This window comes from Podarcis raffonei, chromosome 8 (assembly GCF_027172205.1).
Source record: "Podarcis raffonei isolate rPodRaf1 chromosome 8, rPodRaf1.pri, whole genome shotgun sequence".
Classification (NCBI taxonomy): domain Eukaryota; kingdom Metazoa; phylum Chordata; class Lepidosauria; order Squamata; family Lacertidae; genus Podarcis; species Podarcis raffonei.
The window spans coordinates 77,567,806-77,628,753 of NC_070609.1; the positions used below are offsets into that span (position 1 = coordinate 77,567,806).

Genomic DNA, 60,948 nt, shown 5'->3' on the forward strand with positions numbered 1-60,948 from the left:
TGGTGCCCAACAGTTGCAAATGCTTCCCTGAAAGGTTTGGTGGTCGAAACAGAAGGCTTTTTATCACAGGACAAGAAATCATACCTCAACAACTTAACCGGTGGAAGAAGATTTTTTTGAAAAAAATCCTAAGCCCCGGGGTCACAATTTCAGAAAAAATGTGACCTTTGGCAATTCACTCAGAAATGGTGCCCAACGGTTGCAAATGCTCCCCTGAAACGTTTGGCGGTCGAAACAAGACAAGAAATCAGACCTCGACAACTTAACCGGCAGAAAAATAGTTTTTTGAAAAAATCCCTAAACCCCGGGGTCACAATTTCAGAAAAAATGTGACTTTCGGCAACTCACTCAAAAATGGTGCCCAACGGTTGCAAATGCTCCCCTGAATGGTTTGGCGATCGAAACAGAAGGCTTTTTATCACAGGACAAGAAATCAGACCTTGACAACTTAACCGGTAGAAAAATAGTTTTTTGAAAAAATTCCTAAGCCCCGGGGTCACAATTTCAGAAAAAAATTGACTTTTGGCAATTCACTCAAAAATGGTGCCCAACGGTTGCAAATGCTCTCCTGAAAAGTATGGCGGTCGAAACAGAAGGCTTTTTATCACAGGAAAAGAAATCAGACCTTGACAACTTAACCGGCAGAAAAATTGTTTTTTGAAAAAATCGCTAAGCCCCGGGGTCACAATTTCAGAAAAAAATGTGACTTTTGGCAATTCACTCAAAAATGGTACCCAGCGGTTGCAAATGCTCCCCTCAAAGGTTTGGCGGTCGAAACAGAAGGCTTTTTATCAGAAGACGAGAAATCAGACCTCGACAACTTAAGCGGCAGAAAAATAGTTTTTTGAAAAAATTCCTAAACCCCGGGGTCACAATTTCAGAAAAAAATTGACTTTTGGCAATTCACTCAAAAATGGTGCCCAACGGTTGCAAATGCTCTCCTGAAAAGTTTGACGGTCGAAACAGAAGGCTTTTTATCACAGGAAAAGAAATCAGACCTTGACAACTTAACCGGCAGAAAAATTGTTTTTTGAAAAAATCGCTAAGCCCCGGGGTCACAATTTCAGAAAAAAATGTGACTTTTGGCAATTCACTCAAAAATGGTTCCCAGCGGTTGCAAATGCTCCCCTCAAAGGTTTGGCGGTCGAAACAGAAGGCTTTTTATCAGAAGACGAGAAATCAGACCTCGACAACTTAAGCGGCAGAAAAACAGTTTTTTGAAAAAATCGCTAAACCCCGGGATCACAATTTCAGAAAAAATGTGACTTTTGGCAATTCACTCAAAAATGGTACCCAGCGGTTGCAAATGCTCCCCTGAAAGGTTTGGCGGTCGAAACAGAAGGCTTTTTATCACAAGACAAGAAATCAGACCTCGACAACTTAACCGGCAGAAAACTAGTTTTTTGAAAAAATCGCTAAGCCCCAGGGTCACAATTTCAGAAAAAATGTGACTTTTGGCAATTCACTCTAAAATGGTGCCCAACAGTTGCAAATGCTTCCCTGAAAGGTTTGGTGGTCGAAACAGAAGGCTTTTTATCACAGGACAAGAAATCATACCTCAACAACTTAACCGGCGGAAGAAGATTTTTTTGAAAAAAATCCTAAGCCCCGGGGTCACAATTTCAGAAAAAATGTGACCTTTGGCAATTCACTCAGAAATGGTGCCCAACGGTTGCAAATGCTCCCCTGAAACGTTTGGCGGTCGAAACAAGACAAGAAATCAGACCTCGACAACTTAACCGACAGAAAAATAGTTTTTTGAAAAAATCCCTAAACCCCGGGGTCACAATTTCAGAAAAAATGTGACTTTCGGCAACTCACTCAAAAATGGTGCCCAACGGTTGCAAATGCTCCCCTGAATGGTTTGGCGATCGAAACAGAAGGCTTTTTATCACAGGACAAGAAATCAGACCTTGACAACTTAACCGGTAGAAAAATAGTTTTTTGAAAAAATTCCTAAGCCCCGGGGTCACAATTTCAGAAAAAAATTGACTTTTGGCAATTCACTCAAAAATGGTGCCCAACGGTTGCAAATGCTCTCCTGAAAAGTTTGGCGGTCGAAACAGAAGGCTTTTTATCACAGGAAAAGAAATCAGACCTTGACAACTTAACCGGCAGAAAAATTGTTTTTTGAAAAAATCGCTAAGCCCCGGGGTCACAATTTCAGAAAAAAATGTGACTTTTGGCAATTCACTCAAAAATGGTACCCAGCGGTTGCAAATGCTCCCCTCAAAGGTTTGGCGGTCGAAACAGAAGGCTTTTTATCAGAAGACAAGAAATCAGACCTCGACAACTTAAGCGGCAGAAAAACAGTTTTTTGAAAAAATCGCTAAACCCCGGGATCACAATTTCAGAAAAAATGTGACTTTTGGCAATTCACTCAAAAATGGTGCCCAACAGTTGCAAATGCTTCCCTGAAAGGTTTGGTGGTCGAAACAGAAGGCTTTTTATCACAGGACAAGAAATCATACCTCGACAACTTAACCGGTGGAAGAAGATTTTTTTGAAAAAAATCCTAAGCCCCGGGGTCACAATTTCAGAAAAAATGTGACCTTTGGCAATTGACTCAGAAATGGTGCCCAACGGTTGCAAATGCTCCCCTGAAACGTTTGGTGGTCGAAACTAGACAAGAAATCAGACCTCGACAACTTAACTGGCAGAAAAATAGTTTTTTGAAAAAATCCCTAAACCCCGGGGTCACAATTTCAGAAAAAATGTGACTTTCGGCAACTCACTCAAAAATGGTGCCCAACGGTTGCAAGTGCTCCCCTGAATGGTTTGGCGATCGAAACAGAAGGCTTTTTATCACAGGACAAGAAATCAGACCTTGACAACTTAACCGGTAGAAAAATAGTTTTTTGAAAAAATCCCTAAGCCCCGGGGTCACAATTTCAGAAAAAATGTGACTTTTGGTAATTCACTCAAAAATGGTGCCCAACGGTTGCAAATGCTCCCCTGAAAGGTTTGGCGGTCGAAACAGAAGGCTTTTTATCACAGGACAAGAAATCAGACCTTGACAACTTAACCGGCAAAAAATACTTTTTTGAAAAAAATCCCTAAGACCCGGGGTCACAATTTCAGAAAAAATGTGACTTTTGGCAATTCACTCAAAAATGGTACCCAGCGGTTGCAAATGCTCCCCTGAAAGGTTTCGCGGTCGAAACAGAAGGCTTTTTATCACAAGACAAGAAATCAGACCTTGAAAACTTAACTGGCAGAAAAATAGTTTTTTGAAAAAATCGCTAAGCCCCGGGGTCACAATTTCAGAAAAAATGTGACTTTTGGCAATTCACTCAAAAATGGTGCCCAATGGTTGCAAACGCTCCCCTGAAATGTTTGGCGGTCGAAACAAGACAAGAAATCAGACCTCGACAACTTAACCGGTAGAAAAATAGTTTTTTGAAAAAATCGCTAAGCCCCAGGGTCACAATTTCAGAAAAAATGTGACTTTCGGCAATTCACTCAAAAATGGTGCCCAACGGTTGCAAATGCTCCCCTGAACGGTTTGGCGGTCGAAACAGAAGGCTTTTTATCACAGGAGAAGAAATCAGACCTCGACAACTTAACCGGCGGAAGAAGATTTTTTGAAAAAATTCCTAAGCCCCGGGGTCACAATTTCAGAAAAAATGTGACTTTCGGTAATTCACTCAAATATGGTGCCCAACGGTTGCAAATGCTCCCCTGAAAGGTTTGGCGGTCGATACAGAAGGCTTTTGATCAGAAGACAAGAAATCAGACCTCGACAACTTAACCGGCAGAAAAATAGTTTTTTGAAAAAATGTCCCAAGCCCCGGGGTCACAATTTCAGAAAAAATGTGACTTTCGGCAATTCACTCAAAAATGGTGCCCAACGGTTGCAAATGCTCCCCTGAACGGTTTGGCGGTCGAAACAGAAGGCTTTTTATCACAGGACAAGAAATCAGACCTTGACAACTTAGCGGCAGAAAAATAGTTTTTTGAAAAAAATCGCTAAGCCCCGGGGTCACAATTTCAGAAAAAATGTGACTTTTGGCAATTCACTCAACAATGGTGCCCAATGGTTGCAAACGCTCCCCTGAAATGTTTGGCGGTCGAAACAAGACAAGAAATCAGACCTCGACAACTTAACCGGCAGAAAAATAGTTTTTTGAAAAAATCCCTAAACCCCGGGGTCACAATTTCAGAAAAAATGTGACTTTTGGTAATTCACTCAAAAATGGTACCCAGCGGTTGCAAATGCTCCCCTCAAAGGTTTGGCGGTCGAAACAGAAGGCTTTTTATCACAAGAAAAGAAATCAGACCTCGACAACTTAACCGGCAGAAAAATAGTTTTTTGAAAAAATGTGACTTTCGGCAATTCACTCAAAAATGGTGCCCAACGGTTGCAAATGCTCCCCTGAATGGTTTGGCGATCGAAACAGAAGGCTTTTTATCACAGGACAAGAAATCAGACCTTGACAACTTAACCGGTAGAAAAATAGTTTTTTGAAAAAATCCCTAAGCCCCGGGGTCACAATTTCAGAAAAAATGTGACATTTGGCAATTCACTCAAAAATGGTGCCCAATGGTTGCAAACGCTCCCCTGAAATGTTTGGCGGTCGAAACAAGACAAGAAATCAGACCTCGACAACTTAACCGGCAGAAAAATAGTTTTTTGAAAAAATCCCTAAACCCCGGGGTCACAATTTCAGAAAAAATGTGACTTTCGGCAACTCACTCAAAAATGGTGCCCAACGGTTGCAAATGCTCCCCTGAATGGTTTGGCGATCGAAACAGAAGGCTTTTTATCACAGGACAAGAAATCAGACCTTGACAACTTAGCGGCAGAAAAATAGTTTTTTGAAAAAAATCCCTAAGCCCCGGGGTCACAATTTCAGAAAAAATGTGACTTTTGGCAATTCACTCAAAAATGGTACCCAGCGGTTGCAAATGCTCCCCTGAAAGGTTTCGCGGTCGAAACAGAAGGCTTTTTATCACAAGACAAGAAATCAGACCTCGACAACTTATCCGGCGGAAGAAGATTTTTTCAAAAAAATGCCTAAGCCCCAGGGTCACAATTTCAGAAAAAATGTGACTTTCGGCAATTCACTCAAAAATGTTGCCCAATGGTTGCAAACGCTCCCCTGAAATGTTTGGCGATCGAAACAGAAGGCTTTTAATCACAGTACAAGAAATCAGACCTAGACAACTTCACCGGCGGAAGAAGTTTTTTTGAAAAAATTCCTAAGCCCCGGGGTCACAATTTCAGAAAAAATGTGACTTTCGGTAATTCACTCAAATATGGTGCCCAACGGTTGCAAATGCTCCCCTGAACGGTTTGGCGGTCGAAACAGAAGGCTTTTTATCACAGGAGAAGAAATCAGACCTTGACAACTTAACCGGTAGAAAAATAGTTTTTTGAAAAAATGTGACTTTCGGCAATTCACTCAAAAATGGTGCCCAACGGTTGCAAATGCTCCCCTGAACGGTTTGGCGGTCGAAACAGAAGGCTTTTTATCACAGGAGAAGAAATCAGACCTCGACAACTTAACCGGCGGAAGAAGATTTTTTGAAAAAATTCCTAAGCCCCGGGGTCACAATTTCAGAAAAAATGTGACTTTCGGTAATTCACTCAAATATGGTGCCCAACGGTTGCAAATGCTCCCCTGAAAGGTTTGGCGGTCGAAACAGAAGGCTTTTTATCACAAGACAAGAAATCAGACCTCGACAACTTAACCGGCAGAAAAATAGTTTTTTGAAAAAATGCCTAAGCCCCGGGGTCACAATTTCAGAAAAAATGTGACTTTCGGCAATTCACTCAAAAATGGTGCCCAACGGTTGCAAATGCTCCCCTGAACGGTTTGGCGGTCGAAACAGAAGGCTTTTTATCACAGGAGAAGAAATCAGACCTCGACAACTTAAGCGGCGGAAGAAGATTTTTTCAAAAAAATCGCTAAGCCCTGGGGTCACAATTTCAGAAAAAATGTGACTTTCGGTAATTCACTCAGAAATGGTGCCCAACGGTTGCAAATGCTCCCCTGAATGGTTTGGCGATCGAAACAGAAGGCTTTTTATCACAGGACAAGAAATCAGACCTTGACAACTTAACCGGCAGAAAAATAGTTTTTTGAAAAAATCCCTAAGCCCCGGGGTCACAATTTCAGAAAAAATGTGACTTTTGGCAATTCACTCAAAAATGGTATCCAGCGGTTGCAAATGCTCCCCTGAATGCTTTCGCGGTCGAAACAGAAGGCTTTTTATCACAGGAGAAGAAATCAGACCTTGAAAACTTAACCGGCGGAAGAAGATTTTTTGAAAAAATTCCTAAGCCCCGGGGTCACAATTTCAGAAAAAATGTGACTTTTGGCAATTCACTCAAAAATGGTGCCCAATGGTTGCAAACGCTCCCCTGAAATGTTTGGCGATCGAAACAGAAGGCTTTTTATCACAGGAAAAGAAATCAGACCTTGACAACTTAACCGGCAGAAAAATAGTTTTTTGAAAAAATCGCTAAGCCCCGGGGTCACAATTTCAGAAAAAATGTGACTTTCGGCAATTCACTCAAAAATGGTGCCCAACGGTTGCAAATGCTCCCCTGAACGGTTTCGCGGTCGAAACAGAAGGCTTTTTATCACAGGACAAGAAATAGGACCTCGACAACTTAACTGGCGGAAGAAGATTTTTTCAAAAAAATCGCTAAGCCCTGGGGTCACAATTTCAGAAAAAATGTGACTTTCGGTAATTCACTCAAAAATGGTGCCCAACGGTTGCAAATGCTCCCCTGAAAGGTTTGGCGGTTGAAAAAGAAGACTTTTGATCAGAAAACAAGAAATCAGACCTCGACAACTTAAACGGCGGAAGAAGATTTTTTCAAAAAATTCCTAAGCCCCGGGGTCACAATTTCAGAAAAAATGTGACTTTCGGTAATTCACTCAAAAATGGTGCCCAACGGTTGCAAATGCTCCCCTGAACAGTTTGGCGGTCGAAACAGAAAGCTTTTTATCACAGGACAAGAAATCAGACCTTGACAACTTAACCGGCAGAAAAATAGTTTTTTGAAAAAATCCCTAAGCCCCGGGGTCACAATTTCAGAAAAAATGTGACTTTTGGCAATTCACTCAAAAATGGTACCCAGCGGTTGCAAATGCTCCCCTGAATGCTTTCGCGGTCGAAACAGAAGGCTTTTTATCACAAGACAAGAAATCAGACCTTGAAAACTTAACCGGCAGAAAAATAGTTTTTTGAAAAAATCGCTAAGCCCCGGGGTCACAATTTCAGAAAAAATGTGACTTTTGGCAATTCACTCAAAAATGGTGTCCAATGGTTGCAAACGCTCCCCTGAAATGTTTGGCGATCGAAACAGAAGGCTTTTTATCACAGGAAAAGAAATCAGACCTTGACAACTTAACCGGCAGAAAAATAGTTTTTTGAAAAAATCGCTAAGCCCCGGGGTCACAATTTTAGAAAAAAATGTGACTTTTGGCAATTCACTCAAAAATGGTACCCAGCGGTTGCAAATGCTCCCCTGAAAGGTTTGGCGGTCGAAACAGAAGGCTTTTTATCACAAGACAAGAAATCAGACCTCGAGAACTTAACCGGCGGAAGAAGATTTTTTTGAAAAAAATCCTATTCTTCGGGGTCACAATTTCCAGAAAATATGTGGCTTTTGGCAATTCACTCAAAAATGGTGCCCAACGGTTGCAAATGCTGCCCTGAACGGTTTGGCGGTTGAAACAGAAGGCTTTTTATCACAGGAAAAGAAATCAGACCTTGACAACTTAACCGGCAGAAAAATAGTTTTTTGAAAAAATCCCTAAGCCCCGGGGTCACAATTTCAGAAAAAATGTGACTTTTGGCAATTCACTCAAAAATGGTACCCAGCGGTTGCAAATGCTCTCCTCAAAGGTTTGGCGGTCGAAACAGAAGGCTTTTTATCACATGACAAGAAATCAGACCTTGACAACTTAACCGGCAGAAAAATAGTTTTTTGAAAAAATCGCTAAGCCCCGGGGTCACAATTTCAGAAAAAATGTGACTTTTGGCAATTCACTCAAAAATGGTGCCCAACGGTTGCAAATGCTCCCCTGAACGGTTAGGCAGTTGAAACAGAAGGCTTTTTATCACAGGACAGGAAATCAGACCTTGACAACTTAACCGGCGGAAGAAGATTTTTTTGAAAAAAATCCTAAGCCCGGGGTCACAATTTCAGAAAAAAATGTGACTTTCGGCAATTCACTCAATAATGGTGCCCAACGGTTGCAAATGCTCCCCTGAACGGTTTGGCGGTCGAAACAGAAGGCTTTTTATCACAGGAAAAGAAATCAGACCTTGACAACTTAACCGGCAGAAAAATAGTTTTTTGAAAAAATCCCTAAGCCCCGGGGTCACAATTTCAGAAAAAATGTGACTTTTGGCAATTCACTCAAAAATGGTGCCCAACAGTTGCAAATGCTCCCCTGAACGGTTTGGCGGTCGAAACAGAAGGCTTTTTATCACAGGACAAGAAATCCGACCTCGACAACTTAACCGGCGGAAGAAGATTTTTTGAAAAAAATCGCTAAGCCCCGGGGTCACAATTTCAGAAAAATTTGACTTTTGGCAATTCACTCAAAAATGGTGCCCAACGGTTGCAAATGCTCCCCTGAACGTTTTGGCGGTCGAAACAGAAGGCTTTTTATCACGGGACAGGAAATCAGACCTCGACAACTTAACCGGCGGAAGAAGATTTTTTTGAAAGATTCCCTAAGCTCCGGGGTCACAATTTCAGAAAAAATGTGACTTTTGGCAATTCACTCAGAAATGGTGCCCAACGGTTGCAAATGCTCCCCTGAAAGGTTTGGCGGTCGAAACAGAAGGCTTTTTATCACAGGACAAGAAATCAGACCTTGACAACTTAACTGGCGGAAGAAGATTTTTTTGAAAAAAATCCTAAGCCCCGGGGTCACAATTTCAGAAAAAATGTGACTTTTCGCAATTCACTCAAAAATGGTAGCCAGCGGTTGCAAATGCTCTCCTCAAAGGTTTGGCGGTCGAAACAGAAGGCTTTTTATCTCACGACAAGAAATCAGACCTTGACAACTTAACCGGCAGAAAAATAGTTTTTTGAAAAAATTCCTAAGCCCCGGGGTCACAATTTCAGAAAAAATGTGACTTTTGGCAATTCACTCAAAAATGGTGCCCAACGGTTGCAAATGCTCCCCTGAACGGTTAGGCAGTTGAAACAGAAGGCTTTTTATCACGGGACAGGAAATCAGACCTCGACAACTTAACCGGCGGAAGAAGATTTTTTTGAAAGATTCCCTAAGCTCCGGGGTCACAATTTCAGAAAAAATGTGACTTTTGGCAATTCACTCAAAAATGGTGCCCAACGGTTGCAAATGCTCCCCTCAAAGGTTTGGCGGTCGAAACAGAAGGCTTTTTATCACATGACAAGAAATCAGACCTCGACAACTTAACCGGCAGAAAAATAGTTTTTTGAAAAAATCGCTAAGCCCCGGGGTCACAATTTCAGAAAAAATGTGACTTTTGGCAATTCACTCAAAAATGGTGCCCAACGGTTGCAAATGCTCCCCTGAACGGTTAGGCAGTCGAAACAGAAGGCTTTTTATCACAGGACAGGAAATCAGACCTCGACAACTTAACCGGCGGAAGAAGATTTTTTTGAAAAAAATCCTAAGCCCGGGGTCACAATTTCAGAAAAAAATGTGACTTTCGGCAATTCACTCAATAATGGTGCCCAACGGTTGCAAATGCTCCCCTGAACGGTTTGGCGGTCGAAACAGAAGGCTTTTTATCACAGGAAAAGAAATCAGACCTTGACAACTTAACCGGCAGAAAAATAGTTTTTTGAAAAAATCCCTAAGCCCCGGGGTCACAATTTCAGAAAAAATGTGACTTTTGGCAATTCACTCAAAAATGGTGCCCAACAGTTGCAAATGCTCCCCTGAACGGTTTGGCGGTCGAAACAGAAGGCTTTTTATCACAGGACAAGAAATCCGACCTCGACAACTTAACCGGCGGAAGAAGATTTTTTGAAAAAAATCGCTAAGCCCCGGGGTCACAATTTCAGAAAAATTTGACTTTTGGCAATTCACTCAAAAATGGTGCCCAACGGTTGCAAATGCTCCCCTGAACGTTTTGGCGGTCGAAACAGAAGGCTTTTTATAAAAGGAAAAGAAATCAGACCTCGACAACTTAATTGGCGGAAGATTTTTTTGAAAAAAATCCTAAGCCCGGGGTCACAATTTCAGAAAAAATGTGACTTTTGGCAATTCACTCAGAAATGGTGCCCAACGGTTGCAAATGCTCCCCTGAAAGGTTTGGCGGTCGAAACAGAAGGCTTTTTATCACAGGACAAGAAATCAGACCTTGACAACTTAACTGGCGGAAGAAGATTTTTTTGAAAAAAATCTTAAGCCCCGGGGTCACAATTTCAGAAAAAATGTGACTTTTCGCAATTCACTCAAAAATGGTAGCCAGCGGTTGCAAATGCTCTCCTCAAAGGTTTGGCGGTCGAAACAGAAGGCTTTTTATCTCACGACAAGAAATCAGACCTTGACAACTTAACCGGCAGAAAAATAGTTTTTTGAAAAAATTCCTAAGCCCCGGGGTCACAATTTCAGAAAAAATGTGACTTTTGGCAATTCACTCAAAAATGGTGCCCAACGGTTGCAAATGCTCCCCTGAACGGTTAGGCAGTTGAAACAGAAGGCTTTTTATCACGGGACAGGAAATCAGACCTCGACAACTTAACCGGCGGAAGAAGATTTTTTTGAAAGATTCCCTAAGCTCCGGGGTCACAATTTCAGAAAAAATGTGACTTTTGGCAATTCACTCAAAAATGGTGCCCAACGGTTGCAAATGCTCCCCTCAAAGGTTTGGCGGTCGAAACAGAAGGCTTTTTATCACAGGACAAGAAATCAGACCTCGACAACTTAACCGGCGGAAGAAGATTTTTTTGAAAAAAATCCTAAGCCCCGGGGTCACAATTTCAGAAAAAATGTGACTTTTGGCAATTTACTCAAAAATGGTGCCCAACGGTTGCAAATGCTCCCCTCAAAGGTTTGGCGGTCGAAACAGAAGGCTTTTTATCACAGGACAAGAAATCAGACCTCGACAACTTAACTGGCGGAAGAAGATTTTTTTGAAAAATATACTAAGCCCCGGGGTCACAATTTCAGAAAAAATGTGACTTTTGGCAATTCACTCAAAAATGGTGCCCAACGGTTGCAAATGCTCCCCTGAACGGTTTGGCGGTCGAAACAGAAGGCTTTTTATCACAGGACAAGAAATCAGACCTCGAAAAATTAACCGGCGGAAGAAGATTTTTTGAAAAAAATCCTAAGCCCGGGGCACAATTTCAGAAAAAATGTGACTTTTCGCAAGTCACTCAGAAATACTGCCCAACGGTTGCAAATGCTCCCCTGAAAGGTTTGTCGGTCGAAACAGAAGGCTTTTTATCACAGGACAAGAAATCAGACCTCGACAACTTAACTGGCGGAAGAAGATTTTTTTGAAAAAAAATCCTAAGCCCCGGGGGCACAATTTCAGAAAAAATGTGACTTTCGGCAATTCACTCAAAAATGGTGCCCAACGGTTGCAAATGCTCCCCTGAAAAGTTTGGCAGTCGAAACAGAAGGCTTTTTATCACAGGAAAAGAAATCAGACCTTGACAACTTAACCGGCAGAAAAATAGTTTTTTGAAAAAATCCCTAAGCCCCGGGGTCACAATTTCAGAAAAAATGTGACTTTTGGCAATTCACTCAAACATGGTGCCCAACGGTTGCAAATGCTCCCCTGAAAGGTTTGGCGGTCGAAACAGAAGGCTTTTTATCACAGGAGAAGAAATCCGACCTCGACAACTTAACCGGCGGAAGAAGATTTTTTGAAAAAATCCCTAAGCCCTGGGGTCACAATTTCAGAAAAATTTGACTTTTGGCAATTCACTCAAAAATGGTGCCCAACGGTTGCAAATGCTCCCCTGAACGGTTTGGCGGTCGAAACAGAAGGCTTTTTATCACAGGACAAGAAATCAGACCTCGACAACTTAACCGGCAGAAAAATAGTTTTTTGAAAAAATCCCTAAGCCCTGGGGTCACAATTTCAGAAAAAATGTGACTTTCGGCAATTCACTCAAAAATGGTGCCCAATGGTTGAAACCGCTCCCCTGAAAGGTTTGGCGATCGAAACAGAAGGCTTTTTATCACAGGACAAGAAATCAGACCTTGACAACTTAACCGGCAGAAAAATAGTTTTTTGAAAAAATCCCTAAGCCCCGAGGTCACAATTTCAGAAAAAATGTGACTTTTGGCAATTCACTCAAAAATGGTGCCCAACGGTTGCAAATGCTCCCCTGAAAGGTTTGGCGGTCGAAACAGAAGGCTTTTTATCAGAGGAAAAGAAATCGGACCTTGACAACTTAACCGGCAGAAAAATTGTTTTTTGAAAAAATCGCTAAGCCCCGGGGTCACAATTTCAGAAAAAATGTGACTTTTGGCAATTCACTCAAAAATGCTACCCAACTGTCAGGGAACTGCCATCTGAGACGCAGGAGGTGAAGGGGCTCACGGAGGGTGAGAGAGACCATTCAGCTGAGGAGGGGACCAGCAGGGGCAGAAGTGGAGTTCCAAGGGAAAGTGAGTCGGAGGGAGGGCTCAGAGACACTTCAAGCGAAAACAGTGGGGAGGTTTCAGGACCTCCTGTAGGGACACCCACTCCTCGCCGGAAACTGTCAAGCCGAGAGTCTAGAAGACGCGTTTCCGTTAAGGAGCTTTTATGCTGGAAGAAGTTCCGTAAACGCCCACTGTCCGATTCAACGAGCGACTGATGGAGCCATGCTTAAGGAGCTCCGTCACAGACAGAGGTTTGTGGACTTAGCCAAACTCTGAGGGACTAGGATTTTACGCACAAGCAGCTCACCATCCCATCACAGCAATCGGACAGTCCCTGAAAGCAGCTTGTGCAGAGAGGCATCATGAGCAACCCAGCCGGAGCCGGGGGAGCAGGAGGAGCTGGAGAGGGTCCAAGCCTGGAAGAAAGGTACAGGGTGTTGGAAGTCCAGCTAGCACTGCAAACGGCGAGGCTAGAGGAAAGGAGGGCGCAGGACGCAGAAAAGGCAAAAGGCGCTACACTAGCAAGAAAGATGCCAGGTTTGGTGCAGAAGTTTGGGGGGGACCCCAGGAACTACCAAGCCTTTAGGACAGAGATGCAGTATGCTCTCAAACTGCAGTTTAACGACTTTCCCGACGAGGCATCGCGAGTGGCGTTTGTGATTGGCCATCTCGAAGGGGGGGCGAGAGACTGGGTTAGACCCCTGATGGCAGGGAATAGTGAAATGCTGAAGGACACGAGGAAGTTTTTTCGCGCCATGGATTTGATGTTTTCCAGCGAGATTGAACAGGGACTGGTGCGCAGACAATTGATGGCTTGCAAACAGGGTAGCCGATCGGTTTATGAGTACTGGACTGAGTTTACAATGTTGATACATAAATTAGGGTGGGACCTATCGGCGGAACCCATTCAAATGCTCTTTGAAGAGGGGCTTTCTTCGGCGGTGAAAGACGAACTTTCCCGAGCGCCCAGGGCGGAGTCTATGGACCAGCTGACCAAATCAGCGCTGACCATTGGAGCGCGCCAGGAGGCAAGAGCCTTGGAGAAGCGGGAGGGGAAAGGAGAGCGTTGGAGGGATTTCCGCATTCCAGAGATTCCAGAGCCGAGTTTCCCGCCAGGAGAGCCGATGGAAGTTGGAACAGCGCACGCGCGCGCAGTTTCAAATCCCAGTGAAGGGAGGAAGAAGGAGGAAAAGAGCGCCAAGAAATGTTATCTGTGCCAGCAGCCAGGTCACTTTGCCAGAGTCTGCCCGCAAAGAAAGGAATGGCAAGGGATGGCGGGAGCTGTTGGGGGGAAGGAGGAGGGAGTCCAGGAGCCAGTAAAAGCCAACGCCTGGCTGCCACCGTCAGGGCACTGCAGCCAGGCCAAGGAGCAGTAAAAGTGCCCACTCCGGAACCTCCCAGACCAGCCCTAGTAATAGAGGTGTTGCTAGAGCTGGCAAACGGATACCCACTAAAGACAAAGGCGCTGTTGGACTCAGGCAGCTCCTGTAATTTTATGAGTAAGGAGTTTGCAGCTGAACACCAGATACAGATACTCCCTTTAAGCAACCCCCTGCAGGTGACCACGATCGATGTGAGGGAGCTGTTGGGAGGAGAAGTTAGCCTACAGACCGTCCCAATGGTTATGAGGGTGGCCAGGCACACCGAAAGGATAGCGTTCAATGTGGCCACCCTGGGAGGGGCTCCCGTCATTTTGGGAATGAGCTGGCTAGCGTTGCATGACCCGCTAGTGGGCTGGCATCAGAGAGTGGTCTCCTTTGGGTCAGCACATTGCCTGGAACACTGCAGAGAAGGAAAGGTGCCAGAAGGGGCAAAAGCCTTTCTAGTAGGGACGGAAGTGGCGGACAAAGGGGAGGTGCCCAAACAATACGCTGACCTGAGCAAGGTCTTCAGCGAAAGGGAAGCAGATAAACTACCACCGCATAGAGACTTTGACTGCCAAATTAACCTGGTCCCTGGGGCCCAGCTCCCCGTGGGCAAGCTGTACGCCATGTCAGACAGGGAAATGCAGGAGTTAAGGGAGTTTATTGATAAAAACCTGAAGAGGGGCTTCATCAGAGAGTCCAGAGCGGTGGGGGGGAGCCCAGTGTTTTTTGTGGACAAAAAAAACACGGATAAACCCAGGCTTGTAGTGGACTACCGGCGGCTAAATGCCGTGTCAGAACCAGTGACTTTCCCCATGCCCAGGATTGATGACATTTTGACCAGGGTGAGGAAGGGAAAGATATTCACGAAACTGGACCTGAGAGGGGCATACAACCTGATACGAATAAGGAAAGGGGATGAATGGAAAACCACCATGTTCACCCCTTTGGGGGCTTTTGAATATCTCGTTATGCCATTCGGATTGCAATCAGGCTCCGCCTGTTTTCAATCGCTCATGAACCATGTCCTGGGACCTTTGCTCTACAAGAATTGCGTGGCCTTCCTCGATGACGTGCTGATATATTCAGAGAATGAGGAGCAGCATGTAAAGGATGTCAGGGAAGTGCTGAGCCAGCTGCAAGCAAACCAGCTGTGGGTGAAATTGGAGAAGTGTCAGTTTCACACCAAGGAGGTGGAATTCCTGGGGTACCGCTTATCAGACAAGGGATTAGCCATGGATCCAGGCAAGGTCCAGGCGGTGCTGGAATGGAAGACACCGAAAACGAAAAAGGATGTGCAAAGGTTCTTAGGGTTTGGGAACTTTTACCGTAAGTTCATCAAGAACTTTGCCCACTTAACGGCTCCCATCACGGACTGTCTCAGCAGCAAGAAGAAATTCGTTTGGACGGCGGAGGCGGAGCAAGCATTTGAGGAATTGAAAAGGGCATTCGCTTCGGAAGAACAGCTCCTGCATGTGGATTTACAAAAACCCATGAGAGTGGAAACTGATGCCTCAGACCGGGCGGTGGGGGCGGTGCTGCTTCAGCCAGGGAGCAATAAGTCGGAATGGAGACCGTGTGCCTTCTTTTCGCGTAAGCTGAACAAATCCGAGAGGAACTACACCGTATATGACCGAGAACTACTCGCCATTCACGAAGCGTTCCGGAGATGGAGACATTTACTAATTGGCGCACAGCATAAGGTGCAAGTGTGTACGGACCACAAGAATTTGGAGTATTGGAGAACGGCACGAGTGCTCAACCAACGACAAGTGAGGTGGGCCCAGGAGTTCTCCAAATTCCATTTTGAAATCTGCTATGTGCCAGGTCCAGAAAACATTAGAGCGGACGCTCTCTCACGCAAACCTGAATATTTGGAGGGGGAGGGAGCGCCTGAAGAGAGACATATTATCCCAGAGGACCACTGGGTGTGTGGGGCGGCCTGGGTGGGGCAAAGAGAACTGGTAGAGGGAACGGTAAATGATGAATACGCCCAGGATAAGCTCAGAGGTTTAAGGAGAGAGGGAGAAGACCCCGGAGGTTTTGAAGAAAGAAACGGGGCATTGTATTACAAAGGGGCACTATATATACCCGAAGGGGAATTGAGAGGGAGAGTACTCAAACAGCTGCACGACAACCCCACAGCGGGGCATTTTGGGCAACACAAGACCATATGGTTGGTGACCAGGGAGTTTTGGTGGCCCAAGGTGAGGGAGGATGTACGGGAGTATGTGAGAAGGTGTGACCAATGCCAGAGAGCCAAAGGAGAAAGGCGGGCGCCAGCGGGGTTATTAGAACCGTTACCCACACCAGAACGACCGTGGGAGGCGGTATCGATAGATTTTATGACTGATCTGCCCAAATCCCAGGGGAAAACCGCCATACTAGTCGTAGTAGACCTGTTAACTAAGATGGGTCACTTTGTAGCTTGCTCACATGCAGTCACGGCGGAAGAGACAGCGAAATTGTTTGTAGAACACATTTTTAGGCTGCATGGCGCCCCCTTGAGGGTGGTCTCCGACAGAGGGAAACAGTTCACGTCCAGATTCTGGAGGAAACTTATGAGCTTATTGCACGTAGAGGTCAACTTTTCGACTGCCAGGCACCCTGAGACCAATGGGCAGGCGGAGAGGGCAAACGGTATCCTCCAACAATACCTGAGGTGTTATGTCAATGACAGAGAGAACGATTGGGTCGAAAAGTTGGCGCTAGCGGAATTTGCTTACAATAATGCAGAGAATGTGTCCACCGGGATTATCCATAATCCATGGAGAGAGAAGAAGGGAAGTCATGAATATTTTAAGGTTGTTTAAATGAATATTCTAAATTGCAAAACAGAAAATTTAGTAACAAAATTTACACACATACACGAATGCTTTTTTCTTTTAAAAAAATGTTTAGGGGTACTCTCATTTTCCTACTTGTATTGAAATAAAGGTAAAGGACCCCTAACAGTTAAGTCCAGTCATAAATGACTCTGGGGTTGCACGCTCATCTCGTTTACTGGCCAAGGGAGCTGATGTTTGTCCACAGACAGTTTTTCCAGGTCATGTGGCCAGCAGGACTAAGCCACTTCTGGCAAAACCAGAGCAGCGCACGGAAACGCCGTTTACCTTCCCGCCGGAGCGGTACCTATTTATCTACTTGCACTTTAACGTGCTTTCGAACTGCTAGGTTGGCAGGAGCAGGGACCGAGCAACGGGAGCTCACCCCGTCACAGGGATTTAAACCGCCAACCTTCTGATCAGCAAGTCCTAGGCTCTGTGTTTTAACCCACAGCACCACCCGCATCCCGTTCTTTTATAAGGTAAAGGTAAAAAAGGTAAGGGACCCCTGGATGGTTAAGTCCAGTCAAAGGCGACTATGGGGTTGTGGCACTCATCTTGCTTTTAGGCCAAGGGAGCCAGCATTTGTCCACAGCCTTCCGATCAGCAAGCCCTAGGCTCTGTGGTTTAACCCACAGCGCCACCCACATCCCCCATTGAAATACTGCCCCTCAATGAGGCCAAACTTAGATTCACAAAATGTTTAGGGGTATGTGTACTGCTGCGTACCCCCCCCCCCCGAAAAAAGCACTGTGTGGGGGTGGGCATGGGTGTGTGTAGGAAACTTGCAGTGGTGGAAGGAAAATTACAACACTGTTGTGGGTTTCAGGGGTCAGTCTGGATCAGTGGCGTGCTACATTTTGGGGTCCCAGAAGCTTTCACTGTCATGAAGCCCTCTTCGCAACCAGCAATGACGTCTGGGTAACTTCTGTTAATCTTCTTCAGTGGGGTTTCACCACAGTAAATAATAATAATAATAACTTCCATATCTCAAATTTTGATTAAAATTGCTGTCCTGGATTACCTCCTGTTACACGAAGCACATTTTACAAAATATTCTCTTTTCTGGTTTTTCTAGCAACTTATTCACATACAGTTTCATCCTATGACAGCTTCCTTGCAATGTCATTTTTCTGGAGATGGCATGCACAACTTACTGTGAGACTGTCACAACCTCTGGGCTACTGACTCTCAAACCTTTGGGATTGTTAAAATATAGGTAAAGGTAAAGGGACCCCTGACCATTAGGTCCTGTCGTGGCAAGAACAAAAAACCAATCCATTTGAGTCCCTTCCAGTTCTTGGAATCTTGTGCCCAGTGAAGGTTAGGTAAAGGTAAATGGACCCCTAACTGTTAGGTCCTATCACGGACGACTCTGGGGTTGCGGCGCTCATCTCGCTTTACTGGCCAAGGAAGCCGGTGTACAGCTTCCGGGTCATGTGGCCAGCATGACTAAGCCGCTTCTGGCAAACCAGAGCAGCAAACGGAAACGCCATTTACCTTCCCGCCGGAGCGGTACCTATTTATCTACTTGAACTTTGACGTGCTTTCAAACTGCTAGGTTGGCAGGAGCAGGGACCGAGCTCACCCCGTCATGGGGATTCGAACCGCCAACCTTCTGATTGGCAAATCCTAGGCTCTGTGTTTTAACCCACAGCGCCACCCGCGTCCCTCCAGTGAAGGTTAGAATCTTATAAATAGAGAATTCTATCATTGAGCTAGTCAGGGGGGGAAATCCCGTAAAACAATAATGTTAGTTGGCCTCTTAAATCAGCATCTCAAATGAATGAATTAGGGTGCAAGAGGCTAGGCTCACTTTCTAAACTCACTTGGGCTGATACAAGGCCAAACTAGATGCAGGATTTTTAAAAAACACAAAGCAGGAGCCCCAGCTGGGGATCACCTGATTAATTAGGATCCCACAAGGCGGAGCTGAGTTTTAACCCTTCCTTCTCCAGCTTTGGTGCTAACAAAAACAGCCCTCAAGCTGCTGCTTGGTTTCAGGCTCAGATTGGTATTATCAGAGCTGGTCTAACATTATAATTAATACGGCTACAGGACAGGAAGCCAGCAAAACCTTTTTTTCAGATCTTTTTCAAAAAAAGCAGCAACTTTGACTCCTCCTCTAATTGAAATCTTTCCACTCCAGCTGGTCATAACAAGGATCTTGGTAAAGTTTGCTTTCTTCCTCCTCCCTCCCAACCTTGTTTCCTTTTGTGCTGTGTGTATTTTTATTTTTTAGTCGTTTTAAGCATGAGGACAGTGCCTTCACATTTCTGAGCTACATTCACAAGCCCCTCCCCTTTTTTTGCTGGTGAGCAGGGTAAAAATGGTTCAGATAAACAAACACACACAAAGGGAATATTAACGGTATGAAAACAAGCTTCTCCGTACAGGAACAAATTAATGACTGTTCATGCAGGGACTATTGCAGCTGTTTTAAAGTTTGGAGTTTACTCATTTGGTGCTCTGGAGGGAAATAGGAACTAAAAACACATACTCCTTTAAATATATTCCACTACAGTTTAGACTCCCCAACCTGTTTTTCACACTCAACCTTCATTTTATTGCTAGAGGGAACAAAAGTTTTAATGCAAAAGTCTTTTGCTAACAATGCCTTGCATCCAATATTAGTCCTACTCAGAGTGGAACTAATGAAGTTAATGAGCATGCAAGCCAGCATGTGGCGGAAAAGGTGGAATATCAATGCGGTAAATAAAATAAGCCCTAAAAATTCATCCATGCTGATGGCAAATACAGAATACAGAAGCCTAGGCTCCAAGAGGTTCCCCTAAATGCCACCAGTCTTTTTGCCTAGCCCAGAGATAGGCTGAATTCAAGCGAAGGAGGGAGTGAAGAGTCACTCTTTACATGCTCAGAGACCCTATCACCAAAGTGTTGCTGCCTTGAGGTTCAACCTCGCAGCTAGTGTAAGCCCTGAAGACACCTCCCAGCCTTACATCGGTTAAGAAAAGTTTCCGTCTCCGCCCCGCTCAGCATGCAGGAGCAGAAGGCGGGCAAGATAACCCAGGGAGGCGTCAGCGGCCAGGCGCTGCCTCCTTCCTGGGCGGGGCGGAGAAGGGGAACCCCAGCTCATTTGCATTCAGTGACGCGTCTGCAACGTCACGCCCCTTCCAAAAGTACGTTTCCCATGCCAGTGGCAAATCAATGATAGTTCAATCGCGTCTCCCACCAAGGTGACGTGAGAGGCATTTTCCATATGTTGGATTTTCTTTTTCCTTTTTCAGTTTTTTAAATTTTATGTATACTTTTCAAGTTTATACATTTCACTAATTTTACATTTTGAAAAAACATTTCAGAACTTGACTTCCTTCCCCCTCTTTCTGCGGTTCGTTAAATTTATTTTGAATATCCCCTGCATATCCAAATTAACTTAATTTGCTCATTTATTCAGCTACTTAAAATATATACTCTTATAAAACTGCAGGTTATTACTATAATCCTGCCAATGATCTTATCTGTTTACGATTTATCTGTAAATATTCCATAAAACATTTCCATTCTTTTAGAAAAAAAAAGTTTGCTATCTTGATTTCTTATTCTTCAGGTAAGTTTCGCCATTTCTGCATATTCCATAACTTTTTGTATCCATTCATCATTTGCTGGGACTTCTGCTTCTTTCCATTTTGGGGCAAGTAACAATCTAGCCACTGTGGTCGCATACATGGATTTGATTTTCTGTGCACTTTACCCTGAGTTTTTGATTACATTTCTTTTATTTAACAAAATGTGCATACCACTTGATTGTAAGAAAGCCTAGCAGGTTACAAGAAATGTGACCAGTTTGTTTTTTAAAAAAAATCAGCTAAAAACATGTAAAATCAACAGCAAAAGTGATGTCAACATCTATGTGTCTGAATAGGCTTGTGTGAACAAAAAGGTGTTTAAGCCTTAAAGGTAAAGGGACCCCTGACCATTAGGTCCAGTCATGGCCGACTCTGGGGTTGTGGCGCTCATCCTGCTTTACTGGCCAAGGGAGCCAGCAGCTTCCAGGTCGTGTGGCCGGCATGACTAAGCCGCTTCTGGCGAACCAAAGCAGCGCACAGAAACGCCGTTTACCTTCCTGCTGGAGCGGTACCTATTTATCTACTTGCACTGGCGTGCTTTTGAACTGCTAGGTTGGCAGGAGCAGGGACCGAGCAACGGGCACTCACCACGTGGCGGGGATTCAAACCGCCAATCTTCTGATCGGCAAGCCCTAGGCTCTGTGGTTTAGACCACAGTGCCACCCGCGTCGCCTTAAGAGTCTATATTTAAATAAGATGAATAAATGAGCAAATTAAGTTAATTTGGATATGCAGAAAATATTAAAAACAAATTTAAGGAACTGCTGAAAGAGGGGGAAAGAAGTCAAGTTCAAATTATTGTAAAATTATTGAAATGTGTAAAATTAGTGAAATGTATGAACATGAAAAGTATAAATAAATAAATTTGTGCATTGCAAAAAAAAGGGTGTTTAATCCACACACACCCTTAAAAAAGTACAGAGAAGGCACCTGGTTGATGTCAACAGGCAGGGAGTTCCAAAGTGGGTGTTACCGCACCATCTATTTCTCACAACTAATTTTTTTTAGTACATTGCTGTTAGACAATTAAGAGAAGTTAGCAACGATTATAATTCTTGTACGGACTTGGTGTACTTAGTTGCTGCATGACAGGCAGATGTTCAACCAGGTAAGCTTCCCTGTCACGGTAATAATAATAATAATAATAATAATAATAATAATAATAATAATAATATTACTACTACTACTACTATTATTATTATTATTATTTATACCCGCCCTCTGGGCGGCTTCCAACAGAACACTAAAATACAGTAACCTATTTAACATTCAAAGCTTCCCTAAACAGGGCTGCCTTTAGACGTCTTCTAAAAGTTTGGTAGTTATTTTTCTCTTAGACATCTGGTGGGAGGGTGTTCCACAGGGCAGGTGTAACTACCGAGAAGGCCCTCTGTCTGGTTCCCTGTGACTTGGCTTCTCGCAGCAAGGGAACCGCCAGAAGGCCCTTGGAGCTGGACCTCGGTGTCTGGGCAGAACAATGGAGGTGGGGACCATCCTTCAGGTGTCTTCACTGTGGCATTGTGGTTAGGCTGCTGAACCAGGACCTAGGAGCCCAGGGTTCAAATCCCCATTCGGGTACAAAGGTCAACCTTGGGCCAGTCACCACCTCTCAGCCAAACCTACCTAACAGGGTCGTTGTGAGGATAATAAAAAGGGACAGTTGTGAGCACTACCATCCAGCTCTTTGCAGGGAAGGCGGGATACTAATTTAATATGAAAAAAAACCCCTCTGATGATGCCTCTTGCTTGCCTAGATGGGGAATAGAGAGCAGCGTGCAAGTGTGTGGACAAAGGTAAAATTTGCATTCGTGGCTCCGCCCCTTTGTCTCTGGCCCCTCCCATCACAGGAATGAGGTTTCTGGAAGGGAATGAGGTCCTCAGGCTGAGTAGTTTTCATCAGTGCGGTACCACTTTATTTCCTCTAGAAATCTGACTACTTCCTCACTTTCATTTCTTTATTCTGCTTGCATTCTGGATAGCTCAGTTGGCTAGAGCGTGGTGCTGATAACACCAATGTTACAGGTTCGATTCCCATATGGGACAACTGCATATTTCTGCATTGCAGGGAGTTGGACGAGATGATCCATAGGGGAATTAATTAATAATAATTTATTATGTATGCCCCACCCATCTGGCTCTATTTCCCCAGCTACTCTGGGAAGCTCTCAACAGAATATTAAAAACACGATAAAACATCAAACATTAAAAACTTCCCTAAACAGGGTCCGTTCCAACGCTACAATTCTATGAATCCACCTTTTCATCCAAGCTAGCTCAAGGTGGCATACAGAGTTCTCCTCATTTTATCCCAACAGCCCTGCAAGGGCAGGTTAGGCTGGAAGAAAGCGAGTGGCCCCAGCTTCATATCCAAGCAGAGGATTTGAACCCAGCTCCGAGTCCGCCACTGTATCCGTTATACCACACTGACTTACACCACAGTTTTATCATTTTTTTTCCTGAAGTGATTCATTGACTTCAGTTCATTATTTTGACACAGCGGAATTGACCGGGGGCTGGGATATATACCATATATCATCTGCCTTTAGTATCACTCCCAGGTACTTATAAGAATGTAAAAAGAGCCTGCTGGCCCAGGCCACTGGCCCATCGAGTCCAGCATCCTGTTCTCACAGTGGCCTAGCACATGCCTCAATGGGAAACCCATAAAGAGGGTTCAAGCACAAAACAAACGTTGCTGCTGTTGTCTCCAGCACCTGGTCTTCAGAAGCATTGCTGCCTCCAACTGCAGAGCCAGAAGAGAGCCATCATGGCTCGTATTATTATTATTATTATTATTATTATTATTATTATTAATACCCCGCCCACCTTGCTGGGTTTCCCCAGCCACTCTGGGTGGCTTCCAACATAATATTAAAATAGGGAAGTGTCAGGGAACTGCCATCGGAGCCAGAGGCGGAGGGAAGGCTCCAGAGGGATGCCGGAGAGGGTCCCAGTAGGGAGAGAGGCAGCCCATCTGCTGGGGAAGGAAATCAGCATGACACCAGGGAGAAAGGGGGGCAGATGGGGGAATCGGCGAGGGGGCTCCAGGACTCCTCGCCGGAGACCAGCGGGGAGAGCACGGGTCCTCCGCTGCCCACACCCTCCCTGCGCAGAAGAATTCCGCGCAGGGAGAGTAGGAGGAGACTAGGCGTCAAAGAACTTCTTTGCTGGAAGAAGTTCAAGAAACGCCCACTGACGGATTCTGCCAGCGATTGAGGCAGCCACGGGAGAGAGGCTGTCCAGACAGAAAGGGTTCACCCAGGTAACCTAGCCAGGAGTGGCGACAACTTACGCACGAGCAACCCCTAGAACCATTACAGGAAGCTTTTAATGTTTAATAGATTATTGTAATCAGGGTCGTCTTCAGATGTCTTCTCAAAGTCTGGTAGTTGTTTTCCTCTTTTACATCTGGTGGGAGGGCGTTCCACAGGTCAGGTGCCACCACCGAGAAGGCCCTCTGCCTGGTTCCCTGTAACTTGGCTACTTGCAGCGAGGGAACCGCCAGAAGGCCCTCTGCACTGGACCTCTCCTCCATGTTGATCTCATATTTAAAGCCATCCAAATTGGTAGCCATTGCTGTCTCCTATTGAAGAGAGATCCATAGCTTAACTGTGAGCTGTGTAAAGAAGGACTTTCTTTTATCTTAACCATGGTGGGATCTACACAAACAAACAAAACCCACGATGGGAAAATGCTTTTTTAAAAACAAACAAACATGTTTTTAAAAATACATTGAATTTTGCATAGCTCACTGTTACCATCTAGTGTCACATTTGTATACTTTACAACACATTTAAAACGTTTCATTTGCAGCTGTGTAGATGAGTCCCACGTTACGTATTTGTTCAACGCAACTGCAATACCGTGGGCTGGTTGCATTTTCTTTTTTGCAGTATAATATTGTTTGCAGGGTCCCCCCACCTTCTCTTACAAAATAACATACACCCACCCACCCACACACCCTTTTTTTTTTTAAAAAAAGGTTAACATCCAAAAACTACACAAAAACACAACTTAGGGGAAACAACTTCGTAGGACCCAGGATTGCAACCCATTTAGCTGGAAAGCGTGTGTGTGTGCGTGTGTGTGTGGAATGACACAACAGAGTGAGCCCTTGTGTGTCTCCCCGCCCTGTTGCTCAAGCAGATGAGTGGAACTGTCTTCCCCTTATGGTGGTTCCTCCTCTTTCTAGGGAAATCTGGGTCCCACAGTGATGCTGCTGTTAGTTAGGCCCCCAGAGTCCACACCGGTCACTCCGTGTTCAAAATAGATGTAACGGACTCCGGCAGGGTAGTTATGGAATGTATACAAGCCCTAGAGAGGAAAGAGGAGGAGGAATGGTTAGGAGTCAGTTTAACAAAAGGAAGAGGAAGGAACTGACGTTTTCACGAACCGTTTACTCAAGGCCCACATTAATATCCCAGAGCCGATTCAATGCCTTTTTCCAGCTAACCTCTCTCCATTCTGTCTCTCCGGGCTCACTTAAGACCAACTCTTCAGCGCGACATTCGCAGAGGACTTCAGAATCAGCAGACAACAGTTTCACGTGCAGAGTGTAGTTGTAGGGGTCCTCGTCAAGGACGTCGCACCTATTTTGGGGCACAAAACGACACATGAGCGATTTCTGAGGAGGAACCGGTCCTGCAAAAAAGAGCTGATCACATCTGGAGAATTTGCAGCTGCCTGCTTATTATGCATTTATTTAGGGTATCTGTATGGAAGTGAGAGCTGGACCATAAAGAAGGTTGATCGCCGAAGAATTGATGCTTTTGAATTCTGGTGCTGGAGGAGACTCTTGAGAGTCCCATGGACTGCAAGAAGATCAAACCTATCCATTCTTAAGAAAATCAGCCCTGAGTGCTCACAGGAAGGACAGATCCTGAAGCTGAGGCTCCAATATTTTGGCCACCTCATGAGAAGAGAAGACTCCCTGGAAAAGACCCTGATGTTGGGAAAGATGGAGGGCACAAGGAGAAGGGGACGACAGAGGACGAGATGGTTGGACAGTGTTCTCAAAGCTACCAGCATGAGTTTGACCAAACTGTGGGAGGCAGTGGAAGACAGAAGTGCCTGGCGTGTTCTGGTCCATGGGGTCACGAAGTGTCGGACACGACTAAACGACTAAACAACAACAAAGGGTATCTGTGCCCTGCTTTTCAGCCAAAAAAGCCCCCAGATCAGCTTACACAGAACTGAAACTGAAAACTAGACCACCCCTTCTTGCAGGCTTTCAATCTGCAGCACTTGCTTGCAATCTGCAGCACACAAGAGAGAGAAGGGACAGGGAGGGAAGAGGAAAATCAAAATGTGGGCACCAGTTTCTAAACACATGCCCTACTGACTTTGACAAACTCAACGACCCAACTCAGAAGCTTTTACCCTCCACGAAAGCATGCAAAGTTTCAACTCCCCATAGCAAACTCCCACTGGACAAATAAGTAACTGCTAAGCTCCTTACCTCTCTCGCCCTGACCTAGCCACATGATCCATGCAACGGTCACCTCCAGACTGGATTATTGTAAATCACTCTACGTGGGGCTGCCCTTGAGACTGACCCAGAAACTCCAGCGCGTGCAGAATGCCGCAGCGAGGACCCCGTAAGGAGATCACATTCACCCGGTGCTATACCAGCTGCACTGGCTCCCGGTGGAGTACAGGATCAGGTTTAAGGTGCTGGTTTTGACCTTTAAAGCCCTATGCGGCCTAGGACCCTCGTACCTACGGGACCACCTCTCCTAGTATGTCCCACAGAGGAAATTACGGTCTTCAAACAAAAACATCTTGGAGGTCCCAGGCCACAGAGAGGTTAGGCTGGCCTCAACCAGAGCCAGGGCTTTTTCGGCTGTGGCTCCGATCTGGTGGAACGCTCTGTCACAAGAGACTAGGGCCCTGCGGGACTTGACATCTTGCCGCAGGGCCTGCAAGACAGAGCTGTTCCACCAGGCCTTTGGCCAGGGCACAGCCTGACTTCCTCCTTTGGCAATCTTCACAGAACTCTAGCCCAATGGTTGCCATTAATTTGATTTGAATTAATTTTATAATGAAATGATTTTAGAATCTTGTATTATTTTATTGTTGTTAGCTGCCTTGAGCCCGGCTTCGACTGGGGAGGGCGGGATATATATATATATATATAATTATTATTATTATTATTATTAAACACATACCACCACCACCCCAAATTCATTTGATTGGGAATGTGCTCCTTACCCGCTAAATGCACCAAAGCACCATGTTCCATCCTCAAAGGGAGAGTCATCCCTTGACAGCTTCCCTACATCCCAGGCCTCTTCTTGATCTGGCCCAATTTGCCAGGAGTTCAGGCCCTCTGTGGCGAATCCAGAAAGAAAAGGACAGTGAAAGGAAAGGATACATACAGATATTGAACCTGGGATTTCTGCACTCCCTACACACGAACACTGTCTCCAGATAAAGGTAATCACCCGAGGCAACCAAAACTATTTCCTTCCCGCCAGAGTGGTACCTATTTTTCTACTTGCACTTTGACGTGCTTTCAAACTGCTAGGTTGGCAGGAGCAGGGACCGAGCAACGGGAGCTCACCCCGTCCCGGGGATTCGAACCGCCGACCTTCTGATCAGCAAGTCCGAGGCTCTGTGGTTTAACCCACAGCACCACCCGCGCCCCTATCTAATGCTTATTTTTTGAATTTTGAATTTTATGGTTATTCATGTTTTTATACTGTATTTTATGCTGCTTTTATAATTAAATGTTTTAAATTTGTTGTTAGCCGCCCTGAGCCCGGTTTTTGAACCGGGAAGGGCAGGGTATAAATAAAAATTATTATTATATTATTAAGATTTATGGTGCGGGAGAAGTCTGGAAGATGTTCTTGCTCCCCACCTTCGCCGCAGGGATTCCTAATGAGGTTCTTCTTCATTCTGCAAAGAATGTAGAGAGTCTTCCAGTCAGGGAGAGCACCAGCCAACGCCCCAAGTGGGTAGCCGGCCTGCTCACACTTCTCTTTCCATCCCGTGTTCAGAGTGTCCACCATGTCTCGCCACCCGGAGCAAACCAGGCGGCAACTGCGAAGGAGGAACCAGGAAGGGAGCCGAAGGAAGATCTCCAGCAGCATCTCCTTGGGAAGGTTCTCAATATTCACCATCTTCCTTCGGGAAAGGTCTGAGGGCGGCCACGAGGCGGGGGAAGAAATGGAAGAGAAAGCATCTCAAACTCTGGGATTCGCTCCCGCGAGAAGCAGCAACGACCGCAGATTCGGATGGCTTTAAAAGAGGATTAGACAGAGATGGAAAGAAGATAAAGTCCCCGCCAGAGAAGAATGGCAGATCCAGTTGATGGACTATGCCGAAATAGCCAAAATGGCTGGAAGAGTCAGAAATCAGGAAGACCAAAATTTTAATAGGGAATGGGGGAAATTTATAACTTACCATAAAAACCATTGTAAACAGTTAAAGTCGTTAGTAGGATTGGAATATCACTTGTAGTTTAATGGTGAATTTTGGACACAATGGAGAGGTAAAAAAGATTTTGGATTATCATAAGAGATGCTGGAGGAAATGATTAACAATAAGACCCACAAAGGGGGAGGAGGGAAGTCCAAGAGATTCCTTGGAATTTTGTTTTTATGTTGTACATTGGATATGTGACTGTGAATTTTTAATTTGAAAAACCAAATAAATAAATTTAAAAATAAATAAATAAATAAGGATTAAACAAGGTAATGGAGACATGAGAAGAGCCTGCTGGATCAGGCCAATGTTCCATCTAGTCCAGCATCCTGTTCTCACAGATGCCTCCAAGGGAAGCCCACAAGCCAGAGAACCATCTGTGGTTTCCAATGTGATGGCCTGGGACTCGGGCTCGGACCTGGAACCAGAGGAGTCTCAGTCTGCACCGGATCCTTTGCCTCAGGCATCATCTGAAATAAGTCCTAATCCTGAAGGGTCCCAGTCTGCACAGGCTCCCCTGCCACAAACACCAGCTGGGCCGAGTCAGGGGCCTGAGCCTGCCCTGGCTCCAGATGCGGGGATTACCTCATTGCATTCAGCTGGGCCATCACCTACAGCTGCTCCACTACCGGTTGGGTCAGGGGAGGCTGAGGCGACCTCTGGGTCTAGTAACCCACCGACGTCTCCCGAGCTGCAGAGACTCAGGTCTGAGAGAAGGAGAGACCTGAATACAGGAGGAGTGCTCACCTTCGGGCGAGAAGGGAGGTGAGTCACCAGGGGATCAGGACCGGCTGCTACCCCGACATAGATAAAAGGCTGTCGGACCCTGCCCCAGGTTGCGGGAGCAACATTGCTGTATGCCAGACCCTGCCTGAGATCCTGTACCTGTCCTTGCCTGGGTTCCTGCCTCGTGTCCTGCCTTGACCCTGTCGGACTGACTCCTAGTGGAACCTACAGATTCTGGACCGGACCTGGACCATGGTTCTTGGGTTACCCTCAGGCACAGCACATCCAGCAACTGACATGCAGAAGCATTGCTGCCTCCAGCTGTGAAGGCAAAGCACAGCCATCCTGGCTAGCAGCCACGGATCTCCTCATCTTCTTCCATGAGTTTCCCTAGTCCTCTTTTAAAGCCATCCAAGTTATTATAGAATCGTAGAGCTGGAAGATGCTGGGGACACGATTGGCACTGAGGGTTAAACCACAGAGCCTAGGACTTGCCGATCAGAAGATCGCTGTTCAAATCCCCATGACGGGGTGAGCTCCCGTTGCTCGGTCCCAGCTCCTGCCAACCTAGCAGTTCAAAAGCACGTCAAATTACAAGTAGATAAATAGGTACCACTCTGGCGGGAAGGTAAACGGCGTTTCCGTGCGCTGCTCTGGTTCGCCAAAAGTGGCTTAGTCATGCAGGCCACATGACCCGGAAGCTGTACGCCAGCCCCCTTGGCCAAGAAAGCGAGATGAGGGCTGCAACCCCAGAGTCAGCCATGACTGGACCTAATGGTCAGGGGTCCCTTTACCTAGAGCTGGAAGGGACCCCGAGGGTCATCTAGTTCAACCCCCTGCAAGGCAAGAATGAATCCCAGCGAAAGCATCCATGGCCATCCCAGCTCTGCTTAAAAACCTCCAAGGAAGGAGAATCCACAGCCTTCCGCTGTTGGTGGCCATCACTGCTTCTTATTTTCTGATCATGGGGAAAGTTCCTTCTTTCCCTGCTCAGAGGAACTGTGGCCACTTGTGCTCTTGGAGACTGTTTCTGATGTGGGCGTTTTTACCGTACTGACTTATACTAAATACTTATTTACAGCTTGCCCTCGGAAATGCAAGCTTGCTTACTTAGATGATGAGAATAATGTTTTTGTTGGTTCCTCCCTCCAAAAGTGCTTTATTATTATTTTTGCAAATTTATTTATTTGGTTTTTCGAATTAACATTTTACACTCGCATGTCCAACATACATCATAAAGACAAGATTCCAAAGAATCTCCTGGACTTCTCTCTTCCCCTTTGTGGGTTCTATCTTTAGTCTTTTCCTCCTGCATCTTTTACATGCATAGGCAAACTAAGGCCCAGGGGCCGGATCCGGCCCAATCACCTTCTAAATCCGGCCTGCAGACGGTCCAGGAATCAGCGTGTTTTTAGAATGTGTCCTTTTATTTAAAATGCATCCCTGGGTTATTTGTGGGGCATAGGAATTATTTCATTCCCCCCCAGAAAAATATATAGTCCGGCCCCCCACAAGGTCTGAGGGACAGTGGACTGGCCCCCTGCTGAAAAAGTTTGCTGACCCCTGTTCTTTAATTATAATAATCCAGATCTTTTACATCTCCATTATATCCAAAATTCACCATTAAACTACAAGTGTTACTCCAATCCAACTAACGATTTTAACTGTTTACAATGGGTTTTTAAGAGGAATTATAAATTTCCCCTGTTCCTTATTTTTAAAAAGTGTTGTTAATTAAACCCTCCCACGGATCTACCCCATCACCCACCACCCCCGCCCTCTAGCTCATGGTACCTGGAAGCCCCACCTCACCTCCGGGGTTTAAAGAGTCGTCTCCGCCCGGTTCTGCGCCCAGAAGACAAGGAGGAAGTGAAACTGCCCTGATATGAGGTAACACCACCCAATCTCCGCCTCGAGGAGGGGAATCCTGACTCATTTGCATAACGATGACACCCCTTCGACGTCAGCTGGCTCCTTCCAAAGGAACCCCGTCCCTCCCCTCCCGCTTTAATCGTTTAATAGCTTAAAGCGTCTCCAGATGCAAAGGCAGAGGCGCGCGCAACGCTTCGGTTCCGAGCTGATTCTGGCCACCAGGGCTTCATTTAATCCGGGGCGGGGCGACAGGAGAGGCTCCTCATATTATGCAAATAAGCCTTACTTGGGGATCGCTCCTTGGAGGTGTGCATGGATTTTTTGGAAGCTACAGTATTTATAATAATAGCGCTTTTTTTAAAGCCAGGGCTCTCCATCGTGGCAGCGAAGGCTTTATAGGGTCCTTCTGCAACCGTGCTCCGGAAGTCAGCCTCCTTGAGCTCAGGCAGATAGACTTCCTTCCCAGGAAACTCAGGAAAAAGTGGACTTGGGAATTGCAGTTGCTCTTTGGAGAAGAGCCTGTGCCCTTGACCGGGGCGCGCTCAATCCGAGAAGCGCATCATCGTGCGCAAAGGCACGAATCCCCTGCTCGCCCGGCCTCCAAGGGGTGGTGCTCCCCGAGAGTTTCCTGCGCCCTCGCCCATGTTCACATTCGCTTTCTTTTTCCTGCAAGGCTGTTGAGTGTCTTGGGGTACCGCGTGGCTCCCGCGTGGCTCTTGCGCATTTTCCAGCCCCGGTAAGCCTGTTGCTGTTTTCTGGAGGGAGGGGACGTTGTGGAGCCTGCGAGCTTCAGTTTGTATCGGAGGGGGGTCCGCCCTCTCCTGCCCTCCGGACCTGTTTGCGGTAGGAGAAGTGAAGGCATGGCCTCTGAGCATGTGCAGAGTGACCCCTCCTTCTTTTCTTCCCTCTAAGTATAAGTTCGTGTGTTTTTTTCCAAGGTTTCAGATACGTGTGAACTTGTGATGGGAGTCCCTCCCCTCGCTATGAAGTGTTGCCACGTGCATGGAGTAATTGCGTTTTGGGGTCCGTGGGGATGCTCAGAATTAAATTTATTGGCCTATCCAGAGGATCCCTGTTAGACCCATAGCCGGAGAAACGTGGGGGTACCAATATGTCAATATAGAACAGTGAAATGCAATAGTTAGTAATGGGCTACTCAGAATAGGCCCATTGAAATGAATGGGCCAAAGTTAGCTAGTTTCACTCATTTTAATGGGTCATCTCTGAAGGCAACTGATGTTGGATATAACCTGATAATAACCCTGCTTAAATTAACATTTTAACGGGGGATGGGGTTTTAACTTGGGTGGGTGCTGTTTTATTTGGGGAGTGGGGCTGATTTAAATGGTTTCTAAATGTAATATGCTAATTTTGGATTTAATTTCACTTCATTTAATTTCATTTCACTTTTAATTGGTATCCCACCTTTCTATAGCACTATACACAGGGTGGTTTGCAAGCAGAAGAAATAACAAAAGATTGTGCACTTTATAACAATATGATCCAATCCATTATTATGACATACAAAAGTTATGTCATAATAAAAACACATCTTTAAAATGAACAACTTATATCCAATAAAGCGTTCTTCAATAACCCATTGGGATATAGTAGTGCACAGTGAAATTAAATATCAGCAAATAAGAATTAAGCACAATTCACTCTTAATTACAATAAACAGTTCCTTTTTTTTATATAAAATTTTTTATTGATTTTCCAACATATATTATAAGACATTACAAATAACAATACAAAAACAAACAAACATATAAACATGTATAATTTCATAACCTTTTTTCCTTATACCCAATTTCGACGACTTCCCCATGCCTCCCTTTTCTGCATCCCTGTTTTAAACTTTTTCAGCAACCCCTGATCTAGATTACTTGTAATTCCCTTTCTTTAACCTTTTTCTCTTACCCAATCATTTATCGCTGCAAATCTGCTTTACCTTACCCATGACATTTTAACACTCAATAATTTTACAACAGTTCTTAAGATAAAGTTTAAATTTCTTCCAATCTTCTTCCACCGTCTCTTTCCCTTGTTCACGGATTCTGCCCGTCATCTCAGCCAGTCCCATATAGTCAATCACCTTTGTCTGCCATTCTTCCAGCGTGGGTAGTTCTTGTGTCTTCCAATACTTTGCTAGAAGAACTCTTGCTGCTGTTGTAGCATACATAAAAAACGTCCTATCTTTCTTTGACACCAATTGGCCTACCATGCCCAGGAGAAAAGCCTCTGGTTTCTTATGAAAGGTACACTTAAGCACCTTCTTAATTTCATTATAGATCATTTCCCAGAAGACCTTAATCCTTGGGCACGTCCACCAAAGGTGATAAAAAGTACCTTCAGTTTCATTACATCTCCAGCATTTATTATTGGGCAAATGATAGATTTTTGCAAGCTTGACTGGGGTCATGTACCACCTATAAATCATTTTCATAATGTTCTCTCTTAAGGCATTACATGCCGTAAACTTTATACCGGTGGTCCATAACTGTTCCCAGTCAGCAAACATAATGTCATGACCAATATCTTGTGCCCATTTAATCATAGCTGACTTAACCGTTTCATCCTGTGTATTCCATTTCAACAGCAAGTTGTACATTCTTGACAAGTTCTTAGTATTGGGTTCTAACAATTCTGTTTCTAATTTTGATCTTTCCACCTGAAAGCCAATTTTCCTGTCCTGTTTGAATACTTCATTTATCTGGTAATAGTGAAGCCAATCTCTTACTTTGGACTTCAATTTCTCGTAACTCTGTAGTTTCACCTTTCCCCCCTCTTGTTCTATAATTTCCCAATATTTTGGCCATTTGGATTCCATATTAAGTTTTTTCACTTCCTTTGCTTCCATTGGTGACAACCACCTGGGGGTTTTATTTTCCAACAAGTCTTTATACCGAATCCAGACATTATATAGTGCTTTCCTAACAATATGACTCTTGAAACCTTTATGAGTCTTTACCTTGTCATACCATATATATGCATGCCAACCAAACCTGTTATTGAACCCTTCCAAGTCCAAAATGTCTGTGTTCTCAAGAAGTAGCCAATCTTTCAGCCAGCAAAAAACCGCTGATTCATAATACAGTTTTAAGTCCGGCAGGGCAAACCCCCCTCTTTCTTTTGCATCAGTTAATATCTTAAATTTTATTCTGGGCTTTTTGCCCTGCCAGACAAATCTAGATATATCTTTCTGCCACCTCTTGAAACAGTCCATTTTGTCCACAATCTGCAATGTTTGAAACAAAAACAACATTCTTGGCAAAACATTCATCTTAATAACAGCAGTTCGGCCTAACAAGGAAAGTCTCAAATTTGACCATATTTCTAAATCTTTCTTAATTTCAGTCCAACATTTCTCATAATTGTCTTTAAATAAATTCACATTCTTAGGTGTTAAATTAATCCCCAGGTATTTCACTTTATTTGCTACCACTAGTCCGGTTTCACTCTGAAACCTCTCTCTTTCCACAACTGTTAAATTTTTTTCCAGTACCTTCGTTTTTTGTTTATTCAGCTTAAAACCTGCTACTCGACCAAAAACTTGTATTAACTCCAAAACTCTTTTTGTACTAGTGTCTGGCTCTTGTAAAGTTAATACTAGATCATCTGCAAACGCTCTCAGTTTGTTACAATAAACAGTTTCTAAACTATAATCAATAAAAAAGTGCATAAAATAACACAATACAAATTGAGAAGCCAAGACACACAATTTATAAAAAATAAATAATTTTTAAATATCCCTGAACTCCTCTCTTCCCAGCTGCTTCTGCATGGTCTGGGAAAGGCTCCTCCTAGGTCTGAAGGGTGGGCCAGGGCAGGTAGAAAAAGCCATTGCCTGATGGCCAACACAAAATGCAGAATAAAGCTAAGAATGAAAGGGGGCAACAGATGCAGTGTTACCTCGGGTTAAGAACTTAATTCGTTCTGGAGGTCCGTTCTCAACCTGAAACTGTTCTTAACCTGAAGCACCACTTTAGCTAATGGGGCTGCCACACCACCGGAGCACGATTTCTGTTCTCATCCTGAAGCAAAGTTCTTAACCCGAGGTACTATTTCTGGGTTAGCAGAGTCTGTAACCTGAAGCGTCTGTAACCTGAGGTACCACTGTAGATGTGGATAGAGCACAGAATGTTTAACTGGCTCTTAGGGCAGAGAAAGAAACCCAGGGGGAAGAAGCAGGAAAGGAATGAAGCACGTGGCTACAACATTTTGTTGCAGCGTTCCTCTTTACAACTACGTATTTCCCACTGCTGTTCTCTCTCTCTCTCTCTCTCTCTCTCTCTCTCTCTCTCTCTCTCTCATTCTCGCCCTCTTGTGGTTCTTCCCTGGAAGCGGCCGAAAGACCACTCTGAAGAAAGATGCTGACTATCGGAGACTTGCCTGAACGTGTCCTGCTGGAGGTGCTGGCCCGGGTACCAGCGAGGAACCTACTTTGCAACTGCCGGCTGGTTTGCTCCCAGTGGCGACGCCTGGTGGACGACCCTGAGCTGTGGAAGATTAAGTTCCAGCGAAAGAGCGGACCCGAGACCCAAGAGTCGAAGGCTTTCTTCATTTACTCCCACAGGGAGAAGAACTTAATCAAGAATCCTTGCGGCAAAGGTGCATCCCTATTCAGCTGGGGAAGGAGCGGGTTATTGCTTGGTTTCTGTTATTTGTTTTTATTATGTATTTTGTATTCGGTACCTTGCATTTTTACATCCCCAAGATCTACAGATGAAGGGCAGTATACAAATTTAATAAATAAGGAAAGGGAAATGGTCACAGTCCGATAAATGATTTGCGTGACCCTTTTGGAAGGCGGGTGGCGCTGTGGTCTAAACCACTGAGCCTCTTGGGCTTGACGATCAGAAGGTCGGTGGTTTGAATCCCGACGGGGTGAGCTCCCGTTGCTCGGTCCCTGCTCCTGCCAACCTAGCAGTTCGAAAGCACGCCAAAAAGTGCAAGTAGATAAATAGGTACCGCTGCGGCGGGAAGGTAAATGGTGCTTCTGTACCCTGCTCTGGTCTCGGTGTTCCGTTGCGCCAGAAGCAGCTTAGTCATGCTGGCCACATGACCCGGAAAAACTGTCTGCAGACAAACGCCAGCTCCCTCGGCCTGTAAAGGGAGATGAGCGCCGCAGCCCCAGAGTTGTCTGCGACTGGACTTAACTGTCAGGGGTCCTTTACCTTTTTTGGAAGGCACTTTGCTGCGAATGATGGGGAACAAGGCCGAGCAATGCTGGGTTTTCGACATCGCGGTGCATCGCCAGCCAAACATCGTGGTTTGGCGATATACCGCAATTTTGAAAAAAGCTGCATTGGCCCAGCCGGTGAGGTGCCGGGTGAAAACACCACAGATCTCATTGTGGGAGCTGAGGCCTTTTCAGTCCAGTGCCTTGCAGGCTGGGGGCAATACAGCCTGCTGCTCAGCTGGAGGGGGGAAGGGCTCCTGCCCACAGCAGAGCCAGTTCTGAGGCCCTTGGCCTGGCTCTGCTGGGGGTGGGAGAACAACTGCCCCCGGTGGAGCCAGCTCCAACATCCCTGTCGCTCGTGCTGGAGCACAAGGACCCAAGCTGCCTCTACCTTTGCTGGCATTGGGGGCAGGCGAGCTATCTTGCCCCCTCGTCCCCCACTCCCGAAGACTAACCTAGCAGCAATAGCCAAGCACATGGAACCTGTCAGGCTCTGTGCGTTTGACTGCCTTCGCTTGTGCGGGTGTGCTGCCTCTTTCCTACAGTGGGGGTGTCATTCACCCCAGGAGGAATGACACAGCCCACCCTCCCGGGCGCAAGGCGTTGGGTGTCTTCACCTTGTGGAGAGGGGCTGCTGGCGAGTGCTGGGCCTCCCAGCGGCATCAAAGAGCCCCCAAACCGCCTGGCTGCCTTCCACCAGGAGGGTGGGCTCCGTCTTCCTGAGAGGAAAGGCACAGCACCCCCTCCCAGAGGAAGGCAGCCAAGCGGGGTCTGGGTGCTCTCTTTTTCCCCCCAAAAAGTATTTTATTAGTTTCCCAAATTTATAACAAACAAATAGAAAGAAAACATCAAAAAACAAACAAACAAACAAACATTTATCCTAGCTATAATAATTCCACTTTTGTTAACATTGTTGGGTGACTTCCTCAAGTCCCCCTGGCTGAGTTTCCATATAAATCATTGTAGCAGTTCACATAAAATTTACTTGGTCGATTAACATCTTTCTTTCATTTCATTTTTTATTTTTATTACCATAGTATTCTACAACATCACTTATTTAAGTCCTAGGCCGATCTGATACTTGCAAGTAATTCTATTTAAGTTATCTTAACATATTTAGCTAAATAGTCTTTAAATTTCTTCCATTCCTCTTGGTACTCCTCCTCCTCCTGCTCGCGGATTCTACCAGTCAGGTCGGCCAGCTCCCAAATGTCCATCATCTTCATCTGCCATTCCTCCACTGTTGGTACTTCTTGTAATTTCCAATTTTTGGCCAACAAAATTCTAGCTGCAGTTGTGGCATACAAAAACAATCTGACATCTTTCTTGGGCAATTCCAAACCTGTTATTCCAAGTAGAAAGGCTTCTGGTTTCTTAATAAATGTATATTTCAACATTTTTTCCAATTCATTATAAACCTTTTCCCAGAAGTCTTTCACCTTGGGACAAGTCCACCACATATGGTAAAAGGTACCTTCTTTATCTTTACATTTCCAACATAGATCTTGTGGTAAATCTTTGCTAGTTTTGCAGGGGTTAAGTACCATCTATACATCATTTTCATAACATTTTCCTTTAACAGGGGTCTGGGCTCTCTCAGCTGGGGAGGGGTTGCACTTTGACAGAGCCCCCATCCTGCCGCTGGCTCATGCGAGCCGCTGGTGGGTCAAGGGCTCTGTAAAACAGCTTGGCTCAGGCAAGGGCAGCAGCTCGCTCCTCAGCCAAGCAGTTTAAAGAAGCAGAGAAAGGAACTCCTCGCCAGTTCAGCTTGATTCTCCCTCTGCTTGGACAGAGTACGATGGCAGTTTCACCAGCCGTATATCTTCCTCCAGCTCCCAGCTAGTTTGTTTCTCCCTCTGGGCACTGGAGGCAGAAGGACTCCAGAGCGGTGACGGTTTCACCAGCGATATACCGCTGAGTGAAGCCGTCTTCATGGTCTGCCCCCACATAATGGTCCTGGGCGATATATCGATATATTGCCCAGGCATAATGGGGAAAGGCTTCAGTGGCAGTCGGTCAGTGGACTAGAGGTACTAGGCTATTCCCCTAAATGTTCCTGGTATATTTGAGCATTAAAGTACCATATTAAACCCTGACACCACCTTTCCAAAGCCCAGGAAGCTTCTGCCTGACTTAGGGAGGGAGGCGAGATGCTTGAGAGCCAGTGTGGTGTAGTGGTTAAGAGTGGTAGACTCGTAATCTCGTGAACCGGGTTCGCGTCTCCACTCCTCCACATGCAGCTGCTGGGTGACCTTGGGCTAGTCACACTTCTCTGAAGTCTCTCAGCCTCACTCACCTCACAGAGTGTTTGTTGTGGGGGAGGAGGGGAAAGGAGAATGTTAGCCGCTTTGAGACTCCTTCGGGTAGTGATAAAGTGGGATATCAAATCCAAATTCTTCTTCTTCTTCTTCTTCTTCTTCTTCTTCTTCTTCTTCTTCTTCTTCTTCTTCTTCCTCCTCCTCCTCCTCTTCTTCTTCTTCTTGTGGGTGTGATGTCAGTAGGTAAAGGGACCCCTGACCATTAGGTCCAGTCGTGACCGACTCTGGGGTTGCAGCGCTCATCTCGCTTTATTGGCCGAGGGAGCCGGCGTACAGCTTCTGGGTCATGTGGCCAGCAGGACTAAGCCGCTTCTGGCAAACCAGAGCAGCGCACGGAAACACCGTTTACCTTCCCGCAGGAGCGGTACCTATTTATCTACTTGCACTTTGACGTGCTTTCGAACTGCTAGGTTGGCAGGAGCAGGGACCGAGGAGCAGGAGCTCACCCCGTCGCAGGGATTCGAACCGCCAACCTTCTGATCGGCAAGTCCTAGGCTCTGTGGTTTAACCCACAGAACCACCCGCGTCCTGTGATGTCAGTACATCATGCCTAAAACATCCCCCCTGTTGCCCTCACTGGCTCGCATGTTCCTCTCCTTTGTCTGGCTGCCGACTCCTCTGTTGCTTCCACTGACTCAAAAGCCTCCTCCTTCAATGTCCGTCATTTTGGTTTTGGTTTTGTTTCCGCAGAGGGCCTGGACTCCTGGGCGATGAGGGTCCCTTCCGAGGGCCACTGGAAAACCGAGGAGCTGTCCGAGGAGGATTTGGCAGCCCTCCCCATGGAAAGTTTCCTCCAGAGGAATTCCTACGCAAAAAAGAAAGACTCCTCCCCACAGTGGGTCAACAGATGCTTTGCTGCATGTGACGGGTGAGTGTCCGTGGACAGCTGTGAGTCCAAAATGACTCCCTGGCTGCAAATCTGGTCCCTCGGGAACACAGTTACCCCATTTGGGACCAGGGAACCCCACACATGTGTCCACCCCCTGTCCCCCAGAAACAGTACTTCTGTCTTGTCGGGATTCGATCTCAGGCCATCCATCAACCGCCATCCATCCTCCAAACGCCTTCAAACATTCACGCAAGATGTTCCTTTGTGCTCCAGGCTCTGCAGCAAGGCTCAGCTCATCATCCTGAAGGACCTTGGGTACTGGGACGAGCTGATAGATGAAGCCAGACCTAACATCGCAGTGAATGAATAGTAGGTTCAGCGCATCCAGTCTTGGTTATTGGGGGGGGGGCTGCGTGGTCCAAAGGACAGAACAAAAATGTATGGAATATGCGGACATGGGGAAACTTAACGGAAGAATAAGAGATCAAGACAACAAAAGAAAGGAAATGGCTATTTAATATTTACAGATAAATTGTAAACAGAACATTGGCAGGATTGTTGTAATAACCTGCAATTACATACAATTTGCTCATTTATTCATCTGTCTTAAATATATTTAAAATAAATGAACAAATGATTAAATTAAGTTAATTTGGATATACAGAAGATATTAAAAATGAACGTAAGGAACCGCAGGAAGAGGGGGAAGGAAGCCAAGTTTTGAAATGTTAAAATGATTGTAAAATCAGTAAAATGTAGAAACCTGAAAAGCAGGATCTGGTAGGATTCCAGACAGCTCCAAAGCTGGCAATGTGCTCCAACCCAACGCTCTTCAACCTTGGGTTTCCTAGTGTTACTGGACTACTACTGCCATCATCCCTCACTATTGGTGTGCTGGGGATGATGGGACTTGTAGTCCAACCACCTAAGGTTATAGAACACTGTTCATCCACTCTGAGCCTTCCTCCCCCCCAATAATTTTTTTGTTTTACATTTTATAATATTCATTTAAACAACCTTAAAATATCAATTCCTTCCCTCCTTCTCTTTCCATGGTTCATTTTGCATAACATAAATCCCTGCATATTTTAGATAAACTGAACCATTCAGTTTTCCATTATTGCATTCATCCAAACTTATTTGCGCTGTTGAATTTATCTTAATGCTGCCAATGTTTTTGAGTGCACACAATTCCCCCCCATCTATTCAACAAACATTTTCCAATCTTCTTTAAGCATATGTTCTCTTCTTCTATATGTTAAGTCCGCAAGCTGCGCAGTTTAAATTGCCACTCTTCTTTGGTTGGGACCTTGCTCGTTTTCCATTTGGGGGCTAACAAAACACGGGCCGCCGCAGTAGTAGCATATATAAATAACCTTGTTTTGTTAGCACCCTGAGCCTTTTTGCAGCTTTGCAGGCCTTGAATTTCCTGAGCAAGCTGTGCCTCACTGAGATAAGATCCTCCTTAAAGGGCCTGCAGGAAGACATGAATGGCACAGTCAGACATAGCGATGCTTCTGAATAACAACTGCTGGAAAGGCAGGAAGGGAGAGGGTTTTCGTACTCGGGTCCTGCTTTTAGGTTTCCCATAATGGGCATCTGGTTGGCCACTGTGAGAACAGGACGCTGGACTGGATGGTCCATTGGCTTGATCTAGCAGGCTCTTCTTATGTTTTATAGACACACCAAATAATATATTTGCATACAAACATAAGAAGAGCCCTCCTAGATCAGGCCAATGACCCGTCTAGTCCAGCCTCCTTGTGCAACTGGTATTCAAATGTGTCCCACCTCTTGAAAGTGGAGAGAGAACACAGATACCATGGCTGGTAGCTTCAAGAACCACCTCTCTCCATTTGAACCTAGCCAGACCCTGAGATCATCTTCCAAGGGCCTCCATCGTGTGCCGCCTCCTCAAGAGGCCCGGAGCGTGGCAACATGAGAACGGGGCCTCCTCTGTAGTGGCTCCCCATCTGTGGAATGCTCTCCCCAGGGAGGTTCGCCTAGCTCCTTCATTATACACCTTTAGGCGCCAGGCAAAAGCGTTCCTCTTTAATCAGGCCTTTGGCTGACTAACACCCGATGTCCTTTTAAAATGTAGTGGGTTGTTTTTGTTTATATTTTCATTATGTGTTTTGTGGTTTTATATTGCGATTTTATGTTGTAACCGCCCTGAGACCTTCGCGTATAGGGCATTATAGAAATATAATACAGTGGTACCTCGGGATGCGAACGGGATCCGTTTCAGAATCCCATTCGCGTCCTGAAGTGAATGCAGCCCACGTCTGCGCGGGTCGCGTTTCGCTGCTTCCGCACATGCACGTGATGTCATTTTTACTGTCTGCACATGTGCGTGCGGTGACACGCTCCGTTACTTCCGGGTCGCCGCGGAGCGCAACCCAAAAATACTTAACTTGAAGCACATTTATCCCGAGGTATGACTGTGATAATAATATAATAATAATGGCCATTGAAAGCCGTATTCATGCATGAAACTGATTGATGTATATAAGCGTACAGCCATTCGCCATTATTGGCTATATTACTACTAATTATTATTTATTAGAAGTAACTGTTTTAAAGTTGTACATTCAAGTACATGGGAATATTCAAATTCAAATTCAAATTCAAAATCCTTTATTAGGCATAGCACACCTCACATTAACAAACAAACATCATATACAGACTGTATAAAATACGGGCTCAGCGAACACAATTTATCCCAGTCCTATTCTTAACTCCAAGAAATAAATCGATGTACATAAATAATATAATACAACACAACAACTTCACCTACCATTAAAAACCACTAAGTCTCTTTATCATGGCCCATTCTTTCTTCATGGACAGCACTTAAAAATTCAGCCGCTATTAAAGTAATTTTATCATCGCTGTCCGCCAGCAGGTCCTGAACAGTTGGTTGTGTAAAAATCTGTCTATTAAATTTTATTTTTTTTTTTATAATATTTTTTATTACGTTTCTTTCCAAATTTTATACATTACAAACAAGGAGTTTACAAGAAACCATTTTTTTTTTTTTTTAACAAAAATCCCAATTTGGACTTCCCCACCCCTTCCGATTCTGCGTTCTTTATATTAACAATGTCAGCAATTTGTTACCTTATGTCATACCTTATTGTAACTTTTACATGTTATGTATCTATATTCAATGTATTATGTCAGAATTTTTATACCTTTAAAATAAACGTAACATGTTCAATTTCATATTATCTCCTTTTCTCTTTTATCACTTAGTTTACTATTTACTTAATCATAATTGCTAAAGCGTATCATTTTCAAATCATGCACCGTCTTAAGATTCATACAGTTTGTAATACTTTTGCAAGTAGTCTTTAAACTTTTTCCAGTCCACCTCAATTGTTTCTACATCCAAATCTCGGATTCTGCCGGTCAGTTCAGCTATCTCCATGTAGTCCATCAACTGCGTCTGCCATTCCTCCAGCGTGGGTAAATCTTGTGTCTTCCAGTTCTTTGCGATGAGTATTCTTGCTGCTGTACTAGCATACATAAACAAAGTTCTGTCCTTCTTTAACACCTTCTGGTCTACCATGCCCAACAGGAAGGCCTCTGGTTTCTTGGGAAAGGTATACCTAAATACCTTTTTCAACTCATTGTAAATCATTTCCCAGAAAGCCTTAACCTTTGGGCATGTCCACCAGAGGTGAAAGAAAGTCCCCTCTGCTTCCTTACACTTCCAACATTTATTGTCAGACAGGTGATGTATCTTAGCTAACTTGACTGGGGTCATGTACCACCGGTATATCATTTTCATAATGTTTTCCTTCAAGGCCGTACTGGCCGTAAATTTCATTCCGGTGTTCCATAACCTTTCCCAGTCTTCAAACATAATGTTGTGTCCAACATCCTGTGCCCATTTAATCATAGCAGATTTAACTGTCTCATCCTGTAAATTCCACATAAGCAGCAAGTTATACATTCTAGATAACAGCTTTGTCTTTGGTTCTAACAATTCTGTCTCTAGTTTCGACTTTTCCACCTGGAAACCAACTTTTTTGTCCATTTTGAAAACCTCTTGAATTTGAGCATAATGTAGCCAGTCTCGCACCTTATTTTTTAGTTTGTCCTGGCTCTGCAACTTCCAATTGTCTCCAATTTTTTCAGTCAATTCCCAATATTTCGGCCAATAGGCCTCCATATTGGGTCTTTTTCGGGCCTTGGCCTCCACTGGTGATAGCCACCTCGGAGTTTTACTCTCTAGTAAGTCTTTATATTTCATCCAGACTGCAAAAATTGCTTTTCTGACAATGTGGCTTTTAAACAATTTATGTGCTTTAACCTTGTCGTACCATAGGTATGCGTGCCATCCAAAAGCATTATTAAAACCTTCCAGATCTAGGACATCGGTGTTTTCCAACAAAAACCAATCTTTCAGCCAGCAGAAGGCTGCAGCTTCATAATACAACCTCAAGTCCGGCAGGGCAAACCCCCCTCTTTCTTTCGAATCTGTTAATATTTTGAACTTTATTCGGGGCTTTTTGCCCTGCCAGATAAATCTAGATATATCCTTCTGCCATTTTCCAAAGCAATCCACTCTGTCCACGATCTGTAAGGTTTGAAACAAAAATAACATTTTCGGCAACACATTCATTTTTATAGCTGCAATTCTTCCCAACAAGGAAAGTTTCAATCTTGACCAAATTTCTAAATCCTTTTTAACTTCCAACCAACATTTCTCATAATTATCCTTAAATAAATTCAAATTCTTGGAGGACAAATAGATCCCAAGGTATTTCACTTTTTTAACCACATTCAGTTCTGTTTCTCTCTGAAACCCCTCTGTTTCTGTAATTGTTAAATTTTTGGTCAGAACCTTAGTTTTTTGTTTATTCAACCTAAATCCCGCCACCCGACCAAATTCAGATATAAGTTCGAGAACTCTTTTTGTACTGGATTCTGGCTCCTGCAGTGTCAAAACTAGGTCATCTGCAAAAGCTTTCAGTTTATATTGTTTCACTCCGACCTCTATCCCTTGTACCAACCGGTCCTCTCTGATCATATTCAATAGCACCTCCAGGACTGAAATAAATAACAGAGGGGATAGAGGGCACCCTTGTCGTGTCCCTTTTTCAATTTTAAATTCCTCCGTCACCACATTGTTCACTATTAATTTAGCTTTTTGTTCTGAATAGATTGCATGTAATCCATTCTCAAACCCCCGTCCCACTCCCATCCCCTCCAAGTTCTTCTTCATAAACATCCAAGATATATTGTCAAATGCTTTCTCCGCATCAATAAAGATTAACACCGCCCTTATGTTCCTGTTAGTCTGCAAAAGTTCTAAAATGTCAATGATGTTTCTAGTGTTCTCATATAAATGTCTACCAGGGAGAAAGCCAGCTTGGTCTTTATGAATTACTTCATTTAAGACTTTTTTAAGTCTATTTGCCAAAATGTCTGCAAATATTTTGTAATCCACATTTAGGAGTGAGATGGGGCGGTAGTTTTTAAGCTGAGTCTTTTCAGATTCTGACTTAGGTATCAATGTGATGAAGGCTTCTTTCCACGTTTCTGGTGCCCTCTTCCCATCCATAATCTGGTTACATACCTCCAACAAAGGTTGTATCAAATAGTCCTTCAGAACCTTGTAATATTTGGAGGTAAGTCCATCCGGGCCTGGAGATTTGCCTAGTTGCATATTCTGAATGGCACCTTCAATTTCCTGTGTGGTTATTATAGAGTTCAAGATTGATCTTTTATCTTGAGTTATTTTTGATAGTCCATTTATCTTTAAAAATTGATCTATCTCTGATTCTTTCTGGGGCCCCTGTGCATACAGTTCTTTGAAGTATCTGTGGAAGCACCTCCTAATTTCTTCTGGTTTCTGTACGGTCCTTCCATCAATCTCTAAATTTGTTATCGTGTTTAGCTTTTGTCTTTTTTTCAGCTGCCAAGCTAGCAGCTTTCCACATTTATTTGCTGATTCAAAAGATCTTTGCTTCATCTGTTTTATTTTCCATTCAATCTCCTGATTGATCAATTTTGAGTATTCTGCTTGGTGGAATTTAATTTCTCTCAGCACCTCCTTGGACTTTGGTTTGGTTCTCAGTTTTTTTTCTCCTTGGTGTATTTTCTCCAATATTTTGTCCTTCTTTCCGTTCCAGAGTTTTTTCTTGATTGAATTCTGTTGTATCAGAAACCCTCTCATAACAGCTTTACTTGCGTCCCAGATCGTTCTTTTTTCAACTGTAGTATTCAGATTTATCTCAAAATAGTCCTTTAATGTTTTTTGGGCCTTTTTCACAATCTCTTGATCTCTTAGTAGTGTGTCATTCATTCTCCATCTGAAGGAACCGGGTTGAGTTAATCTAAGTTCTATTTTCAAGGCGTTGTGGTCGGAGCATGTTTTTGGGCAGATTTCCACCTTTTTAGTCTTGGGTGCCAGCCCCCTGGAGGTCCAGATTTGGTCGATCCTTGACCAAGACAGGTGGGCCTCAGAGAAAAAAGTTCCTTCTTTACCTAGGGGGTTCTTTGTCCTCCATATGTCAATCAAATCCAGATTGTCAGTCAGTTCGAAAAAAGTTTTAGGCAGTCTGCCATCAGATGTTAAGTTTTGGTTGTAAGACTTATCCATATGTGTAGACACCACTCCATTCATATCTCCCATCATTATGATGTTAGCATAGTCCAGATAGTCCAGCAACGTCTCATGCAGCTTCTTGAAAAATTCTGATTTCCCGTCATTTGGGGCATAAATTCCTAATATCAATATTTTTTCTCCTTGGGTTTGAATTTCAATTGCCAAAATTCTTCCTTGTTCATCCTTAAATAGAAATTTGGGTATCAGGCTCTCCTTAGCATAGATCACCACTCCTCTTTTCTTTACTTTGTCAGACGAAATAAATTCTTGGCCTAATCTTTTATTTACCAAAACCTTCCTGTGGAGCCTGGTCACATGGGTTTCTTGTAGGCAAATAATGTCCAATTGTTCTTTCTTCAATATGTGAAATAACCTCCTTCTTTTCTCCGGGGAATTTCCGCCATTTATATTCCAACTGAGTAGCCGCAGAGACATCCTGAACTATTCTGCTACACCTAGAGCGGTGTATCTTCTTTCTCCTCTGGTTCCGAAGGTGCAGGTATTGCTCCACCTGGGTTGGGTATAGGCCAATTAGCTGCTGCTTCTTTTTGGAGGTCTTCTCCGTGGTCGTGCTGGAACTTTTGTAAGTCCTCTGGTGATCTTATTTTAACCTTCTTCTGTTTGTAAGTGAATGATAGCCCTTGTGGGAACTCCCACCTATAAGGAATTGTGTTGAGTCTCAGTAACTTAGCCAAATCTGAGTAGGTGGCTCTCAAGTCCAATAACTGTTTAGGAATATCTCGATAAATTTCCACCCTTTTCTCTTGTATCACAATTGAGTTTTTGAAGTGTAGGCCTAGTATTTTGTCTCTCTCCTCCCTTGATCTCAAAGCTATTAAGCAGTCTCTGGATCTATCTTTTCTTACTAATCTTCCCAACCGAAAAGCCGATACAATTTTAAAATCAATTTCTTCTTTTAAGTCCCAGAACTTTGTAAACTCTGTTGTCAAAAGTCCTTTCAAATCTTCTTGTTCAATTTCTGGGACTGCCCTTAGTCTAAGGTTGGTCTCGCGATTTTTCAATTCCACCAACGAGAGATAGGTTTGTTGGTCCCCTATCTGTTTATGAAGAGGCTTGACTTCCGCTTTAACTTCCTCGACTTCTTTTTTAGCTGATGTTGCAATTTGAACGGCTTCCCCTGCCAGTTTACGATTCTCTTCTGTTGCTCCTTGCAATTTTTCAATTGCTTGAGTATGTTGGGAAACCTGATCTGTCAATTTCTGAATCGAGGATGTTGCTTGGTCAATTTTTGTTGATTGGTTATCAATTTTTTGATTTATTGCTGACAGTTGTTCCAAAACTTGTTTCAGTACTGCCTCAGCTCCTCCTGCTGCCATATCTTCCTCTTCAGATTTTTCAGGCTTTTCGGTTTCTACTTTTTGTGTCGCAAGCACAGCTGGAACTGATAATCTACGTCCCTGAGTTAAAGTTGTTTGCAAAAGCTGTGCTTGCTTTTTTGCTTTCTCTTTCTCCTTAGCTTCCTTAGCTTTGGCTGCTCTTGTCTTTCCTGTGCCACTCATCAGTCAACGTTCAAGGTCAAGTGTTGTAATCCCATGGGAAAGGCAAGTCCAGAATTAAAAACAGTCTATTGAGAGAAGGTAAACAAAAAAAACTTTCCCAGGCCTCTGTATTCCCAATGTCCTCTAGGGGGAGTGCCACCAAAGTTTTAGTAAGAAGAAGGTAACTTTCCAGAATTAAAGTCTCTTTGTTCCAACTTTAAAAACAATTTTAAAAGCAAATTAGTTCCAGCACGCTAAAAAAAAAAAAGTCCTGCAGAGCCCTTTTCAACATATAACAAAGTTCCAGCAAGGTGCCTGCAATTGTATCCACTTCAGCTAGATGAGCTCAAAAGTTACAAAAGTATCTGGAAGCTTGCAACAGTTCCGCAGTTTAAAGAACTTTACCCGGCCACCCGGGAATTTGGGGTTAGAGTCTTCCCTTGCCCTTGGGGTGTCCGCTCCAGGTCAATTTTATGCTGTATTTATTCTTTAAAAGTGAAATTCAAATGTGCACGAAAGTCCCGATTTAAAGCTTCAAAGCTTCCCTGTTCACAGCGCTTTCCGCTCTTTAGACCGTCTGCTTTGATCTTGAAAGCAGTGTCGGAAGACGGACTTCCTCTTTCTCGTCTCCCGTTTTTAGCCAAATTTTCCGATTTAATTTGTAAAGTCTTAGGTCCTTACTCACGGGTTTGATGTTTCAGCCCGATGTTTCTTGGAAGAAAGGTCAGTGCTCATCCGTGACAGCCGCGCGGCTTCGCCTCCGCAGAAAGAGCGATGAACCCACAGCACCGCTCCCCCTCCTTCACTCCGGAGCCCCTTACGGGGTTCCTTTTGTGAAAATCTGTCTATTAAATTTTAGGGCCTCAAATAATTGTCTTCTGGCATAGCTGCCAAAATCACAGGAAAAGAATATATGCTCTAGAGTATCGGGTTCCTGTTTTCTGCATTTGCAGAGACGCTCTGATTCTGGGATAGCTAAGTATCTTCCTCTCACTACCGCCGAGGGAAACATGTTAAATCTGGCCAACATAAACAGCCTACACGATTCATGTTTCTTCAGATTTGTCATGTATCCCTTTTGGAAATCTCTACACAAAGGGAGATTTAGGTGGATAGGAGAGCAGGTGCTGTGCTTTGCAACCTCAAGCATGGCGAGAACACTTTTTTCTGTGAGGGTCTTCCTGATAATTTCCCATATATCTTTGGGATCAGAGATTTCAAAATCAGTTAGAGTGAGCCCTATCAAATACAGTTTTCTCCTACAAATCGATGATAGATTGTAGATTGCACTATCACTTAAAAGATCGTAAAGTATAGAATTAGGGGATAGGGCTCTATAATGGAGGAAGATCCAATATTTCAAGGTCCTCAGCCATGCTCTTACTGATAAAGGCAGTAGTACATGGGAATAGATTTGTATCAAAAGGTCTAGGCTGCCTTGATTTTTTTATCTGGAGGTTATCGGTCGCGAGATATATACTCTTGGTTTGGTGTTGAGTGTTCAAATCATGCCTAGTTTGGTTTCTGCCCAAACTGATGTTTTTTCTCCCCCCCCCCCAACAAAACCCAGCTATTATTGTCCCCCTGGCAGCCGCTATCAACTTAGTGTGAAGCTGTTGGATGCAGACTTTCAGCTTCTCCACATCCTCCATACGGAAGGGCGCGGTTCGGAAGCTCCACGCTGGCGTCGGGTCTGTAAGCCCCAGTGGGAAATGCTTAGGGTGGGGAGCAGAAGCAAAGCCTGCAGTAGATGGGGGAAGGATTCATCGATCTGAGGGCCAGCATTCCCTTGTATGCAGGCTTCTGGGGGCCACATTCCAGTGATGGGCAGGAGCAGAGGTTGAAGTGGGCAAGCGGGTGCTTATTCATTTATTTTTATCTAAAGGAGTTTGTGGTCATCACAAAAGGAGGGAGCCAGTGTGGTGTTTTAGTTAGAGTGTCAAGACTATGACCTGGGAGACCAGGGTTCGAATCCCCACTTGGCCATGAAGCTTGAGCCCATTCAATGTCTTCTCTAAGCCTAACCTACCTCCCCGGGGATAAAATGAGGAGGCGAGAGTTATATACGGCATCTTGAGCTCCTTGGAGAAAACATGGTCTATAAAAGTAAGAAATGAATACTTTCTTTGGCTCCATGATCACTGCAGATGGTGACAGCAGTCACAAAATTAAGACGCCTGCTTCTTGGGAGAAAAGCAATGACAAACCTAGACAGCATCTTGAAAAGCAGAGACATCACCTTGCCAACAAAGGCCCGTATAGTTAAAGCTATGGTTTTCCCAGTAGTGATATATGGAAGTGAGAGCTGGACCATAAAGAAGGCTGATCGCTGAAGAATTGATGCTTTTGAATTCTGGCGCTGGAGGAGATTCTTGAGAGTCCCATGGACTACAAGAAGATCAAACCTGTCCATTCTGAAGGAAATCAGCCCTGAGTGCTCACTGGAAGGACAGATTGTGAAGCTGAGGCTCCAATATTTTGGCCACCTCATGAGAAGAGAAGACTCCCTGGAAAAGACCCTGATGTTGGGAAAGATGGAGGGCACAAGGAGAAGGGAACGACAGAGGACGAGATGGTTGGACAGGGTTCTCGAAGCTACCAGCATGAGTCTGACCAAACTGCGGGAGGCAGTGGAAGACAGGAGTGCCTGGCGTGCTCTGGTCCATGGGGTCACGAAGAGTCGGAAACGACTAAACAACAACAAAATTAAAAAACCTGTATGTGATATACACAAAATTATCGATAAAGCAAGTTCAGAGAATCATAGTTGGAAAGGACCGTGGGGGTCATCTAGTCCAACCCCCCTGCAATGCAGGAATATTTTGCCCAACATGGGGCTTGAATCCACAACCCCAGGATTAAGAGCCCCGTGCTCTAACGACTGAGAAAGAAGATGAAAAAACCAAAATGTACAACATAGGAACAAAATCAGATTGTTGTTGTTGTTTAGTTGTTTAGTCGTGTCTGACTCTTTGTGATCCCATGGAGCAGAGCACTCCAGGCACTCCTGTCTTCCACTGCCTCCCGCAGTTTGGTCAAACTTATGTTTGTAGCTTCGAGAACACTGTCCAACCATCTCGTCCTCTGTCGTCCCCTTCTCCTTGTGCCCTCCATCTTTCCCAACATCAGGGTCTTTTCCAGGGAGTCTTCTCTTCTCATGAGGTGGCCAAAGTATTGGAGCCTCAGCTTCAGGTTCTGTCCTTCCAGTGAGCACTCAGGGCTGATTTCCTTAAGAATGGATAGGTTTGATCTTCTTGCAGTCCATGGGACTCTCAAGAGTCTCCTCCAACACCATAATTCAAAAGCATCAATTCTTTGACGATCAGCCTTCTTTATGGTCCAGCTCTCACTTCCATACATCACTACTGGCGAAATCAGACAACATGCATGTTATAAAACAAAGTTGCACATTATTATATGCATGTCTTTGGATGTGCCTAAAAGAAAAAAGAGGTTAGCTGGGCACTGAAAGAAGGACAGCAAAGGCACCTGACAAACATCATGTGCAGGGAGTTCCAAAACATCAGTGCTGCCATGCTAAAAGAAGGAATCCAAGTGCACAGTGAACATTTGTGCATCCCTTGTAATCTGGCAGGACATATTGGTTGAGTGTGGGGGGGTCAGGGAGATCTCCCAGCCCCCTAAAAATACCTGCCAAGCAGGACTGGTAAGTGGAGTGTCCAGAGGGGAGATCCAGGGGCCAGGCTTGAGGGCCACATTCAGCCCAAAGACCCCTACCTTTGAGGGGGGTAGTTTTCCTCCTACCTCAGCATCCTTGCCCCGTATTCAGCATCTCTCTCTTTCTCTCCTGTCTTCAGATTTCGCAAGGGATTATCGAATGCCGGGTTGGACTCCGCTACATCCTCTTTGAACACCTGGCTGTAAACGGGAGCGGCCAGCCGCCCGAGAACAGCGTAAGAGTCACCAGGAGCAGCGTCACTCTTGGGCCATTTAATTGGGATGAAGACTTCATAGAGCCCTTTCCCAACTCAGATGACGAAGATGGCGCTAGTGGCAGCGGATGCAACTGGTGAGGACCCTCCCCCCGTCTTCTTGCAACCAATAAAGGGGAGGCTCTGTCAGCATCACCCCTGAGCCAGTGCCACCAACTGGACTCATCCACTTCAGCCCCGACTGGGCCAGTGAGCTGGGTAGCACTTCCAGAGACCACCTTCTGCACAGGAACAGGTCAAAGTGCTGTGGACTCACAGCTTAGAGTTGTGAGCACCGGATTCACTCCCACAAGAAGACAGTCGTTGACACAGCAGAGTATAGTAGAGCATAAACCACTCGGAGAGCAGCTCTGTAGAATATCTTTTTTATTCTATCTACAACTATAATATATAACTATATACAGAGCTAAATGAGGTCTAAAAGGAAAATGCTGAACTGCACTGAGTGTCTGCAGCTGCTCTTAGCAGCAACCTTATCTATACAGAGATCACACACAGTCTCTCTCTCTCTCTCTTTGATGTGAGGCTGGAGCGGAATAAGTAGTGAGCAGAAAACCGCCCCTCCTCTCTGGAGAATCAGCGGAGAACATCAGCAGATTCTTGGATATGGGAGGGGTGAAATCTCCTCAGGCTCTGCCTGTCATTGGCTCTCCATCTGTCTTTGGCCGTGGCACCACCTAGAGGTGGGCTCCCTACCTACTGCCCTACCAGTGCCAATGGGCACTGCCAGCCCCCACTGCCAACCTAGCAGTTTGAAAGCACACCAGTGCAAGTAGATAAATAGGTACCACTGCAGCGGAAAGGTAAATGGCATTTCCGTGCGATCTGGTTTCCATCACAGTGTTCTGTTGTGCGAGAAGTGGTTTAGTCCTGCTGGCCACACAACCCAGATGTAGACAAACGCCGACTCCCTCGGCCTGAAAGCGAGATAAGCGCCTCACCCCATAGTCACCTTTGACTGGACTTAACCATCCAGGGGTCCTTTACCTATATCTATATATCTACCTCTAAATACACACAATAGTTGAGTTGGAATGGGCCCAAAGGGTCATCTGGCCCAACCCTCTACAATGCAGGAATCTCATCTAGATCATACATGACAAATGTCCATCCAACCTCTGCTTAAAGACCTCCAATGAAGAAGAGTCCATTCCACTGCTTAACAGGTCTTAGGGTCAGAAAGTTGTTCTTGATACTTAGTCTGAATCCCCTTTCTCGTAACTTTAATCCACTGATTTGGGTCCTACCCTCTGGAGCACCAAAACAACAAGCTTGCTCCATTCCTTAGGACAGCCCTTTAGTTATTTGAAGATGGATCGGCTATTGCTACCATTTTGTCGGGATCAAGCCTTAGTCAGAGGAATTTGCCACTCTCCAGGCACTCTGCTTGAGTCCCTTGTTGACCTCCCTGTCTGCGACTCCCGGCGAGATCAGGCGAGATCTCAATTGGCGATCCTCCTCAACGTGAGAAGAACACACCACTCCTCCCCTCTCCCCTGCCATCCCAGGGAGGGGAAGGAGACAGACAGAAATGTATTTACATGCCTTTATTCCTGTCTTTCCAGCAGTACAGAGAAAACGTGTCTGCACTCTCTTAACATCAACAGCAGAGAGAGAGAAAACTCCTCCCATGTACTTCCAGTACAGATCATGTGACACTCTGAGCTAACATCCGGTGCTCAGTACACTGAATAGACTGTCCTTTGTTCCCACGGTACAGTCCCAAAACATCAACATCCTGTTTGGCTTTCCAGCCATCTGGAGCACTCTGCTGCATTGCTCCTTTTTCGTAACAATTGTATCCCCTCTTAGTCTCCTCCAGGCTAAACAGACCCAGCTCCCTCAACCGTGTCTCACCTGTCTTAGTTTCCAGACCCTTAAACTGATACCTTTTATGACTTCTTCAAGGTAACCTCATAATACAATTTTCATTTTTTGTCATAGCGAAGTATCTGAGTTGTTACTTTTTTATTTAGTTTTTATGTTGGTTCTTTTGAAAAATTTGTTAAAGATATCTGCGTGCTTTGTATGTTATATATACTGCTTTAAACTTTTGTACAGCACCCTTTTGGAGGAAGTAACCAAGCAAAATAAATGCACCACAGAGGGTCGTGGAGCACCTTCCAGGGGCTACAGCCATGCTTCATGGGGACCAGTGGTGGAGCTGAATTCAGCCTAGTGGGTCACACAGAACATTGGGGCTTTTTTGTGCTAATCATAATGCTTGCTAACACACAATCTTAACATAGCAGCCAACTCCTAGGGGCTGAAGGGTCTCTCCCCCCCATAAAATGTTCATGGGCACTGCCCTTCAAATAGTGTGCCTGCACTACGTCATGTGATCAGTTATCAATATTTTATTCGAGTTGGCTCCCCTGCAATATAAGCTTTGCATCCACTTGCTTTGTAGGCTGCAGGGTCCTGAGTCCACCTTTGGAAATCTGCTTCCTGGAGCTCAGAGCAAATTCCTGCAGGCTGAGCTAAAACCTTAGGAGCAGCAAGACTGGGGCTTAATAAGCGCCTGTGGCCTTGAAAGCGGCGTGGCAGGCTGGGAGGAGCATCATCTTATGCAAATACAGTCTGGCAGGGATTCCACTGCTTGCCCAGCCCACAAGGGGAAGAACTTGCTAGAGGCCCCGCCCCTAAGGGGAGGATTGGCAGCAGGAGGTATGTCTCTTCCTGCACTTCCAGTGCCTGGACTAGGATCGCTTCCGATTTCCTCTTGCTGCCTGGTGACTGAGCAGGGCGGTGACTAGATTTCCTGTCGGAAGCGCTATGTAGTTTCTGTGCTCATTCCAGACCAGGGACTCAGCTTGTTGTTCTTGTTTAGTCATTTAGTCGTGTCCGACTCTTCGTGACCCCATGGACCAGCGCATGCCAGGCACTCCTGTCTTCCACTGCCTCCCGCAGTTTGGTCAAACCCATGCTGGTAGCTTTGAGAACCCTGTCCAACCATCTCATCCTCTGTCGTCCCCTTCTCCTTGTGCCCTCCATCTTTCCCAACATCAGGGTCTTTTCCAGGGAGTCTTCTCTTCTCATGAGGTGGCCAAAGTATTGGAGCCTCAGCTTCACGATCTGTCCTTCCAGTGAGCACTCAGGGCTGATTTCCTTCAGAATGGAGAGGTTTGATCTTCTTATAAAGGTAAAGGGACCCCTGACCATTAGGCCCAGTCATGGCCGACTCTGGTGTTGCAGCGCTCATCTCGCTTTATTGGCCAAGGGAGCCGGCGTACAGCTTCTGGGTCATGTGGCCAGCATGACTAAGCCACTTCTGGCTAACCAGAGCAACACACGGAAACACCATTTACCTTCCTGCAGGAGTGGTATCTGCTTGCACTTTGACGTGCTTTTGAACTGCTAGGTTGGCAGGAGCTGGGACCGAGCAACGGGAGCTCACCCCATCGCGGGGATTCGAACCGCTGACCTTCTGATCGGCAAGCCCTAGGCTCTGTGGTTTAACCCACAGTGCCACCTGTGTCCCAACCCTTGTATACCCCTCCCTATTTGTGACGCTCCACTGATGTAGTGATGATGTATCAATGATGCTGCTCGAATGGGGTCCGCTGCGGCGGCGCTCCGAAGGAAGCCAGGGAGTGTGCCGCCCACGTAGCGGCCGGCCTGGCGCCGCTCTTCCCCGTGACTGCCCCGCTGGTGCTGCTGCTGCTGGGCCGCCGCCAGCACCGCCGGTGTTGGGGCTACCGCTACTACTCCGCCCCGCCGCAGCAGCCGCCTTGCCTCGTCTCCCGGCCCCTCCTCGCCGCCGCCCGCCCCCGCCATGGCCGGCCCGGCCGCCGGGAGCCGGTCCCGCGTCTACGCCGAAGTCAACAGCTTGAGGAGTCGCGAGTACTGGGACTACGAGGCGCACGTCCCCACCTGGGGTAATCAAGACGATTATCAACTGGTTCGGAAACTCGGCTGGGGGAAATATAGTGAAGTCTTTGAGGCTATAAACATCACCAACAACGAACGAGTGGTTGTGAAAATTCTTAAGCCAGTGAAGGAAAAGAAGATAAAACGAGAAGTTAAGATTCTGGAGAACCTGCGAGGTGGAACAAACATCATTAAACTGATCGACACTGTCAAGGATCCAGTGTCAAAGACTCCAGCTCTAGTGTTTGAATACATCAATAATACAGATTTCAAGCAACTGTATCAGATCCTGACAGACTTTGATATTCGGTTTTATATGTATGAATTGCTCAAGGCCTTGGATTACTGTCACAGCATGGGAATCATGCACAGAGATGTCAAACCTCATAACGTCATGATAGACCACCAACAGAAAAAGTTGCGGCTCATAGACTGGGGCTTGGCAGAATTCTACCATCCAGCTCAGGAATACAACGTCCGTGCGGCCTCGAGGTACTTCAAAGGGCCAGAGCTCCTCGTTGACTACCAAATGTACGATTATAGCTTAGACATGTGGAGCTTAGGCTGTATGCTGGCCAGCATGATCTTCCGAAAAGAACCTTTCTTCCATGGTCAAGACAACTATGACCAGTTGGTTCGCATTGCAAAGGTTCTGGGTACAGATGAATTATATGGTTATAATCTCCAGGTGCACCCGGGAGAGACTCCTGCCAGAAACCCTGGAGTGCTGCTGCCAGTCAGTGTATGCCATAGTCTATACCGACTAAGCAAGGGCCACTACAGCAAACCTCTGCAAGGCTCTACACGCTGAGGATGCCAGAACCTCTGTTCAAACAGCCACACACTTTGTTGCTGGGCAACAGCCCTTGGTGAGATGGAATGCACGGCCACCGTGCCAAGATTCTAGGAGAGACAGTGTGTCATAGTAGACTTGGACCTGGGATAGCAGGGTTAAAAGCCCCACTCAGCCAGGAGACTCCCTGGGTGACCTCGGGCTAGTCTCTCACTTTCAGCCTAGCTGGCCTCACCAGATTCTTGTGAGGAGAAGACAAGGAGAAGGAGAAATATGGACCTTACCTTGAGAGAGAAAGGCAGGATATACATGTCATAAACCACCAGTTGTGAAAAGCTGACCCATACCAGCTGCACAGTATTTCTTCCACAGGATTTTGTACTTGATAGTCCCCTATGCTAGACTGGGAATATCCCTCCCAACTTGCCTGCATTTAGACACAGCCATGAGATTGAAAGTGAAGTCAATTTGGGTTCAAGCAAGACCCGAGGCTTAATGGCTTTACTGAGGCCTCAGCAACAGACACTGGGGAAACAGGGAAAGGGTCTGATTTATATAAACCACAGCCATCCCCTGGCAACACTCACCTAGTGCATGACTGGCTGCATTGTGATGTGGACTCAGGCTCAGAGGAGACAGAAAGCACCTGCTGAAGTCCCTGCAGGCAGCATTGGATACAACCCTGTGTTTTCAGCAGGGGCTTTAAAGTGCAGAAGGGACAAGAAGTTGAGCTTTTCTCCCAGAGGCAAGAAGACCCTTTTCAGTCCTGCTTCCCAGTGTGAACAGGATGGAAGACATTGGCAAAGACAACAATTATTTACGTTGGCTAAGCAGTCCCAATAGAAGTACGCAGGTGGCGCTGTGGTCTAAACCACTGAGCTTAGGGCTTGCCAATCAGAAGGTCGGCAGTTTGAATCCCCGCGACGGGGTGAGTTCCCATTGCTCGGTCCCTGCTCCTGCCAACCTAGTAGTTCGAAAGCACGTCAAAGTGCAAGTAGATAAATAGGTACCGCTCCAGCGGGAAGGTAAACGGCGGGAAGGTATTTGTGTATGAATAGAGTGAGCCTGTGACCTGGAGTCAGGAACCCAAAGTATTAACCATCACAAAAGAATAGCCAGGCTGCCCTGGTAATGCAATCAGTGACCGTTATCAGGTATCCTGGGAGTCAGGATTTCTGCTGGAGACTGCCTCATTCTGTGATGTATGTATGATGTTTTGGCGGGAGCTCCCCCTGTCAGCGGGGGCCACAACTTTATTGGTTACCAACGTGAGCTGTCTGGCTTAGACATTGGGGTGAAGCCAGGCTATATCTTGACTCCTGCCCATCTGCAGGGAGTCCATAGAAGGGTAAACCACTGATATGGGATGCCCAATAACTTACGTCAGATAGTGGCACCACCCTGAGAGGTCCCTGTAGGGGCTGTGACATGGCCCTAGCCCATGCCCAGGCTTTGGACAGTATTCACAAATCCCTTTAACAGGATACCCTTACTGAGGAGGGGCAGGCGAAGGCAACAACATCCCCTGCAACCAAATGGAGGCCTAACCTCACAAAGGTTGCAATGATTGCTACAAGACAGGCGAAAACCAAATGGCCGGTTCCAATTTGCCAAGTGGAAAAAATTCCGACCCGGCCCCAACAACATGGCGACCGACGATTGCCATAGCAAGGTCATATCAGAGCAAAGCATGAAAACAGGGTGGGTGGGTATAGTGGTGTAGAATGGTCAGTTGGTACCTGGGGCAGAACTTGTTTTTTGTCACCCCCTCACATTGAAATTCCCCCTCCACCCCCCCCATCAAAGAAAACCGCACAGGCAGCAATCCATTGTAGATCCCGCCTTCCTCCTTTGTTTTGACAGATCGGGGAAGGCTCGGGTGGGGGGGCGTTGCCCAGTTTTTTAAAAAAACTGCACATTTATGTTTCACAGGGTGCGAAAGAAGGGCTTTGCACATAGCTGTCAACCACCCCTTATTTGGTGGGAAAGTCCCTTATCCCAGGGCTGTGTCCCGCTGCTGTCCCTTATTGATGATGTCCCTTAAATTTCCCAGGTTTCAAAGGAAGCAGCTCCTCTCCCTCCCTCCCCTGCTGGGCAGGGAGGAGGGAGGCTCCAACTTTGTTGCTTAGCTGCGTTGCTCACCCAATAAGGATCTCAGAACGACTGGGGGGTGGAGCTTGCATGCCTTGTGCCGATCAAATTGGCTGCGTTGCCTGGGGACTCGCCTTTGCTCAGCGCTTCCCAGCGGAGAGGTGACGGTGGTTTTCCTTGCTGCATCCCCTTTGCCGGGTTGCTGCGCTGTGGGAACCACCGCTTGAGGCTTCATTTGGCTGCTGGCTGGGCTTTCTGCCTTTGGCTCGGAGGGGCTCAGAAGTCGAACCTACCTGTGCTCTGAAAATCCCTTATTTTGGCTGCTGATCCCTTATTTTCGAGGCTGCTGGTCCCTTATTTTCAAATCTGTAAGTTGACAGCTATGGCTTTGCACCTTTATACAATATGCATGTGTGCTTGGGCCCAGGGTCTTTTGCCTCACCATCCCCACTACTGACTCCCTGTTGCTACTCAGCCTCAAAAAAAAAAAAAAAAAATTCATTGGATTCATTGGAAAAAAATCTAATAACCATAGGCTAGCAGCCAGGGGTAACCCTCTGCCACCGAACAGAGACCCACCTTTGCCGAAAGGATTCCGGACAATGTTCTTCTGCAGCTTGCAGAGAAGGCAGAAGACCTTCCAGTCTGGGAAAGGACTGGTCAGCATCTCAATGGGGTAGCCGGCCCGTCTGCACTTGTCTTTCCACAGAGCGTTCAAGGAGTCCACCAGGTCTCTCCACCAGCAGCACACCCAACGGAAGCAGCGGAGCAGGTGCCACGAGGGGAAGAAGTCAAACACATCCAGCAGGATCTCCAGAGGCAGGTCATTGATGGACACCATCTTCCGCAAGAGAAGTCTTGGCCGAGAGAGGTTTTAGAGATGCAAAATAAATGCAAAGGCAGGAGACCTGGGCTACTCAGACCCAAACCCGCTAGGAATCAATAGGGCTTGCTCCTTCAGAGCGACCTGAAGTTTACAGCATGTTATTCCCTGAAGGAGAACTACTTGAAAATGATTTATATTTAACTCCAAGGGTAGTGCTGTGGGTTAAACCACAGATCCTAGGACTTGCCGATCAGAACGTCGGCGGTTCAAATCCCCGTGACGGGGTGAGCTCCTGTTGCTCAGTCCCTGCTCCTACCAACCTAGCAGTTTGAAAGCACGTCAAAGTGCAAGTAGATAAATAGGTACCGCTCTGGCGGGAAGGTAAATGGCGTTTCCGTGCGCTGCTCTGGTTCGCCAGAAGCGGCTTAGTCATGCTGGCCACATGACCCGGAAGCTGTACTCCGGCTCCCTCAGCCAATAAAGCGAGATGAGTGCCGCAACCCCAGAGTCGGTCATGACTGGACCTAACGGTCAGGGGTCCCTTTACTTTTATCTTTAGACTGGCTAAGATGTGTAAGACTGAATCAGATCAGTGCTGGAGATGCAATAAGGTTGGGGGTACTTCCTTTCATATGTGGTGGACATGAAAATGGGTAAAAGAGTATTGGGAAATAATCCATAATGAATTGGAAAAAAAAATGTTTAAAAACACCTTTCCAAAAAAACACCCCCCTTTTTGTAGGGGATGATTCAGATGGAAATTCCCAGGTGTCAAAAAAGGTTATTTATGTATGCCACTATAGCGGCCCATGTTTTGTTAGCCCCAAAATGGAAAACTAGTGAATGCCAACTTATCTGATGGAATATGCACAGCTTACGGACCTAACTTATAGAATAAGAGAACAAGAAGAACATTTGTTTGGAGAAGATTGGAAAATGTTTATTGAATATATGGGAGGGGAGGGTTGTGTATACTTGAAAACGTGGGCAGCATTAAGATAAATTCAACAGTGTGAATAAGTTTTGAGGGAAGTAATAATGGAATACTGAATGGTTTAGTTTATATAAAATATGCAGGGATTTATGCTATGCAAAATGAACCATGGAGAGAGAAGAAGGGAAGTCATGAATATTTTAAGGTTGTTTAAATGAATATTCTAAATTGCAAAACAGAAAATTTAATAACAAAATTTACACACACACACAAATGCTTTTTTCTTTTAAAAAAATGTTTAGGGGTACTCTCATTTTCCTACTTGTATTGAAATAAAGGTAAAGGACCCCTAACAGTTAAGTCCAGTCATAAATGACTCTGGGGTTGCACGCTCATCTTGTTTACTGGCCAAGGGAGCCGATGTTTGTCCACAGACAGTTTTTCCAGGTCATGTGGCCAGCAGGACTAAGCCACTTCTGGCAAAACCAGAGCAGCGCATAGAAACGCCGTTTACCTTCCCGCCGGAGCGGTACCTATTTATCTACTTGCACTTTAACGTGCTTTTGAACTGCTAGGTTGGCAGGAGCAGGGACCGAGCAACGGGAGCTCACCCCGTCACAGGGATTTAAACCGCCAACCTTCTGATCAGCAAGTCCTAGGCTCTGTGTTTTAACCCACAGCACCACCCGCATCCCGTTCTTTTATAAGGTAAAGGTAAAAAAGGTAAGGGACCCCTGGATGGTTACCGTATTTTTCCCTCTATAACACGCAGATTTTTTCTCCTAAAAAGGAAGGGGAAATGTCTGTGCGTGTTATTGAGCGAATGTGTGGTCCCTGGAGCCGAAAAAGCAGGCAAAAATCAAATCGCGCTTCACGGAGAAGGGAAACCTGAAAAGAGGAAGTGGCTGCTTTCCTGCATTCTGCCTCAGGGTCTTACTGCCCACCGGTCTCTGTTTCCTTGCTGTGTTTGCTGAAACGGAACAAAGAGCAGGGAAAGCCCCTCCCCTCCAGGCAAGCAGAGGGGAAAGCAGAGTGTGTTCCTTCTAATTCCTCTCTGTGCTCCGGTGCTGCTGGGGGAGAGGGAGAGGGGGGGGAGGGAGAGAGGGGGGGGGAGGGAGAGAGAGGGGGGGAGAGAGAGGGAGAGGGAGAGAGAGAGAGAGAGAGAGATGGAGAGAGATGGCTGGCTTGGGTGGGGGGAAACTTTTGCCTTTCTTTTCTCCCTCCCGTTAAATCCCTCTCCTGCATTCTTAGCCAGCTGCTTCTCTGCACACCCCCTCATGTCCCTTCTTTGTTTTTCCTTCGCTCCCCACTTAAAATGTGGTTACAAAGCATAGATCCACATGGATCCTCAGGATCTTTGCATTGGGTCACCCCAAATTCACCATCAGATCACATAGCATGTCCATGGCTACAGCCTGCCCCCCAAAAATCACGCACCCACTGTTGCCTGGGGCTGCAATGGTGCAAAAACGTGGTTAAAAAGCATGGATCCACATGGATCCTCAGGATCTTTGCATTGGGTCACCCCAAATTCACCATCAGATCACATAGCATGTCCATGGCTACAGCCTGCCCCCCAAAAATCACGCACCCACTGTTGCCTGGGGCTGCAATGGTGCAAAAACGTGGTTAAAAAGCATGGATCCACATGGATCCTCAGGAT

The 60,948-nt window shown here is 45.5% G+C and overlaps 3 protein-coding genes across 4 annotated transcripts; 2 read left to right on the forward strand and 1 right to left on the reverse strand.

Annotated features, from left to right (window-relative positions):
• Positions 1–26,506: 26,506 nt before the first annotated feature.
• Positions 26,507–30,383, reverse strand: LOC128420413 (F-box only protein 6-like). 2 transcript variants are annotated; one of them, XM_053402004.1, is made up of 3 exons: positions 30,312–30,368; positions 27,208–27,587; positions 26,507–26,673 (listed from the first exon to the last, which is right to left on the reverse strand). In XM_053402004.1, the coding sequence occupies exons 2-3, from the start codon at positions 27,467–27,469 to the stop codon at positions 26,552–26,554; spliced, it is 384 nt and encodes a 127-aa protein (XP_053257979.1). In that variant the 5' UTR covers positions 27,470–27,587; positions 30,312–30,368; the 3' UTR covers positions 26,507–26,551. The 2 variants fall into 2 exon arrangements, with proteins under 2 accessions (XP_053257979.1, XP_053257980.1); XM_053402005.1 differs by having other exon boundaries at positions 26,510–26,673; positions 27,208–27,486; positions 30,312–30,383.
• A 592-nt stretch (positions 30,384–30,975) lies between these two features.
• Positions 30,976–50,891, forward strand: LOC128419820 (F-box only protein 44-like). Its single transcript, XM_053400973.1, has 6 exons — positions 30,976–31,107; positions 34,716–34,982; positions 38,562–38,739; positions 38,974–39,069; positions 48,389–48,509; positions 50,637–50,891. The coding sequence occupies exons 2-6, from the start codon at positions 34,742–34,744 to the stop codon at positions 50,850–50,852; spliced, it is 852 nt and encodes a 283-aa protein (XP_053256948.1). The 5' UTR covers positions 30,976–31,107; positions 34,716–34,741; the 3' UTR covers positions 50,853–50,891.
• A 3,640-nt stretch (positions 50,892–54,531) lies between these two features.
• Positions 54,532–58,471, forward strand: LOC128420333 (casein kinase II subunit alpha'-like). The gene is made up of 2 exons (XM_053401938.1): positions 54,532–55,329; positions 58,235–58,471. Exons 1-2 carry the CDS (start codon positions 54,547–54,549, stop codon positions 58,469–58,471), a joined length of 1,020 nt encoding a protein of 339 aa, XP_053257913.1. The 5' UTR covers positions 54,532–54,546.
• The last annotated feature ends 2,477 nt before the right edge of the window (positions 58,472–60,948 follow it).

Bases quoted from the DNA above. Each gene is read 5' to 3' on its own strand.
- LOC128420413 (XM_053402004.1), bottom strand. From the start codon at position 27,469: ATGGTGAATATTGAGAACCTTCCCAAGGAGATGCTGCTGGAGATCTTC. The intron at 26,674-27,207 runs GTGGGGAGCAAG...GATTCGCCACAG, and splicing joins TAGGAATCCCTGCGGCGAAG to AGGGCCTGAACTCCTGGCAA.
- LOC128419820 (XM_053400973.1), top strand. From the start codon at position 34,742: ATGCTGACTATCGGAGACTTGCCTGAACGTGTCCTGCTGGAGGTGCTG. The intron at 34,983-38,561 runs GTGCATCCCTAT...TTGTTTCCGCAG, and splicing joins CAAGAATCCTTGCGGCAAAG to AGGGCCTGGACTCCTGGGCG. The intron at 48,510-50,636 runs GTCTGTAAGCCC...TCCTGTCTTCAG, and splicing joins AAGCTCCACGCTGGCGTCGG to ATTTCGCAAGGGATTATCGA.
- LOC128420333 (XM_053401938.1), top strand. From the start codon at position 54,547: ATGGCCGGCCCGGCCGCCGGGAGCCGGTCCCGCGTCTACGCCGAAGTC. The intron at 55,330-58,234 runs GTGCACCCGGGA...GTCTTTCCACAG, and splicing joins TATATGGTTATAATCTCCAG to AGCGTTCAAGGAGTCCACCA.